The following is a 72,089-nucleotide window of genomic DNA, read 5'->3' on the forward strand; positions in this document are numbered from 1 at the left end:
CTCAGTGACGCAGCCCAACATTCACTCTAATTTTAATTCCATTTGCTTAATCCCAGATGGCTGTTGATCTTAAAAAATCAAGGTCACAAGGGAAAAAATCCGCTCTTACTTCTTCTGTGTGTCTGACACCACATATAGACTTTTGCACCAGTATTCACACTATACATAGTCCATACGCATTTAGATTTAAAAACAAATGCATGAACAGAGTCAGAGTTCTATCATAAGGTTCAATTTCAAGATTACGGCTGAATTTAAGGAATTGAAATTCACAATGAACACCAGTTGATGGTCTGCAGCATCATAGTTTTATGCCGAACATCCGATATACACTCAGTGAGCACTTTATTAGGTATTTATTAGATTATTAGACTTATTAAGTATTCTGCTGCTGTAGCCTATCCACTTAGAGGTTTGATGCGTTGTGTGTTCTGAAATGCTTTTCTGCATACCACTGTTGTAATGTGTGGTTATTTGTGTTACTGTCACCTTCCTGACAGCTTTGACCAGTCTGGCCATTCTCCTCAGACCTCTCTCGTTAACAAGGTCTGCCTGCAGAACTGCTGCTCACTGGATGTTTTTTGTTTTTTTGCACCATTCTCTGCAAACTCTTGACATTGTTGTGAGTGAAAGTCCCAGGAGATTAGCAGTTTCTGAGATATTCAAACCATGCTCTCTGGCACCAACAATCATTCCACAGTCAAAGTCACTTAGGTCACTTTTTTCCCCATTCTGATGGCTGATGTGAACATTACCTGAAGCTCCTGAGTCATATCTGCATGATTGCATGCATTGCTGCTGCCACACAATTGGTTGATTAGATAATTTGCATAATGGCATGAATATGTCGGTTTACATGCGATTATCTAATCAACTCACTGAGTGTAGCTGCGGTGATTCATCAAAAACCAGAGATCAGTAAAACAAAAAGGTCAGTTGTTAAGTGTTGTATTTGGGTGCAGCAAAAAATAAACTTTGAAATAAGAAATAGATGCTTGACATTCTGCTTGTGTCCAGGTCTGAAGAAATCACAAGAAAACATTAGACAGACATCTGCTGTTATATAGTGTATATCGGGAATACATTAATTAAGCTCTTATAGATTCCATTTGCATATCATGTACTCTATTTTTCCTTTTGTGGTTGGGCTTTTAATTATGTTAATCATGTAGGAAAACATAAAAGTAACCTGAAATTATTCATGTTTTAATTACCAGGTAATCAGCTGTGCCGTGTAATCAGGTGCGGAGGTAGTATAGGCCTCCTTGTATTATAGGAATCATATGTATTCCACACATGCTGACAGGCTGCCTCTGTAACCCCTGTTGTGCTTTGTAACCAGAGGCAGTAGATTATGCTGTGGTAAGTTGTGTGTCTTTGGGGAGGAGCCGTAATTAAAAAGAGCGAGAACACATCCAAACCAAACCCAGTCCCCGGTCTCCACAGCCCTCTGTTGTCATGCTAATGTGGCCCAAGCCTCTGGAAGCCATCTGCCATTTTGGGGGCGCATGCATGTAGTCACTGCAGACACCCCCCATTATTGGCACCGGTCCAGGCAGGACATGAGGCCTCTGATCAGCTCTCCTGTGGCTGATCAACAACCTGGGACTTCAATTAGCAGCTCAAATCTGCAAATAATTTTCACCGGTACAGTAATAGCGTCTGGCTTAAAGAAAATTAGATCAAACTCTGGCTTACCTGTCCATCTATATCATTGTGTTTATGCACTGTACTGGTTAAAAATGTTAAATGTTATCAGTTAAGACGAAAAGAATCATCTCCTGTTCAGTTGTAGTTCTTCCGTGTATGGCTCTCCAGCTCTGCATGCCTGGGCTAAACTGCAGTAGTACCGTGTCAATGGAACAAATAACAGTATTGATCAAGTTGACAAAGCACTTTCAGACAGAAAACACTGTACTCAACAACAGTAAAGCCTGGTTATCTCTCAAAATCTTTTTATTTTATTTTATTTTTTTATCTCTCAATCCTGATTTACCATGGAAGTGGACAATTCTGGTACTGCAGGGCCGGTGTGTATTCAGGTTTTTGTTTCCACCAATTATCCTGAGCTACAGTACACCAGCACCGGTCCTCTCACAGATTAGATCACAATACAACGTTTCCTATAGGGACACCAGGCTGTCTTTATCAAAATATGTGGCTAAAATATCAAAGGGCATTAACTCCAGATAAAAGCCAAAAGCTGGTATAAAAAAAAAAACAACTCTTGTTGCCCACCTCGGAAATACGTATATTGTGAAATTGTACGTAAATGTACTGTATACACTTAAATCATTTTGAATATTGCTTTATTACTGCGGCAGTTATTTCAGTTGCCAAATCCCTTTTGGACATGTAAGATCTGATCTGTAAGCTATGTTTAGTAGGTTATTACCATGGGTCTCACTGCTGCTCCCCACCCTCGGCAGAAACATGCCCCTCAGACCAGATTCTCCCCAGCCAGCCCTCCCACTGGAAAGCTTGATTAGTATTTAGGGAAGCTTAGAAATCCCCCACCCTGGCATCTCGATCTTACCCGTCTGAAGAGCTCGAAATTACACCCTTGGTGAAGCACTTTCCATTTAAATCCCTGACTAAAGTGCTCTTTGTCTTCCGAGGGAGACTGTGACTAACTGATGCACAGATGATGTTGCTAATCCCCGCTGGTCATAAACATGTCTTCCCTGAAAAGTGTTGATGAGAGGACAAGTTGGTGAAATTACCAACAATCAATGCATCAGGGCTGCGGCATCGAGGGGCGGTGGATCTAAAATGAGATTCAACACCACCGTTGTGTTTGTGTGCCAGGCACTTAACCTGTCTTCTTTGAATTCAAATAAAAAAATAGGTCATTGTAACCACAAATAAATGTGTGTGTGATCATCTCTAGATTTAGTCTAAATGAATACCTGTGCTCAACGGACTATTGTGCTGAATAGCCAGCTATTACAGAACTGATAGCAACGGCTTATTCTACTTGAGGCACACCCATATCTCATCTCCTGAATCACACCCTGTTTGACAGCAATAACGTTCTTATGATATCACCTTAGATTTTTTTTGAATTTCGATTTGATATGTTTGATGACAAAGTGCATGCTTCACCGCACTGGAAGGAATCTACACATAAAATCTCAGTAATGGACTTTATTATCGCTTCATGAATGATAACATGACCACATGATTATATCAATTCAGTTTGTGAAATGCGGTGTTGTTCAACTACTATTTCTGACGAAACCGCGCAGACTCAGTTATCAGTTACTCTGCAAGAAAATACAGTTGGTTAGCTGAGGCAGAGACAGACCACTTGTATTTACTTTTGTAATGGCTCCATAAGCATGAATTAATTTTCTGTAGGCAAAACCTAATATTTGGAAAAAGCACATTACTGTCAAACGAGTGATGATGATGAATCATAAACTGGACGTCTATGTAAGCAGGGTGCTGGACCCATGAATTACAGGGAAATTTCAGCATACATCAACAAATCATATAAATTATTTGATAAGCCTACAAAAACATTTATTTCTTCTTTGCGTATTGTGCTTTTTCTGTTAGTTGTGCCTTTTCATGTACCAATTCCAAATTACATTTAGTTTATGTCAGCTTGGTTCTCCAATCTACAGAAAAGAAACATGGATCCTGTCTTCGAGTGTCACATTTAATGTCACCGAAGGGAGAGTGGGAGAATGTTTCACCTCGTTTCTCGCCTTTAACTCGCTATTTCCACAACTGTCATCCAGGCCGTCACTCTGCAGGCCCCTAATCTGCCAGAAAACACCAGAGCTGCAGAAACTGATCTCATTCTCAATCCTTGTTAAAACTTGCTTTTAATTCCTGTCCTAATTATACACATGTCATCACAGTTATAATACGACGAGTAGGGCAAGCAGCAAACAAGTCCCCATGGAAATTTCACCGGGTATTTATTCTGTGACCTGGTGTATCCGGAATATGTGACTGGGAAACAAAATACTAGCTCACAAATTCACCTGGACAAAGCAGCTGCCTGTCCCTCTTTACTATGCTCGACAGCAAAGCAGTTTGCCAGCTTCCAAACCAAAGGGCGGAGACTGTATATGCAAAAAAGGCATACACAAAGCAGTCGGTTTAGAATAAAGGTGTACTGTGTAGGTGCTCAAACACAAAAAAAGGTGTTGTTGTTGTTCTTCTGCTTCTTCTTTGACAGCATTATGTACAATTTCTGTTCTTGGAAAGTCACCAGCCAGCTGACAGCACATGTAAATCTTGAATCTTTTTACTGAAAATTGATTCTTACATTTTTGTTTAATATCTCCTCCTAGGCCCAGGATGTATGCAAGCTCTGTATATGCACATTCATCTTTGGCAGTTGTCACACAACTTTAATGGTGCATTTACTGCCACCCACTCATCTGGTCTGTGGACTGGGATTCTATAATATCTTAAACATAAAAACTCTAATTCTACCTATTAAGCCAGGTGATGTGAGATATTTTGACAGAAATGCAATACATTTATCTCCTGTGGGTGGTTTCAAATGTCTGTTTTCATAAAGTTCTGCACCCACCTAATGAGACACAAAAAGAGTGCAGATGCTCTTTATCCTTGATGAGCGGGTTATCACACAATACATCCTAATTACACCACAGGATTTATATTCATATGTATAAAAGGTATCATATAAAAGTTTATTATCCAGTTTCTGTAGCTCCCATTATGAGTTCATGTAGCCTCAGTGTAGAGCAGGTTAAAATATGCAGTTGTCATTGTAAAACCTTTTTCAATGAAGTTTATTTCCCAAATGAAATCAACTAATAATTAAAAATTATAATGTAAATGGGAATTTAAACCCAGTGTTATTGTCTAGGATCAGTTCAATGAATGCTCACAATCCGTCCCTCTGCTATTAGCACTGCGTTAAGCCCTGTGATCAAGACAAGTGTGACGGAACAGAAATAACCAGGCGTTTGGTATTTTCACTCTGCCAACGAACAGCCATTATTATCAAGCCTCTTGTGACATTTTCGCACTGTCCTGCTGTTACGCTCATCCACTGCTGTTAAATATAGGCCCGGGGGGCCGCTGTGTGTTTACCCCCCCCCCCCTCCCCCCACACACATCACAGATTGGGTTCTGCACACCACCAGGGCACCCTCGACGACACCGCGTGTCCTGGGGCATCTCGTAACTCATCCTCCGCTGATGGGATCAGATGCTTGGGCTTCTGTCTGTCAGGCGAACACTGCGCGGGTTCCCATGGCAGTCTAGCGCAATCCACTGGCTGTTCTGAGACGATGCCACGTTTGGTGCGGTGTGTAGCGATGAAGACCGCGGTTGGGAGGGGAGGGCAGATGGTTTGGAGGGGGAGGGGGCACAGCAGACCTGGTGCTTCACTACATCACTGTCCCTCTGTGTTTCCTCAAATTGTCATGTGGAGACACGGATGCAGATACAAGTTTTTACAACCCTTGTGATTTTGTGCAAAACACAATGAATTTTGAGTAGAAAGTTAAACGACATGTGGCCTATCAGCAGGTACATCAGCTACACAGTCCTTAAGATTGGACAGCTGCAGTTGGACAAGTGTTGAGTGCAGGGATGTTCAGCATCAGGAAGTACGTGTGCCAAGCATGCTGCCGAGAGTCCATGTTATGATAAAAAATGGAACAAAAAACAACTGTGCAAAACCACTACAATCTCAGAAAAAAAGGTTTCTTTGGCTTGATTCCACAGAGGAACGCTTTTTATTTATTTGTGGAACCCTCTAACATAGGTGTGAAGTGTGAAAGATCCCAGATATTTTACCCATCAAGTGTTTTTTTTCCTCTGAGAGTATATGAGTACAATACTGACTGTGTAGACTGTTTTTTTTAATTTTTTAACTAAACTCAATTCAGACCTCAAAACTCAAACCTCTCCAATGTACTGTTTTGCTAACACATTTGAATTGTACAAACCTTTTTCCAATACAAAGACCTGAAGTACATCAATATAGTGTACACCATATGTCTTTGCCCCCCCCCCAATAACAGAAATATGAGGCGCAGAATGGTGTTGAAAGGACAGCTCTGGGATCTGACACCATGTGTTCTGGAAGACAATTACCCGGCCTTTAAAGCCCCACATGGGTGTGTTTGATACATGGCTGCAGCTTTCTCAGGGGAATAAAATCTATTAAATATTCATCCATCAACCAAGCTGAGAATTTGTTTCATTTTTAAAGATTAAAGATTTAATCAGCAAATACACATGGAGACAGGCCTTGCACAATTCGGTGGATTTTTTTTGAACCACATTGAAAGGAACAGCTCAAGATAGGTTTTGAAACAGCTGGTAGCTAGTTGACCAGTTAGACCAGCTCCATACTCAACATGGTTTGACCAGCTCAAGAGAGGCTTTCATAAAAATATTTCAGAGAGACTAAATATGCATTGTGTAATTTTGACCTTCGTTTAGGCCATGACCCGAATCATCTTAAAAGCATGCTGGATACTGTGTAGCATTCTCGTCTGACTAACCTGTACCTCATCAATAAATTATGTGACATTTTAGTGTTGACATGTTACCCTACCACGCCTTGATGCAAATTGCCTTCAGCTATATGCAAACATCCTCCACCTATGGAAATCGCACACCATGTTGCAGTCCTACGTATTATATTGCAGGGGCTGTGCAACGCCATGTTCCTCTTTGGAACAGAAAACAATTGGTTTTGTTGTTTTCGCTCATTTACATGGAAACAAAAAAAGCTCTCATGTAAGGCAGGTGTCAGCAAGAACTTAAATCTTAACAATCCAATTCACCATATCGGTGAACTCTGTCATGGAACAAGCATATTACTCTTCAAAGAAGAATTAACACATGGGTTGTCACGACAACCAGCCATGAGAATAATTCTGATAGGCCTTCACTTCATGCAAGAAGCAAGCCTTGAGATGGGAGCAGATGCTGGGGTGATTGTCCAATCACAGATTAGCAAGGGAAAAGATGACATCATAGGCAAATTAGGGCAAATGGTGTGATCTTGGTTTGCTGTGACCGCCCGCAATATTATTATTTGAAACACTGTGGCCTTCAGAAGATGGAGGCAAAAATATAATTCCTGTACTGGACACACCCATTGAGCATAGCATATATAAAACAGGAGAATTTGTGCCTATCAACAAGCTGCGTTGATTTATTTAGTGACTCAATGTGTAAGGTTTCCCGTATGACTGATCTGAATGCATTTGAGATCAGATCATAGAAATTCACCAGACAGTCATTTATCTGGTTTAGCATTTGTACATCAATACAAAGCAGAATAAACACAGAGTGTTTCCTTCACAGAGAACCAGAGTCGTTATTTAATTTTAACCATCTGCAGCGTCTTGATTATCTTGAGAATAGTTGAACCAATGTGTGCGCGTGTGCTGGCAGGGCTGGTTGTGGCTGTATGCATTTCAGATGCATGTCTGCCATTATTCGCCCTCCCTCCTTAACCCCCTGGCAACTTGTCTTGCCAGTTAAACAAAATATCAATTTTGTCTGGTTCCACTTAATGTTTTTCTTCAGCCAATGGGCTGGGCTGAAATGATGACATCATGTGCTAGGGAACAGAACGGAGCCAGCGAGGCATCCAGCCTGCCAAACGAGCCAGCGTTTGGGGTCAGGAACCGGTCTGACAACAGAATGGCAATCCTGTGTGCAGGCTGTCACTAGGTCTTCTCCAACCGGGATGAACCCCGCAGAACGCTGGATCTAAAGGCTACGCACAGAGGGAAATAATGGCAGGATATATTTCAGGTAAACACCGGATTTAATTCTTTTTTTTTCCTTTTTTTTTTTTTTTTTTACCATAGACTGGCTACCTGACTAAGCACAGATCGATCTGAGGTTTTTTCCCCGAAAAAGAATGCGAGAGGAAATGGATGTGCAGCTGGGAGCATGCATATATTCATGAAAAGACTGGCGGTGGCTTCAATTGCCATTTTACAGAATGTCCTTCTTCCTATTATTAGTATTATTATTTTTTACATAAAGCATCTTTGTTTATGTGGGGGTGCTGAATAGGTGCATGTGTCAAGGCTATGCGTGTGTGCGCGCGCGTCTGTGTGTCATTATAACAGCAGCTGCAGTGCCGTCACTTTAACAAAAAGACTGCTGTTTTAAGAGTGAAAGGCTAAAACGGCGTTTGTTTGGGGGGCGGGGTTAGCCCCGTTTTATATTATATGTATTGATGGACATGTATAAATGTAATGGCCAGATATTCTTCATTGTTTTATGTGCCATGTCTATTGAGCTTTGTGTGTATGTGCTTCATATCGTTTTACCTCCATCTGAGATATGCTGCCGTTTCTGGTAGCGACACAAACGGTACTGTTGACAGTGCAGCTACATGGTTTGCATGTCTGAAAAAAATGCAATATGTAATCACTTCGCTGGGTTTCGTGGGGGAAGGGTGGCTTTGCCTTCTAAATAAGCTTCTCTGTCTCTGTGCGATCAGCATTGAGTGGCTGATTTACTGGGAGTCGGTCAATAATGTCCACCTATTTCTCAGTGAATCAATGAAGGCTTGTTTTCAACCCGTAGACAGCATCCTACACAACAGGCATGCGTAGACCAAGGGCACTGCTCCGAATGCCTTTGGATACTCCTCCTCTTCCTGTCCAAACCGTCACCCTGTGCTGGCATCACGGACTGGGAGACGTTGGGAAGTCACGTTGCCTTGGAGATAGGAGGTCGGGGGCACACATGCTATTGGCTAACAGTGCTTTGTCATCATCTGCCTGTGAGGGCCCACATCCATCCACTTCCTGCACCTTTCCGCCCCCCCTCCACCCACATACTTATTTTCAGACCTCCAAAATGGATGGGAGTCATTTTACCATCCAATCTGGGGGCTGATATAGCCTAGGTCTTGAATCAAAAAAAATTTCCCCCTAGCTTTTTATTGCATGCTACAGTAACCTGCAGGGCTCTTGTATAATTGAATGGCAGACATTTTTAGAAATGGTGGGATTTTCAGAAATGGTGGCAGGAAAGGCTAATGTGTAATTAGTCTACAAACAATAAAGGTGTTTTGTGGTTTCTCAGCATGCCACCGCATGCCACACAGTCACTTTTACAGTAAAATACCTGTTTTTAGTCACAAGTGTTTGTTACTCCCCTATTCATTTTTCTACATACCATATGCTCCAAATATCACTGACAACAATATGAATATTTATTTTCTTCAAAACACTGAATAACTTATATAATCTATAATGGCATTCTTCATTTAACTAAATACATATTTACTAATATTTCTTTGCATTGTATCTCTACAGTCCACAATTCACACTTTTTGCTATTATTACACCCACACACACACACACACACACACACACACACACACACACACACTCACTACAAATGCACACACTTTACTTGATTTACAGTGTTTAGCATAAGGCTGATGCTTATGAGGTTGGCTTGGTAGAACACAAAGAAAAAGTATCTTGCCTTTACAGTGGTGTGGATAGATTTGGTTAAATCTTGGGTCTGAGATGTCTCATACTTTTTCCCCCGAAAGGATGCAATAGTATGATAATACGGGGACATCCATTTGCTGAATACCACAATCTCTTCTCTGAGCACAGCCATAACAGACAAGCTGCAGTTCTGAATATGAGGCAGGTGGCGAAATACTGTGAGGGGCAGGATCTAGTTAGCATCAGTGGAGGAAGCCATCTGGCTCAGCATTGCTAAATTCTCCAGAGGAGAAGGTTGGAGGTATAGGCAGGATTCTCGTACAGATATTGTCTCCTTTCAGCACATTTTCCACAACAACAGGGCTGTTATTAATAACCAAGGTGGTATTAATAGCACCAACACGCATATGCAAATGTTAGCCCATACACATAGTCACTGGTCATTCTTACACATCATATCAGCTGGACAAAACTGCTGATTTCAGTACAGACAGCACAGATCAATTGTGTATTACTTACTCTTCTGCCATTTCCCCTTCCCCATTCAGCTTCTTCTGAATGGTCAAAATTACTGTATCATACTGTATTGTATTTCAACAGAAAAAGATAATAATAACCTTGCCTACACTTACAGTATCTACAAGAACTCAACAGCACATGCAAATGAGATTTAAGAACTGGGCTCATGTTTATGCTAAAAGGAATATTGTCATGGGAGAAAAGAACTAATGTTAAATGAGACAGACACACACCAAGCAAAACAGCAGAAGGTGCAGTCAATAGGAGTAGCCTAAAAACTGTCAATTCATGAGGCTCGCACACTTGTTGTAATGCTCCAAAATCAAAAATTTAATCTGACAGTTGAGTCGACATTTTGGCCATATCAAGCCTTCATTTTGGAGCGTTACAGCAAATGGCAAGTCTCATTGTTTCACAGTTTCATGACGAAAAGAGACAACAGGTCGGGGCACATGCATGGTTTTGCTCCTTTGTTTGTGTGAGTGGTTCTAGGACTTGGCCCAGCAGGCAACCAATCACATGCCACCTTCATATCACATGACATGTAGCGTATCCATCATGTCTGTGCAATACCAGCTATGCCACTTAATTTCATGTATTCGATTTTGAAATGTCCACTACATTGATTTTTAATAGTTTTAGCTGAGCTGAAAGCAGGGCTGTAAACTGAGTCAAGGCTGGGATTCAAACCAGTGATGCCTAGTTCCAACATCAGTGCAGGCATGTGAGGCACACATGTACAGTGTCAATACCCAACCTCGGTCAGATGTGTAGTTGTTTCAGATTCAAATACTCGTCTATACTTTACTGAGCTTGTCTGCTGTATTGGAACCTATGAAATACTCTCAAACTGCAAACCCCGCCTTGTCCTCTCAGTTGGCTCAACTGCACCAGGCAAGATAAATTGAGCACAGAAAAGTATTTGAAACCAGAACAATTACGTATTAGTGCGGAGACCCCCTCCCTGAACAGACACACAGACAAAGTGCTGTACTTCAGTAATGTAAATAAGTGTGACACCTTGTCTTCTCATATGCACACTCACTAAGCACTTTATTAGGAACACCTGTACACCTACTTATTCATGTGATTATGTAATCAGCCAATCGTGTGGCAGTTGGTGCAATGCATAAAATCATGTGGATACAGTTTAGGAGCTTCGGTTAATGTTCACATCAACCGTCAGAATAAGGAAATAATGTGATCTAAGTGACTTTGGCTCTAGAAGGATTGTTGGTGCCAGACAGGGAGGTTTGAGTATCTCAGAAACCGCTGTTCTCCTGGGATTTTCACACACAACAATCTCTAGAGTTTGCAGAGAATGGTGCTAAAAACAAAAAACATCCAGTGAGCAGCCGTTCTGCTGGCAGAAATGCCTTATTAATTAGAGAGGTCAGAAGAGAAGGGCCAGACTGGTCAAAGCTGACAGGAAGGTGACCATAACACCAATAACCACACATTACAACAGTGGTATACAGAAAACCGTCTCTGAACACGTCAAACCTGTTAAGTGGATGGCTACAGCAGCAGAAGACTTAATAAGTCTAAAAAATAAGTCTAATAAATACCTAATAAAGTGCTCACTGAGTGTATTATCAGGCTGTGCCAAAGCCTTACAGGACATTAAAAGAGCGTTATGTCAAAATAACATAAATAGCCTACTTGGTATAATGTATGGCCCCTATTTTCAAAATCCAATAAGCATCCTCTTAGTTGAATATACCCTCAGAGTGTCATTTTGACATTTATATGCATGTATTTTTATGAATAACTCTGCGTTCTTGCTTTATATAGCCTCCAATTTTTTCTCATTCTCATGATCTGCTGAACTGAAATGTACACTGTATGCATAAGCGTTTGCAGATGCTGCCATTTAATGGATGCCATTGTAGTCAGAAAAAAGGGCTGTGTTTATAGGCCAAAGTAATGTAGGCCAATGATGATGTGGTCTTTGAAAGATGAGGTTATGTTGGCTGTGTGTGCGTGTGAGTGAGTGAGAGAGAGAGAGAGAGAGAGAGAGCATTTCACTGATGACTGGATCTAGTGACTTTTGCTTGAAAATTGTAGACTTGGCTACCCAATACCCATAGGACCTACTCTCTCCAACTATGAAATATATTAATGTGAATACAACCTACAAGAATAATATGATGATATGATGTTATATAATGTTACAGTGTTTCACATTCATTAATTTCTGTCATAATGGCTTAATTTATAAAATAAATGCTAAATGTTAGCCAAAGCTGTTTGGACCATGGTGGCTGGAGGATCTTACATAGGATTTAAATGGACACATTAAATGTAATTTAAATGTAAATGTAAGAGTTATGTATGTATGGTAATACTAGTACATTGTCACTGACTACTGTTTAGTATCATATGGAATAAGAGGAGAAAATATTGTTGAGTTGGGCGAACCACAATGACGGACATAAAAACAACACTTTGCTGGATATCCATATTTCCCATGACCAATGATAGAAAATAGAAATATTCCACTTTGGTTTGACCCCTTTTCTGAATGTTTACTTAACGTGTATTGCAGACCGTATCTTGGCATAGCTATCCTGATTAATGGCAGGGGTGAAAAAGTGTTTATTAAAATGAAACCATGTGTGAATTCAGGTGCGCACATTTACATTACCTTTGAGTCACTTAGCAGACGCTTTTAATCCAAAGTGACAAGAAGTTCTTCAAGTTAAAAGCATCAAATACATAAATAGCAAAACAAGTATGAAGAGCAGTTCTAACCAAAAAACAATAGTCACCATAAGCGCAAGTATTATTATTATTATTATTATTATTATTATTATTATCTTTTAATAAAGGGGGGACATGAGGGATATCAGGAGGGAGGACTAAGGTATAGTCTGCGTCAAAATATGAGGAGGAATTTGGCTCTTCTGACAGTGGTAGGCAAGTCCTTCCACCACTGTGTGACATGGTATGTGGATTCTAGCAGTTTCCTCCGTGTTTAAAATAGCTGCAGGATTTCTGCTTAAAGTGCAGAGCTGCTGTTTCTCCTTCCAGAAATCTCTGTCGTCCTGCACGTAGCTGTCAGTCGCCTTTTATCCCGTCTTTCGTCTCCCTGAAAACCTTACAGCTTAAATGTGTTTATATAATTTATTTTTTCATTTTTCAGTGTTTGTCTCCTCAGCTCACTTCGCTAGTTCACTCACTTTACTGCCAGTTGCTTTCGCATATATTTACCGGTGACAGTTATCCCGTCTTTTTTCCTGTACCAGCACATACTAATGCAGCTTTAATTGCTACGAGCAACGGGGGCTCATGGCCCATCAAGCAGGGCTTCCCTAATTTAACTGCCACCCTGGAATAAATAACAAAATAAAATAACAAAGGCCATCTTGGCCTAGCCTCTTGACTACTAGTCAAGTAATCCAAGATGCCTGGCTGTATAATGTGGTTTTGGTTCCACATGTGTTGGATAACTTGAATGAAGCTTCAAGCCAGTTCCCAATGTGGGTTAGAAGGGATACTGTAGATGATAGCACCTTTAACCTAAGGCACCGTATAGAAAACCCATAGAAAGCCCTATCACAATGCATTTCAACGGTCAATTCGATTAGCAAGAACTATTGAAATAACTGCATATAATTAAATTAGATAGCATTTATTCGATTCTATCACAGCAACCTCCAGTGAGATCAACTGTCTTTAACATATCCAAAATTTTAAGCCCTATCATTAATATTTCAGCAGCCTTTGTCTCTAATTTTCTAAAATGTACAATATTAAAACAATCTGAAATTGCCCTATTCTGGTTAGGGGGCCTTCTTTTATGCTTGATTAAACATGAACGTATTAAACAGTGTTTCCTACTGCCCTCACATTAGGCAAACAGAAAGGCGAAACAAATGGTGCCTTCCTTCAAGATTTCATTTTGAAGTTCCTGATTTGATTTTGAAATATCCACTCCCTTTCGGAAATGGCCAGTCATTTTTTAAATGGACTTATTGTGATGCTCACGAAAAATACAAACCCCGCAAATACTTATCATATCAAAGGCAAACAGGCCTCGTTGTGGGAACTGTAACATCCATCCATCCATCCATTATCTGAACCCGCTTATCCTGATCAGGGTCGCAGGGGGGCTGGAGCCTATCCTAGCATACATTGGGCGAAAGGCAGGAATACACCCTGGACAGGTCGCCAGTCCATCGCAGGGCACACACACCATTCACTCACACACTCATGCCTACTGGCAATTTAGACTCTCCAATCGGCCTAACCTGCATGTCTTTGGACTGTGGGAGGAAACTGGAGTACCCGGAGGAAACCCATGCAGACACGGGGAGAACATGCAAACTCCGCACAGAGAGGCCCCGGCCGACGGGGATTCGAACCCAGGACCTCCTTGCTGTGAGGCGGCAGTGCTACCCACTGCACCATCCGTGCCGCCCCGGAACTATAACATAAGGAAGTATATTTTGCTCCAGTTAATAGGACAGGGGCAGTAGTGAGGGAAGTGTGAGTAATTGGCTTGGAGTCACAACAAAATGCAACTGCTTCTCTGAAAGTGAGATAAAATTTGAGTTACATCTGACATAAGGTATTGTCTACTACTTTCATTAGCATTGAATATGCGTACATAATTTCATCTACCTACACTTTATTCACATGCATATTTATGAATGTACACACATGCAACATCATATATAATATGCACTGCCTTTGCATAAATATATATTGCCTTAGAAATGTGTTAATTGGAGTAATATTGTTTGAATGTGTTGTCAAGGCATATTATATACACTCAGTTAGCACTTTATTAGGTATTTATTTGACCTATTTTTTAGACTTATTAAGTCTTCAGCAAATCCAAGGAGATCAGCAGTTACTAATAAAGTAGGAAAACTCCAGTAGGAAAACTCATGTCACTCAGACCACAATTAAGAGGTGCAATACAGGCGCACTTAAAGGCCCAATTTTGGTTGTTAATAAGATGCTAATGGACACAACAAGCAAAAAGACGGATATGGTACAACCATATTGAATTACTCTCCTAATAAAATGAACACAAAGGTTTTTCATAAAAAGCACTCATAGGAAAAATAAGTTTTTTAATAAGTGTTGGACTGACAATACTTTGTTGTTCATCGTCCATCTTTCGTTCTTCTACTTTGTTTTATGTAATGGACGTCTTGGAGTCCTTGCTCAACTCATCACCATGGAAACAAACTCATCACTGACTTATCAGGCAAGACATAAAAAGTAATAAGTTAGCTAACGTTTTGCCAAATAAACCATGCCTAATTACTTCAGATGCACTTGACATTGACGTTAAAAACTGCGAGTACCATGATCCATCCAAGGTACTTTGTTGCCACCCATGTAATTTTCGTTGAACCAGGCTACAGGAAGACTGTTAGCCCTCCATCCAGCTTGCCTACCAGGAAATGTGAGCCAGGCATAAGCAGCCGAAAGCTGTGTGGAGTGAGTAGGCCTGAGGTCATGACGAGACGTCAGCTCCTTTTGTGAAGAAAGAAACCTGCTTGCAAATGCCAAGTGTCAGGATATTCCAGCAGAATGGGATATCGCCCCCCAGGTCTCAAACCATCTCAAATATTTGTCATGTAAACTTTAGCCAAGGTGGTTCATTTTAGAAATGTGAAAATATCTCATCACCGGACAGGTTGACATGGTCCACTTTAAAACTGCCAGCTCATTTCTCAGAAAGGTGTTATAATTATCAGTTATATTATGTGGTTTGTTTCTTAGGAGAAGGTTTTGCCGGTCAGTACTAGCTAACTAACCACTAACAGGTACTACAGCTTGAGACATAACGTTACATTTAGATAACTTCAGCATTTCTCAGGCAGTTCAGGTTACAGAGACTAAAATGTAAAAATCCCTGTAGCTTTTAACCTTTTAATCCTTTATTTACCTAAAAAAGTACAACACTCAGTTAAACTGCTTTCACTATGTAAAATAAAATCTGAATCTGATTGGCTTTTGCTAAAGGGTAGGGGAATTCTGCAGTCTTCAGCGATAAGGAATATGAATTCCCTCCAAGAAATCCGGTTTTTCTCGTAAACGGCTGTGGCTTCTTGGAAGGTGAAACGGTGTCACTTGTCACGCCCCAATTGTGCCACGGGTTCCTGGTGTGAATGTGAGCGCCTTTGAAACACGCAGACAGGGCCGGCTTTCGTCCTAGAGGACCTGTCTCCCCCCTCTCACAGCCCTTGCTCAGTGTAATCACCACATTTGCTGCGATACGTAGTGCTACATGCTAGAGGCATATTACTTGTGTCTGCAGTTTCCTTGCCCATGGTCTGATAGCGGTGATTTATGGCAGGCTGGTGGTAATGGGCTTTAACTCTTGCCTTGCCTATGTACGCTATGCAGGCTGTTTGGTAGATAACGCTATCACTGTTACCCGTAGGGGGCGGCGACCGTGATGAAGAGCCAGTGAGAGGATGTAATCAGGTTAACCAGTAAAGGGCCTAATGTTTCACACAGCTGTTCCGGTTTGAGGCCTACAGGCACACACACACACACACACGCACATACATGCATACACACGCACACACAGGCAGACGCACTCACAAATGTGCACACACGCTCACACACACGCAAACACACACACACACACACACACACTGATGCTTTTATAGGCTCAGTGATGGGGCTGTTCTCCACAGAATACGGGCAGCCTAAACCCCCTGTCTATTCTCTCAGCCACATGCTACACAAGGCTTCAGGCAGCGCTTTTAAAAATGTAACATGGAGCTGAGAGCAGCCAACATCGGCCTCTTCCGAGGAGGCACTACGTCTAGCTGTCTCATTCTGCTCATTTGCCTTGACATTGACGCAGCAATGAAAAGCATTGAAGGCTGTGTGTTGCTTTACTTCACTGTAGGCTTTTAAATATAGAATATGTCTGTGAGTGTTGGTCGTCATGAACATGGACATGCATTTTAAAAATGGGAATGAACCATAAATATATGTTTTTAACATTCAGAGAGCCCTGCTCGGGACTGTTTTAATAATCCCATTCCCACCCACACCCGCAAAACATTCCTGAGCATTCTCATTTTTTTATTATGTGCAATTTATAATAATGACATGTAATAAAAGTGTTTCGCTGTAAAACGTTTAACGCAGTTGTGGCCGTGTATAGGCATTAGCTTGCCTCACAACATTTATCATTGGGTTGCTCCCAATGCCAACAGAGAAGACTTTTTCTCTTCCCAATTTGGAATTGTCGGCTTTATTGGAGACCTGAAATGAACTCTCACCAATAGCATTGCAGGGGGAAAAAATAAACATTCTGTCCTGACGGAAAAGCTAAACATGGTGAGCAGTGTCGAAGCTTTGCTCCACACCATCACGCACAGGGGAACCAGAGATAATTACATTGGACAAGCTAACTACATTAAGGCCATTCCGGCTCTCCCCTTGCTTCAGAGTGCACAGTTGTCCTGTGATGGCTTCATTCTTATAAATCACTTATTTTTTTTGTTCATCATGTATGGGTTGAGAATACTGTGCGTGGTTTCTGTAAGGACATCCAGGATCTGTTTGTCGTTTCTGTAAGGGCATCTAGGATCTGTGTGTGGTTTCTGTAAGGGCATCTAGGATCTGTGTGTGGTTTCTGTAAGGGCATCTAGGATCTGTGTGTGGTTTCTGTAAGGGCATCCAGGATCTGTGTGTGGTTTCTGTAAGGGCATCCAGGATCTGTGTGTGGTTTCTGTAAGGGCATCCAGGATCTGTGTGTGGTTTCTGTAAGGGCATCCAGGATCTGTGTGTGGTTTCTGTAAGGGCATCCAGGATCTGTGTGTGGTTTCTGTAAGGGCATCCAGGATCTGTGTGTGGTTTCTGTAAGGATATCTGCAAGCGTCCATGGTATAGTATAGTTAAAGGAAGCACACATTCTGTAGAGATTGCACATCCTTCTGAGGAGATCACGCCAGACCAGCTCTTTCGCCTTGGCTGTCGTTGAGTGTAACTATTGTAGTCATTCTAATTCTCTCGCTGAGAGGGCAGTCAGTTCAGCATAGCCAGAGCAGTGAAAGAAGTGACCCTCTCAGGTTAATGTGAACATTTAAATAATTTATCTGGTGGACACAACTGAGCGATTCACTACAGAGGCTGATGTAATGCATCTTCACTGGGTGGACTGGCTTTTTCATTCAGCGCAGCGGCGAATCTGATATTTGATGTTTATTTTATTTATTTTATCTCCATTCACCTCAGGGCATGGCGAGTGCTGCTGAAGATGTCTGATAGCGCGGGCTCTGAAGAGAAACCTCCAGCCCCGCCCCTGAGAATGAACAGCAACGCCCGAGACTCTTCATCAGCCAATCACAGCTCAAAACCCCTTCCCATGGCTCCCGAGGAGAAGAACAAGAAGGCCCGTCTGCGCTCGATATTTCCAGGAGGTGACAAGAGTGAGCACAGGCCCCCATGACTGCCCTCCCCTCCCCAACCCCCGCCATCTGACCTCGTACATGCTCCCTCTGCAAAGTCAATCATGAGATAATAGTGTAAAAAGAGATGTGTGGCTCAACAGAACCAGTTAGATTAAGGGAATTACCTTCATTCATCACTTAGCAAGTTAGAGCAATGCTCGACAAAATAGTAGCTTACCTCTTCATTCATTCTAATTTAAGTGACAGTATATTCATTGTTTTATTAGTAAGGCCATTCTCTTATTTCTCTAGTGTCTGAATACAACAGTAGATAAACACAAAAGCACCAAGAACCCCCAAACAATATCTCCATTACCGTTATGGATGACAAACGCAAGATGAGGTGAAATTAGCTGCATAAATATTGTTTTGTTCTGGTCTGTAGCCAACAAGAAAAAGGAGAGGGAACGTCCTGAGATTTCGCTGCCCTCTGACTTCGAACACACTATCCACGTGGGCTTCGATGCGGTCACCGGAGAGTTTACGGTAAGTAAAGATCTGACTCGTATTGTTTTCCGTCATTATTAGAAATGGTCTTTCTTGATTCCTTTTTTTTCAAGTAATGTTACGTTTCGTACATACTGTATGTTCACACCATTTTCAGATTCAAGTTCATGGCATCAAATGCTAGCCTAGTTGTAGGTTGCTTGACAGGCAAGTGTTGCTGATTCGATCCCTCAAAGGGCACATATGACTTGCATCTTGAGAGATTAAATAGGGACCTTAAATGACTTGTTTTAAAACTCTACTGTTGGGCCCTTGAACCTAAAAACTGCTGCAGGGGATTTACCCCGGTTCTCTCTCTCTCGCTCTCCCCACTTGAAACTGTTCTCTCTGGCATTTCTGACTGGAGACATTTCTCACTTCTTGGAAAAAGAGAAGCGTGTTCTCAATAGACCTCCCCTGGTTAAATTAGGATTAAAGAGAAATGTATCTCAGGACGAGTTTCAGATTTCCTTTATTACGCCACATCTGTTTCCTGTACTCAAATCCCAGTTGGGGATCTCTGTCACCAGATCAGCTTGAACTAGAATCGCATTGCCATGGTTTGCTTCCAACTATGAGTGATAAGGAAGAAGCACAGAAATCATGAAATCATCGGAAATCATGAAGTCGTCGGAAATCACGATCAGCTGCTGTGTGTCTTTCCACACTTTACATGACACTTACTCATCTAATCTAATGGATGCATATGAGCAAATACTACCCAAAGCACATATACAATATAGAGCAGGGCTGGCTGCCCCTGGTGATGTTTGCCCTGTCTGTTTTCACTCCAGCCCCAACAATGCGCACCTCATTCAACAGCTAGAGATCACACTGAGCTGCTAATTAGTAGAATCAGGCATGCCAAATTACAGTTTAAATGAAACCTACAGGATGGTAGATTTCCAGGAACAGGGTTGGGCAACACTGGTATAGTACATAAACAACCCATGCAGTGCGCTTTTTTATTTTTTTGCAACTGCGTCACTTAATTCAAAGGCATGTTGATGATTGTTAAAACTGTGATGATAAATTCAGCTCAAGCTAATCATTCTTCTCAATGTGATGATGAGATGTTCGGGCAACAGCAAACAGAGAATATTATATTATAAAAATATTGACCACAACCATATTGCACACTGTAAGAGTTTTACTTGACACTTGTCTGCGGGTTTGTTTAGAAGAATAATATAATAAAATCAATGCAACCAAATCACATTATGTATGATGAACAGGCGGCCTGTAGTATAGTGGTTAAGGTACATGACTGGGACCCACAAGGTCGGTGGTCCAAACCCCCGGTGTAGCCAGAATAAGATCTGCATGGCTGTTGGGCCCTTGAACAAGGCCCTTAACCCTGCATTGGTCCAGGGGAGAATTGTCTCCTGCTTAGTCTAATCAACTGTACGTTGCTCTGGATAAGAGCATCTGCCAAATTCCATTAATGTAATGTAATGTAATGAATGGTTATTTATAGCATACAAGAATGATAAGCACATCCACAATCACTCTGCACAGGTACCATTGATGCCTGACATGAGTTTTTCTTTCACGTGCTACGAGATGGAAATGAGTGATTGTGTCGATCCTCTTCCCCCAAGGGCATCCCAGAGCAGTGGGCGCGGCTCCTGCAGACCTCCAACATCACCAAGCTGGAGCAGAAGAAGAACCCACAGGCCGTGCTGGACGTCCTCAAGTTCTACAACTCCAAAGAGACCGTCAGCAACCAGAAGTACATGAGCTTCACCTCTGGAGGTGAGGGCCTAGCGTGGTCTGGATCAGATATTCAGTTGTTTTCGCATTCAAATACTTTTCCACACTTCCCTGAGCTTGTCTGGTGTATTTGAGCCTACAGTATGAAATACTCAGTGTAGGTGCAAACCCTGCCTTCTGGTCCTCTTGATTGGCTCAATTGCGCCAGGCATGGCCAATCAAGCACCGACAAATATTTGAGTCCGAAACAATTACGTATTTGACCCAGGTACGATTCCTGTACAGCTCACTCACAGGGTATGTTTTTGAAACTAGCCCCCATTAGCAGTCCTCCTGAGCTATTTTACCACAGCTCTACTAATTGATTGGTGGGGTGAGAAGAAGCTGGCTGGGGTCACTCGCTTTGTGACTCATATTTGTACTTGCATGGAGTGGCCTGCTTATGGTACATCTTTTCCTTTTACATCCTACAATTACAAAATAAAAATAACTATCTTCTACTGTAGTATCAGCTTTTATATGACTATCTTATCAATCATCTGTCTAAGGATTATAATTTCTCTTATTTCAGATAAATCAGCACATGGTTATATAGCACCTAATGCTCTGGTAAGTTCAAATTTATAATCATTATTTTAACCTTTGTCTCCATGGAAACACATCAACAAAGCCACTAATTGTAATGAGATGCACCAGTGAGTTAATCAGCTCAGATCAATCAAACTGATCAGATTTTGCTTTTGGCGGTATCAATTTTAGCCTACATTGCCTTGTTACCACAGCAGATTGAAGATATACAATTTGTGCTTTGTGAATGCTCTTCGCATGTTGCAGACTAGTGAGAGGACGGTTGTTCTGAAACTGGGGCGGGTGTGCTCAAGTGGTCAGAAGTGTGTTTAGACTGTTGGTTAGGGAACTGCAGATAAAAAAGAGAAGACCGTTGATGTATGCTGTGTTTCTGGTCACCTTGCGCAGCAGCTGCCTGTGAATTATGAATGGCAGGTGTTTTCCAATGACAGTTATGGGGTTTTCATCTTACTTCCCATTAAAGACCATAAACACAGCCAGTGTGTGACATCAGCTGACATTTCCTTTTGCCCTGTCTCTGTAACTAAATATAAACAATGTTCAAACAGGACAAACATATTTAGCTAAAAACAAACCTAACCCATGACGTGAGGAGATGTATAGAGCCAATTCCGCATCATCTATAATTAGTTTTCTATAGCTGTCTACTTGTGTGCCTTGTAGCTACTGTATACTGCATGTAAGCAAAAGTTTAGCATAAATAGAACTTATTGTACTTTATTTACTGTGAGCATTGAATGAGCTGCCAATCCAAAGTTAGCTTACAGTGAATATCCTTATGGAATGGACACACTATGTCAGGCTTCCAGTTCATATGTTTAGAAATGACACACTTTATGTGAAAAGGAAATCTTATTATTTTCATGTTTATATATTCATGTTTATAATTAAAGTAAATATATAGCTTTATGTTGTTGCTTAATGAACATTTGGTGCAATTAATAGACAACTTTTGAACATCAGAGAGGGATGAACCAAGGGATGAGGGAATTGTGCTTGATGTCAATAAACTTTTTTGATGGGCAGTGATACTTTAATAGGTTGCAAGGTAAGCTGCAATATACTTAAGTAAGGGGGTATGTTCTTGCTTGTATGTGTGTTCCACAGTGTTCTTGCTACTAAGAGTACTATAGCTCAGACCTCTCTTATACTTACAGAATAGCCATTAGATTACATTCCCTTTTAATTGTAAAACCTTTAACGCTAAAGTTGCCTTGTAATTGAGGTGTGCATTGGTCTGTTATGTTTTGGCGAAGCTGTAGTTCCACTGCATGCTATGCAAGGCTAACTTCTTCAATGTATTATCCACAGAACATTGACTATATTATACAGCTGCCAATGGCAACAAAATATAGGAAGTATAGTATGTTGATTGCATTCTGACTCAGGTTAATATATAACCAGGGGGCATGGTAACCTAATCGCTGATAAAAAAACATGATGATTCTGTTAAATGTTAAATAACTATAACAAGAAGGCAATATACATATTACTATATTGTGATTCATTACCATGGCAACTGTAGGGTTACTACATCAAAAAGTTCTGTTTGATTTCAGTAAACCAGTGATCTTACCTAGACTTTATATTTTGTATTTTACCTTTACTTAACCAGGTAGATGAACTTGGAGAATCTGTGTGCTAATTTTCCAAGTGTGCCAGGATTAACACTCCTATGTTGTTGAGCCGGGACTTGTTTATGTTTATGGTCTCATTAGAAGGGTGATACCTTGCCATCCATGTTCTAACAAAGCCCTCACTGCCTTAGCTTCTGAAGTGTTAACATGAAGGTGGTAGGGCGTGGCACGGCTGCTGGCCCCAGGATGAACCGTGGGGTCCAAAAGTCTGAGACCGTCAGTGAAAATACTTCTATTTTGCATTCTTTTATAATGTAATACCAACTTTTTAAATCCTAATTATGTTATCAACATAACAATTTGAGTGAAAAGTTGAATCTTTGAAAAAAATTTAATTCATTTCAGAATTTCTTAGTATTTGGTAAGTCCACCTTTTGCTTTAATGGCAGTGTGCACTCAAGCTGGCATGGACTCCACAAATTTGTGCAAAACCTGATGATTCATCTTATCCCAGCATTATTTGACAATGATCCACAGAGCATCCTGTGATGTCACTGAATGCTTGGCTTTTGTCAGTTTTCAGGCTTTAATGTTCAGTGGGGTTGAGGTCAGGTGGTTGTGAATTGTGCAGCACTCCATGCTCTTCTTTGGCCTGCGAGTAGTTCTTGCATAGCTTTGAAGCGACTTTAATTTGTTTACATTTTTTCAAAATCCTAAAACCTTCTGTTTATTTCCAGGATTGCATGTAAAAAAAAGAAAAAGAAAAAAGTGGTTTAAAGTGGTCTCAGACTATTGGACCCCACTGTATGTACAGCAACTATGTCACATTTCAGAACCAATGCAGCTTCATAGATAGAGAATATAAAAAAAATAGTTCTTACCAAATGAGTTTCATTCTTGCCTGTCAATCTCTTGCCTGTATTATGTGCAGTTGTTTGAGTAGAAAGCTAAATGTTCTCTTTGTGGCTGTGACTTCAGCATCATGTTCCTGTCACTATGACATGCAGTAAGGAGCAAAGCCGTAGCATACTGTAAGATGAGCTAAGCCAGCTGACACCAACTTTGCCATCTTGCTTTGCATTGACTGGATTTGCAGTGTCTGTCCACGAGGTACTGTTTGGTAAACATAGGTTGACATTTCTCCTGGCCTGTCATGTTTGTGTAGATGGTGGGACTCCAGGGTTCTGTCCTTCAGAGAGGGCCTGGTATAGACAGAAATAAGCGCTCCCACAAAAGTTGGGAATGGGACAGATAAGAAGATAAGGCTTTCGTGACTAGTTTAAAACAACAAGTAAATTAGAGAGAGAGGGTTATACAGTATATTACATTAAGTAATAATGGCCACATCTAGACTTTCTGATAGACACAGAAACCTAATCTGACAACATAAAATAAAATACTGAAGACATTTCACTTGCCAATTAATTAATTATGCACCAGGATGATCTAGGATCACATTTTCTTTGTATCTTTCTTGCTTTTGGGATAGTTTGTAAGGGGAAAAAATATTGTTACTCTTGCTTTAATGGTACTGTACTCAAAATTACCATGAAAAGAACACACCACTTTCAGAATGGACAGTAACTGAATGGATAAATAAATTAATATGTGAACATAAAACATTTGAAATGGAGGTTCTTCCTTAATGTGTATATTTTAAATTTGATGTTGTTGTTGTTGTTGTACTGAAACTTAAATGTAAGCCAGCAGCCATTGTTGTCCTAAACTGACTCTTCCTCGCAGAAAGTAGTAGAAATTCAACTCCGTGTATTTCAAGCTCTATCTGGAAACTCCAACTGGGGGTTAGTAATGCCAGGATCCAAATTCAAGCAATTTACCCCAAATCACTTGAGAGATGTGGTCTCATGCAGTTTTTAAGTGCACAGTGCATTTGTAAATATGATATACTAACGTGTTTGCAGTATGAAAGCCAAATCATTTATAAGAGCAGTGAGTGCAGACATTTTGGGATCTGTTGGATATTCCAGCCACCCGCCGCCTTCAGGATCAGACGGACAGTGCTTTCCCACTCTGACTGTGAGCAGTGCTTGGACAGCAGTGTACATGTGCACATGCTCATAATCTCTGTGCAGCAGGGTTTTGGTAAATGGATGATAATTATGCAAACTGTCTGTCCAAGTTTATCAGCGATGGCTATTGCCATATTGTTCTGTAGTAAATTAACAAAGTACAACATTTGAACCAATACATTAAGTGTTAATGTATTAAGTCTGTACTTAAAATATGCTAAATAATCTCTCCTGTAATTGCAAGTCCTCAAATGTGTTTGTGCCTTGCATATGTATTCATTGTGTGTGTGTGTGTGTGTTTGTCTGTGTATGTGTGCGCATGTGCGTTTGCTTGCTTGTGGGTGTGTGTGTGTGTGTTTGTGCGTTGGACGTTTGCTGGTGTGTGTGTATGTTTTTGAGGCTAACAAAAAAACTGGTGATATTTACTGTAATATTTTCAGTTTCCCAGTGTCTGTGTAGTAAATATACTATATACTCAGAGTGCTTTTTTGAGAGATGATGGTTCTTTGTGTTGGAAGTCACCGCACACAGCCCAACTGCATTAGGCTGGACTCGTCAAAAAAATTATTTTTCGAGCTCAGGTTGAACTTATTTAAACTCATCCAAAAATAGCATCAACATCCTCATATCTTTTATGTCGTTATTATCTGTTTCATTTTCAGTTCTTGTGTATCACAGTGACACACCTGTATGAAAGAGAGCCATCACAAAATATTCAAAGCAGACACGACCTTTCTCCCACACACCTGCTCTTAAGTTCTTCCAGCCTCTCAGAGAATAGCCGTACACAGTACCAGGGCTAATGGGCTGCTATATACTGGTGCTTGAGTGCAACTGTAATCTATCTCACAAAGGGATGTAATAGTACATGAAAAGCCCCCAAAGTCCATTTGCTTTTGTGTGTTGTTTGGGTTTGTGTTGAGTAAATCCTGCCATTCTCAACCTTTACATTCAGAAACGCCTCCTGTCTGGGCCTCCTCTCAGCCTTAGATCCTGCAGCGCGTTATTTGACAAGGTAATATTTCCCCTGCTTCATACGTATATACCTCTTTGTAGAAAGTAAATAAGGATCCCAACATTAGCAAAGAAATCAATACTTTACAGCCATGTATGCCCTCCTGAGAGTCAAATTGCATCCACGAATACATACAGTAGCCATTTAGTTTGAGGGGAATCTGTATTTCTATGGCGGTATATTCACACCCAGGTGTACGGCATTGCTGGTTAATACAATGCTGGTATTAACAGTAATAATGATAATAATGCTGGAAAGCCTAGGTAGACTGCATGGCCTGTTCTCATCATTAAATACCATCATGTTCTCATTTTCTTAAATACTAATAAAGAATTAAGAATGGTTTTATACTCAGTAAAAATATGAAATGCTCACAGAATGCGCAATCTATTAACAACACATAATTATTCTTTTTTTTGTGCTTTTTTTTGTGCTTTATTTGAAAATCATTTGAGGATTTGGAGGCTTGCCTCACTGCACCCTTGGCAAATGTAAGCACATTATTCTGTTGAGCTGAAATCTGAAACGGGCACTGTTTTATTCACTCGTATTATGATAATAAAATATGCCTGTGAGTCAGGAATGCTTTCTCGCTTTCTCACTTGTTCCATTCAGCTGACTGCTCATTGCTCCTGCGTAGGTGAATGTTCCTCTTAGAGTATGAGAATACAATTGTCGAGGACAGACACTAATCTCACAATCAGGTTGTGCTGTGTTAGGAACGTGATATTCACTGTCATGCTGTGCCAGTCATCTAGTTTTTTTAACAAACCAGTTCATGTATTATTAACAATAAAAGACATGTAAGAAGATAAACAAAATAAATGAATAATTATAGGTAGTATTATGGTTTGAACATTGAGTCACCATTATGAATACCTTCATCCCTTTCCGTAAAAGATTAAATCAGTTATGCAGCTATCCTTACTGTACATTGCATTGAATATTGGGGTATAATTTTCAATTGCAGTTATGCTTAATTTGTTGCCCTGAGTGTCAGCTTGAATCGTGAAAATGTCACACAAAAACAAGGACCAGAAGTGACTGAATATTCTGAATGTTGTACTGACACGTACTGGCAAATAAGAGAGAGTGCATGTTATTTTTTATGTACAACTCTGCACATTACCCTCATCCCCCGTCATTGCTGCTTGCAGTTATGTTTAGGCATCCAAGCAAGGCGGATGCTACGTAGCACCTTTGTGTTTTGTTCCATTTTTATTATTGTCCCATTTTTATTACCTCCAACCGCACCCCATTCAATTTCAAATGCCTGAAATGTAAGTAATGTAGAGAGGACTGGGATACAGAATGGTGAAGAGTGACTAGATGATGACACTATACAAGCAAACTGATCTTAAATCTTGAACTGGAAATCTTGTCTTGCATGAGGCAGAGTCAAGAGATGTGCTACTCAGTTTTTATTTTCTCATCACAAACATAAAGCTTACTTAAAGGAAAGGAGCCATGACATTGTCATTTAAAAAATAAACTTTTAACTGTAACATTAAATATTTGTGAAGTGAAATTTGATCAACCAAATCATTATCCTACATTATATTTAACCTGCTAGGGAAGTCACAAGAAAACATTGCGATGGCAAAAATGAAAAGTCATTAGTAATCACCTTGGTGGATCACCCCCAAATAACGTTTAATCTTTACACATGTAATTTGTGTATGTCATTCATGAGGACAGTGGAAATGCAGATATTGAGTTTGTTATATGTTTATGAATTCTTTTTTATAATTATAAATCTGATCGACAGAACATTTTGTAAAGTTTCTTTACATTAAAGGCTCTATTTATATTTCAAAGGGAAATATAAACATTTATATGCATAACATGTCCACCATTGACTTATAATTGCGATGTTTGATACATTGAAACAGGTCTGTGGAATGTCACCATATCAAGCTTGGTGGTTATGTAGTCATACAGTATAATACATATTCGCAAAACATTCTTGTTGGCAGCTATTTTGCACTTGCTCATTTATTATTGCATTCTTATTGAAGTATGTTTTGATAAAAGCATCTTGTTTAATAGGTAAGGTGTGACAGTTTAAGAGTCTCAGGTTTAGCTAATTATCACGACTATGATTAGCAAATAATTTCACAACTCTCATTTCATGTTGTTTTGTTAAAGACTGTGAAATTAAAATTAATTTTCCTCTTTAAGTACTAGAGGTGCTTTCAAACTACCTGGATCGCTTTTTTGATAAATCAGCTGTTTTCTCAGAGATGACTAAGGCTTATGCGCAGGTACATTGTTTCTGAATATATCCCTGTGTAATATAAAGATCAAACAAAACTTCTTCCTTGAAGTTTGGTCCAGAAATAAAAAAGACATATTATTAGAAATATGAAAATCGCCTTTTCCCCTCTTCATTTTGATTTTCTTCAGCAGAACCTGTTCTGTTTTAGTATGTCCTCGCTTTAGTTATTCATGGCCCAGATGAAAGTGAAGATTTTGTTTCTCATTGTACCATGGCCCCAGACTCCTGTGTCTCACCCTGCTAGTTCCCTTATGCTTTTGTACCATGAATATATCTCCAGTTACATATAGTTCCAGAGCAAAGGTGCTCATCACAAGGATATATTGTAACTGGCTAGAGATGTTTTGGATTTAAAGAATCTTTGGATATATATGTATGTGTCTTTGTCTTCATTGCCTTTGCATACATCACAAAATGGATGTTCAAGCAATGAGGAAGGTTTCACCTTGCTGTTGCTGCTGATGACATGTTGTAGAGACAGTGGAGCATACATTTAGGGCTTGCTTTTAGTACATACGCACAAAACCCCTTTCAGATCAAATATAGCCCTAGCAGAAGTGCCTTGTGCCATAGTATTCATCCAGAAAGGAAGAGTACTATTAGTGAGGTCTTACATGTTGATAGTTTCCTTCAAACGAAGGCCTCTGATATTGTACATCCATGCTGAATCCCGTCCTGGTCATGCTACAGTAGATCAAGTTTGTGCATCAGATTGTATTTTCCAGAGATAACTGTGATTTCTACCCTACAGGCCACAAAGACCACAGCTGAGCCACCACTGGCTGCCCCTGTGTCAGAGGAGGAAGAGGAATTTGATGAAGAGGATGAAGAGGATGACGATGAGGAGGATGAAGAAGAAGAGGACGACGATGATGTGCCTCCCCCTGTCATTGCTCCTCGGCCAGAGCACACAAAATCTGTAAGGAGGAATGACAGTGCATTTTACCTCACACAGACTCAGTCTGGGTAGGAATGACGGTGCATTTTACCTCACACAAACTCAGTCTGGGTAGGAATGACGGTGCATTTTACCTCACACAGACTCAGTCTGGGTAGAAATGATGGAGCATTTTACCTTACACAAAATGATCATGGAGGGAAGTGTATGCATTTGTAACCACTGTTATGGTTTTACCCATCGTTATACCTGGACAGACACAGAAAACACACACAGGACTCCTGCCATGTATTATTCTGCTGGGGAAGGGACCTTTATCAACCATTATTTAGTTTACTAGGAAATAGGAGCTCCCCAGTTCAAATCATTGTCCAAATTGTTCTACACACACACACTGCTGTGGTTGTGTGATTGATTGATTGAAGCCTGTCATGTCTGACGCCTGCAGATCTTCACGCGCTCTGTCCTTGAGCCTGTCCCACCCACTGCTCCAGTCAAAGAGGAGTCCACCTCTCCTGAATCTTCGGCCCCCGAGGACACCTCCAGCACCATGTACCGGCACACAGACCGGCAGAGGAAGAAGTCCAAGATGACCGACGAGGAGATTCTGGAGCGGCTGAGTAAGTGTTCCGCCTGAACACCCCAGTCAGGAACGTCTACAGCAGGGGTCTCCAACCCTGGTCCTGGAGAGCTACTGGGTCTGCTGGTTTTTGTTTTCACATTCATTGTCATAAAATGGCTATAAATAGATTTCCACTTCATCACTTCTGTGCTTCTGCTATTGTTGAGATTGTATAGACTCAGTTGTCATCTAGGGACATCGTCCTCCAGACACATTCAGTGTAATCCTCCAATCATTTTACAAATTAACTCACCAAACAACAAAGGAACAATTATCGCTGTAATTTGTTCTACCGTATGTCGAGGGCAGGCCAACTTAATTTACTAATTTTGTTGCCCCAATTGCTTTATACATAATTATATGTATGTACAAACACACACTTTATTTTGTCATGTATATTTATGTCAATATATTGATTTTATTTTTGGCAACAAAAAAAAAAAGAATTTCACCAGCAGTACATGTTTTTTTTAGTTTTTATTTCTGTCCTTTGTGGCCTTTTAATAGTATTCAAGTATTCAACTTTTCAAAACATCAAAACGTTTATTTTAAATAATCAACAGTAGATTGTTATTGAGTGGTACCCTCGGTTTGTTTTTTAGGATTATTTTTTACTTGTGCAGAACATTTGATGATTAAAAAGCCATAATTTTATACTGTATGTTATTTAATGTGACATTACGAATGAACCAGTGAACACACCCAGCCAGGGCCCACAGATGCAGACTCCTGTCGCTTCAGTAGCATTAGCCCTGGTACACATCGGCCTGGTGTGCCACAGGGCTGGCCAGAGGCTTCATTGGCATTCAGGGGCGTCCTAATCCAGCAGTGCCCCCTCTTTTCCCTCCTTCCCAGGGAGCATTGTGAGCGTGGGAGACCCGAAAAAGAAGTACACGCGCTTCGAGAAAATAGGACAAGGGTAAGTGTGTGCGCTGAATCACAGCCGTGACCTGCCGTGATGGTGTGAGGGGGAGTTCTCTGAGGGAGAGCCAGACAAAGAGGGGAAAAAGAAAGGATCTACGGGCCACACCTAGCGCAGAATGAGGACAACTGAGGTGCATTGTAGGAAAACACTGTCACAGAACTGTAAAGTAATATGGAGGAGAGGTTGTGAGGATGGTAAGGACAGGCTGGCAGGCTGTGTGTTTGGCTCAGACTGCCGTTAAAGCTCCCAGTAATCTGCATATATAAGGAAAGGGGAGATGGAGAGGAGGTGGACTGCAGCACTTCAGGAGGAAAGGTCAATACCAGCATATGCTAATGCTGATTGGTAGCAGATGGAAGTGGATGCGTGGACCTTCTCTTCCCCCTAACATTAATTATTAAACTTCATTAAGAGTGCCCCAGTTAGGCTGATTGGACAGGTGAATGTGTGTATATGAGAGAGAGAGAGAGAGAGAGAGAGAGAGAGAGAGAGAGAGATCCTTGTATAGTTTGAAAATAAATAATGAGAAGAAGAACATTATGAGGTACAGTCGGTCAGTCTGGCTACAGTAACATTCATTCGTAGTATAATTTTGCCAAATGGCAATAATGTAATGTAATGTAACAGAATGTTACTCCTGTCCAGAGCAATACCATGCGCACTCTGTCAGAGTTGATTTTACACTGGACATTTTACTGTGGACTAACAGTGTATTCAGGATTTTGTATTGTTGTAGATGCGTAGCTACATAGATGTACATTGAGAGACTAGAAGGCAGAGCACACGTGCAGGACAGCAGCACTGGAAATTAATTGTCCCACATCTTTTGTTGCTTCAGAGCATCTGGGACTGTGTACACAGCCATTGACGTTGCCACGGGTCAGGAGGTAAGTGCCCACTTCTCCGTCACACACACACGGGGGCAAAGCACTGAACAACCACCCACCGGGTGACCCACAATCTGATCGCCATATTTGTTTTCAGCTGCACTACCTGTTACAGTGCACCTGGGATTCCCCCCCTCCCTCCCCCAACCATGTGTTGATCTATTTATTTCTACCTCCTGCGGTCTCATGGGGTGTACGTACCTCTGATCACATTTTTACGGAGCCACGAATACGTGCTCTCGGCTGCACTTACACATGCTGCAGTTTTTAAATCAAATGTCCACCAGGTAATGCCTAGCTGGACCAGCGTATGACCTATTTCACCAGCTCAATTTTCAAGCTGGATTTTACAGCAGGGCAAACAACTATAGCTGGTTTCCATGGTGATTGGTGAATGGTGAAATGTTCAAATGTTGGCTGAAAGAAAAACTGCTTGCATTTTTAGTCATCAAATCAAGTTAGCTTTTTGTATTAAATACTTTTCTACTTGCATTTGTTTTGTAATGTATAACTCACATGTATCCTATGTATTTAACATTTATTAAATGTTTTTATTTTAAGTGAGTATGTTTCTTAGTGTCTTCCATTTACACTTTGTGTCTCATTTTTAATCTTTTTCCCTTCTTTTTATAAAAAGCCTAACTAAGGATGGGAGTTGGAAACTACCAATAGCCATAATCTCTGTATGCAAAACATCAGCTACATGAACCTGGTGTAAACTGCCAGTAATGATGCTATGTCTCTTTGTATTCTCCCTTCACAAATAAACATTAAATTAAAATATAAAAATATAATGACAGATATGGGAACTAAATGATCAGGCTCTTATGTGACCAGTTACCTGCCTGTCTGGTCCTTCCACCACCGTTGATGGAGAATAGTGAGGAATCCTTCACTCTCCCTCTCTTCAGAATCGTTATTGATGACATTTTGGCAAAAGAGTATTACGCCATTTTCTTGAATTATGAATGACATAGAATTTTGCTACTTGGAAGACCAACCGTGTTTCATAAATTATTTAGCGAAACAATGATTTGTTTGTGTGTGAGCTCCAGGACACGCACACTGTGTGTTTGTATGGAAATTAAGAAATTGCTTTATTTGAGTCTCAACATATTAGGCAGGCAGATAGGTGCCCCAACCAGTAGTGTCTGTAGGTCATTTAAAACAGCAGTAGGCCAAATCCTTTTTTTTTTTTTTTAAGATATTGGGAAAAGAGTGTCTTGCTGACTTGGTAGCAATCACAGAAAGAGGCGCTGTGAGGGAAATGTTTTACACCCTGAAATCTGCTTCTAAAACCTGGGATTTGGCTCTTGTTTTCTAAACTTGTTTTCTAAACTTTCTTGTTTCCTGCTTAGTCTAATCAACTGTACGTCACTCTGGATAAAAGCGTCTGCCAAACTGACGTCTGCCATTAATGTAATGTAATGTAAACAAAGTTCGAGAACATTGTTAGCCAATCAACAGTCAGTAGCTGCATGTGTAAACGTTGAGAAAGAGTTTCACCAATGGCGGACAAACAACCTGGGGGCTGTATCATGAAGCAGGATTATTCAGAAACTGGACAAATTCACTGAGTAAAACACAAATCAGCTGTTTTTACTTCAGTCCATGTTCCAGTTTTGGAAGGGTTCCGTGTTTTACTCTGTGAATTTATCCAGCTAACGCATTGATCCTGCTTTGTGATGTATCTGCTCCTGCATCGCTGGCAACAAAAATATTTTCGTAAAGTTAGCCATCGTGAACCATCAGGTAGATGGCTAACTTTAGACTAGTGAACTTAGCAAACCATCACTTCAACTTCATTAGCTACTGAGCTTGGTGACTAAATTGAAAAAATGGATTTTATTGGTAAGCTCTGAATTTTACCTGAATGTAGCTATGTCATTCTGCAATTCTGTAATACCACTTTTTGAGAAGGAGTCTACAAATGTTGACCTGTGCACAAAGATGTATGGACAAGGATGATGGCCCTTCGTCTCTGACTCCTCTCTTAACAAGGCGTTTCTTTTTTGCTTTTCGCACCATTCTCTGCAAACTCTAGAGACTGTTGTGCGTGAGAATCCCAGAAAATCTGAGATACTCAAAACACCCTGTCTGGCACCAATAATCATTCCACGGTCAAAGTCACTTAGTTGACATTTCTTCCCCATTCTGACATTTGGTCTGAAAAGCAGCTGAACCTCTAGACCACGTCTGCATGCTTTTATGCATTTAGTTGCTGCCACGTGATTGGCTGATTAGATATTTGCATTAACAAGCTGGTGTACAGGTCTACCTAATAAAGTGCTCTCTGAGTGTTCTCTTATTGTTTTCCAGGTAGCTGTAAAACAGATGAACCTGCAGCAGCAGCCAAAGAAGGAGCTCATTATCAATGAGATCTTAGTGATGAGGGAAAACAAAAACTCCAACATCGTCAACTACCTGGACAGGTGGGTCATCACCAGTGGTGTAAAATCTAGGTTCACAAAATAAAAGCCCTCCACAGCATTTTGGTCCAATCCCCTTAATAAGCACAATTCTTCAGCCAGGAGGTAAAACTAATTAGTGAAATCAGCTGGCAGAGTACATGGTGGAAGAGGCACAAGGCAGGTCTTTTGCTTTCTGACCCCTGGTCTTTCCACCTCCTCCAGGGCATGATTAGAGTAAACATCTTCTCACTAACACAGATGTTACACTTTGGCAAAAGGCCTTTTTAAAGTCAATGCTTAAAAAAACTGCACACAGCTTTATGGTCCTCTGGATAATTGGATGCCTGCAGTATGCCTGTCCAAGCTGTCCTCTAGTAGCATAACATAACATAAGGTAATGTAAGGAACAGGCCATTCAGCCCAGCAATGCACACCTTTTCCTACCTCTAAGTATACCTACTGCCTAGTTTGCCTAAAAGCTATATGGTATCTAGCATCGTCTCAAGCCTTGTCTCTTTTTACTAAGCTTAAAGTGTGATTAAGCATCTATACTCTAACTCAGATTTTTTATACATGGAATCAATCTGGTTGCCCTTCTCTGAACCAGCGCCTCTATATGGTATCATCAATGGTATTGCGAAAGGTTGTGAAAAATAAATGTGTATTACCGTGCATTCCCCATCTTTTTTAAAAGAAGATACTTACATTTTACACCTTTGTATAAATAAATGCATTTGACCTGTTTACTGCAGCTACCTGGTGGGGGACGAGCTGTGGGTGGTGATGGAATATCTCCCCGGGGGTTCCCTGACTGACGTGGTGACTGAGACCTGCATGGATGAGGGGCAGATTGCTGCTGTCTGCAGAGAGGTAGGGCTTACACTCCTGGTCCCTCAGCGATAACACCACAGTCACCTCTTAGTATCACCGGGATAACACCACAGTCACAGCGATAACACCACAGTCACCTTTTAGTATGACCGGGATAACACCACAGTCACCTCTTAATATGACCGGGATAACACCACAGTCACAGCGATAACACCACAGTCACCTCTTAGTATGACCGGGATAACGCAACAGTCACAACCAGAGTCGAATACTGTATGTAATTGTTTTGGATTCAAGTGTTTTTATATGCTTTACTTTATTTGTCTGGTGTATTGGACCCTATGCAATACTTGCACCAGACAAGGTCAGTCAAGCACAGAAATACATTTGAATCCAAAATAATTACACATTTGTCCCAGGTCTGGTGGTCACAGCAGGCTAATGTGCAGTAACTGGATTAAATGGGCCTGTTCTGACTGGGCTGTGCTTGGTTTCCTGTAGTGTCTTCAGGCGTTGGACTTCCTGCACTCCAATCAGGTGATCCACAGAGACATCAAAAGTGACAACATCCTCCTGGGAATGGACGGCTCGGTGAAACTCAGTGAGTGGGAATAATTTTTTTTGTTGAGATGAATTGAATCTCTTGAAGGGAGAATGGGGCAGAAGGCCAGTCAATGTAACTTAAACGGCAGTATCCAGAGTGCTTTAGCTTAGACTAGACTACATCCTGAAATTATCTTTTTATTCAGCACTAATTGTTCAGCTTATTACCTGGGAGAAAGGAAAACCAGGGCCGTTCTGGATTCAAGGTCCATCTTTGATGATGGCTGATCTATGGGTGCAGAGTAACCCTTGAAACGTGGTGTGACACTGCCCCCACCCCCACCCCCCCCCCCTCCTGCAGCGGATTTTGGCTTCTGCGCCCAGATCACCCCCGAGCAGAACAAGCGCAGCACCATGGTGGGCACGCCCTACTGGATGGCCCCCGAGGTGGTGACCCGCAAGGCCTACGGCAACAAAGTGGACATCTGGTCCCTGGGCATCATGGCTATTGAGATGGTAGAAGGGGAGCCTCCATACCTCAATGAAAATCCTCTCAGGGTAAGAGCATTCTGGCCACACCTGGGTTAAACGCATAGGTGATTTGGATTCAAAAACATCTCTTGTTTTACTGAGCTTTACTGAGTTTTTGGGAACTATGAAATACTCTCAACAAGTGCAAACCCTGTACTTTGGTCCTTTTGGGTGGTTCAATTGCACCAGGCAAGATCAATCAAGCAGTGAAAAGTGTTTGAATCCAAAATGATTGTGTATTGCTACAGGTGCTACAGGTACCATTATAGCATCGGGTTGTGCATCTCGGTCTCTTTCCAAACAGAAGGCTGCTGTTTTTGTCAAACTGTCGAATTTCAGCTTGTTTTCTAATTCACAGGCATAATACTGAATACAAGCATGTAGTATGCCAATATATACTGTAGATTAAGCGCATCAGTAGTGAAGTGTATATGGTGAAGTTTAATGCTGATTGCAGTCTCTGACCTTGTGTGGTCATGCCACTCCGTCCAAGATGAGTAAAACTTTCCAAAATACAATGCCCATCTAACTATGTTTAATGTCCTGTGAATAATTTTTCAACCGTGAAATCAAGGAGCTTGATTTTGGCTTGTGCCTGATGTTCTCTGATGTGGCAGCCTGCTACAACCTGGCTTCCACAATGACCTCTTAAGTGACTCACCTCTCACCTCTCACCTCCTCCAGGCCCTGTATCTGATCGCTACCAATGGGACACCAGAGCTGCAGAACCCAGAGAAGCTGTCCGCTGTGTTCCGTGACTTCCTCAACCGATGCCTGGAAATGGACGTTGACAGGAGAGGATCTGCAAAGGACCTCCTGCAGGTATGTTCCATCTGTCTGATATTTACCGGACCAGGGTCAAATATATAATAGGTTTGATCCTGCCTAGTGCAGCTGAGCCAACCAAGAGGACCAGATGGTGGTGGTTTTTTTGTGGCACTTTTTTCCTATACACCAGACAAGTTCAGTATTCAAGCATAGAATAATATTTTAATCCAAAACAATTTCACCAAGGACTGTTATTTACTGTAACTGTGGTGGTGTCTTGACTAGAGCAGGGATCATCAAACCCCTGTCCTCAAGGGCTGAGAACTGCTGGTTTTCCACCCTCACTTTTCCTGGGAGTTAGGTGTTATGACAGACTAGCCAAACAATTGCACTGTTTGTTCATTTAATTACCCGGGAGAAGGGCCAGATTTGATGATCCCTGGACTATATTTGTCCCATGGAGTATAATATGCACAGTACCAGTCATCAGGTTTGTGTAATAAAGCAAGAATAACTTTAAAAAAAATAGCACAATGAATTCAGACTTGGAAAATTATATCTTATATTTTATGCCTTGTTTTCTACCATTTTTCAAGCACCCGTTCCTGAAGTTAGCCAAACCCCTCTCCAGCCTGACGCCCCTTATTGTAGCTGCTAAGGAAGCCATAAAGAACAGCAGTCGCTAAGGGCAGGGATCGTGCCCGTCCAAAGAAACCTCCTGGAGAACATGGACCCTTCTGGCTCTGAGACGAGGGGGCCATGGGACAGCGCAAGGACAAATATACTGCCTCTCTAAGGAGCAATTCAAGGGCATCTGTGCTTAGGCTTTCCTCTCAAGCACCGACTCATTCATGTCTCATGAAGCGTTCTGTTAAATGTCTTAAGTGTGGCGTCTGTCAAAATCGGGTCCAGTGGAGGATTCTCGCTTTGCAGAAGCCATCTCCGAGTATGGTTAAAAAGAAGAAAACCTGTGCTTTTGCAGTTCTCTGGATTCGGAAAAGGTGTCAGAGAGAAGTGAGAAAAGTATCTTTTTTTTTAACTACAAACCTCAATTTTTACCCTGTTATGACCTTGGTCCTTGAACTCGCCCTTGGGTTTTTGAGTGGACCATCACCTCCATGCTGTACATTTCAATACAAGATGCCAGTGATTTATGCTGACCAAGTGCACCGTGCTGACTCCCCAATACAAGTGCATGATAAATAATCTGCCAATTTGATGTAAACTGCTGGCTGAAATGATGTGTGCCTGCTTTGGAAGAGCTCAAGAGTTTGGAGAGAAATGAAGGTAAGTGTGTAAATATAATGTGAAAGCCTGGTGTGGGCTAATCCAGCATTTAAAATGGAGGTTACGGGACTGCAGAATTAGCAAATATATATATGCTGTTATAAATGCAATTCATAAGAACCTGTAAAACACCATTGTGTCCACGTGTACTGTAGTGGACAAAGTGGAGTGGAATTGTATGGAAACTAGAACATGTCTTTTCCAATGAGGAAAGACAAAATGTATGGAAATTAGATTCAATGTGCATTATGACAGACAGTGCAAACTATTGGGATTGATGAATGGATCAGGGATATATGCTGTCTGTGTACTGTGTATTTATCTCTCTCCATGAAACATGTATAAACCTTTTGCAAGGGGTGACATTTTTTAAACAAATTATCTTACAATGTTCTGTCTCCATAGCTACTTCCTCAAAATCATGGTGGGGAAACTTCAAGTGTTTACAAATCCATAGGCTATAACAAGTGATTGTGTATTGTTTTGTGACTGCTTCCCGATTTTAGTTGCCATCAAAGACTACTTCAATTCAGTTGTTTCATATTTCTTCATTTTCTTAAGGGAGCTTGAATAAATACTTCAGGAGGAAAAAAAAAAAACTAGGATACAGTCAAAACTTCAGATTAGGAAGTATAATACCTGTCTTATTGTTTATTTAAAATTCTGCCAATTCTTCTCTGAAACATACAGTATGGCCTTGTAATTGTTCATAATGTTTACTCCTTTAATTAGTTAGTAGTTTTGTCCAAAGGCTGTGGAATGTCATATGGTTTGAGGTTTTGCATAATTCCTTTAGAGTAGGTGCATTTCTCACTGGGGGGAGGGGAGGGGAGGGGAGGGGAGGAGGGAGCGGTGGTTGAGTTGAGAGCAGTTTTCCAACGGATTCCTTTAATAAACATAAACATGACACACAACATTAGGATCCATATCCATTTGTGCAATATACTGTACTTCTCTGCTCCTGTAATTACTGGAGACCCACTGCCTGGGCCTGCAAAGCTTGGGCCGGCTGACAGCACTACACCCAGGGGGTACCTCCTCCTCCAGGGGGGCTACCTCAGGTAGCCCTGGCCTCTACTGTTACTGCTGAAACATCGTTATAATGGGTCCGGTTTGGGAAGCTATGGCTGAGATCATACGCGATCCTACTGAGATGTATGAGTCACAAGGGACAGTGATTCATTCTATCGATCGCCCCCTGCTGGAAGCTAAAATGGCGACCTACTTACTAGTTACGAAGGGAATGAAGGGAAGGCGGCTGTTGTTTTTCATTTCAACAAAGAACGGTAAATAATTTGAGTCAACCACGATGAACCAACCGATGTGACCCTTTTAGATCAGTAAGAGTAAGAGAGAGCTCTTCTTGTGTAGGCTGGAACACAGGAAACGGTTCTGTTGTGTGGTACTGTGCAGTATGTATCCACAGGAAAGGGGGCTTTACTGTGAGCCTGTGAAGAAGGTGTTGGCCCTGGTGTCTGTCTGGGAGTTTGTCTAAAAGCCTGAGACTATGAGCACAAAAACCATGTCATCCCATACCCCCCTACATTCCTTTTCTGGATGATGTGACCTGTACACGTGATGTGAAATTGCTCTTGAAATGTATATCCGAAAAAAAAAAAAAAAAAACTGAAATAAAGATTGTTTTAAATTATTTGAATTTACAAAATCAAAGCTGCTGAACCATCTCTTGTACATTGGCAAACTTTGTTTTCCTTTTTAAAAGAAAGAAAGAAAGAAGTAAAAAAAGCAAAAGCAAAAATAATTTCATTAAAAAAAAGTTTTCGATATGCTATTTTTACTTGTGGTTGAAGCAATAGAAATTTTTGGAATTACTGTATGAACCGTGCATGGCTGTCTTGAGTGTAATATGACAAAATATACTACAGTTTGAAAAGTGGACTGAAATAAAAAAGGAAAAATTCTGAATCCTCATTTTGAATGCATTTATTTTGAAAGCCTGTCACTCTTTGTGTCTTTGTGTCTTCTTCTCTGGTTTTACTTGGCAGGTCTGTAGATCTGTAGACTAGCCTTATCATTAGTGTGATGAATGAGTGTTATAAACATCAGGGTAAAACAAAACATCCTCATGTGCTCGCAGCAAGGGGCCAGCTTTCGAGCAAATTCGTTTAGCAAATTGATATGAGGTCGCCCCCTAGTGATACCTATATTTTCACTCAAAAAGCCTATTTTTCCATTGGACTCCATTCATGTTTGACAGCAAATTAAAAATAGTTCCACGCACTGATGTTCAATCCAGGCTACATATTTTTGTATTATATTTTTAGATATTTGTTTTCCCAAAAAAGCTCTGGCGTTAAATTTTGTGCACTCGTTTGGCAATTGCGGAAGCAAGTTTCATTGGTTCATTCGCCTGCGCTTTCTACGTTGTGAATGTGACCGAGGACACAATGAGGATGCGCGAATGAGTGAAACCGCAGCCCTGTGTGGCGGAATGTTTCACCGTTGGTTTATTGCCGTCTCTATAGATTATACTCTAGGCTTGTAAACATCAAAACAGCAAACCAAAATAAGGAATGCAAAATAATCCCTCTTCCACCCACAAGTAATATTTTCCAGCACTTGTTATATCTTTGTGCTTTTAGTGTCTGTGTCTCATAACAGAAAATTATGATTAATACATATTTAAAAAATGTAAACAACAAAATATTTTTTTATTGTCATGTTGATAAATATACATACATGTGAAATGCGTATGGATAGTACGGCTACTATTTCAAAAATGTATATTACTGTATGGAAAACTAGGCTCCAAGTGAAAGCTAATATAAATTAGCTGTATATTAGTTTCATATTGTACAACGAACGGTAAATAATTTGAGTCAACCATGACGAACCAATCGATGTGACCCTTTTAGATCAGTAAGAGTAAGAGAGAGCTCTTCTTGTGTAGGCTGGAACACAGGAAACGGTTCTGTTGTGTGGTACTGTGCAGTATGTATCCACAGGAAAGGGGGCTTTACTGTGAGCCTGTGAAGAAGGTGTTGGCCCTGGTATCTGTCTGGGAGTTTGTCTAAAAGCCTGAGACTATGAGCACAGAAACCATGTCGGCATCCCATACCCCCCTACATTCCTTTTCTGGATGATGTGACCTGTACACGTGATGTGAAATTGCTCTTGAAATGTATATCCGAAAAAAAAAACAGAAATAAAAATTGTTTTAAATTATTTGAATTTACAAAATCAAAGCTGCTGAACCATCTCTTGTACATTGGCTAACTTTGTTTTCCCTTTTAAAAGAAAGAAAGAAGTAAAAAAAGCAAAAGCAGAAATAATTTTTGAATGTGAAATACGTATGCATAGTATGGCTACTATTTCAAAAATGTATATTACTGTATGGAAAACTAGACTCCAAGTGAAAGCTAATATATGAGCTGTATATTAGTTTAATATTGTACTACCAAAACGCCCAGGCTTAATTATGCCGCCAATAATTCTGAACATGTTATTTTCTCTTACTCCCAATTCACTGGTGAGTTAGCTTGATATTTCCTACCAATCTTCCTGTGTTTTACAAACAAAATTAAATTAAATTAAATATCTCAGCTACCTTTTCAATATTCTTCAGACCCCTTCTCAACTCTGTTAAGTAGAGCAAAACTGTTCTCCAGCTAAGTCATCTTTCGGGTATTAGTGAGCGTCTGAAAAACAGCATAACTTTAGCTTGGGGAGCACCATTCAGCACGACAAGGCTTGACTGTATACTATATGACATGCTTGTGAACCCCTTTATTCTACATAAATCACATTCCCCGCTCATGAAAGGCTATAAAGTTGCCATTCGAGTATTTATCGTCAGCACTGCTTTTACATATCGCCTATACTGTATACATGCCACTTAAAAGTAGCTTGAATGCAAGAAATATGTCTTGTCAAATATTCTTATTAATATATGTGCATCTTTCCAGTAAACAACTGTAAATAGGTCCATTATTATTATTGCAAATGTGGACTCCGCATATAAGTATGTCCTATTATATAGGCATAGTACATGATTCCACAGCACTAAGTAGTCTAATAGTCCTGGACTATTCTCAATTGGAAGGCAGAATTATTTAAATTACATATAATATCGAATTGTCACATGGTCAACCAAAGACCCAATGTCAGAGGTATAAACTGCAGTTGTCAGAAAATAAAAGTCCTGCCATGTGTTTCTTCCTCAGATTAACTCAGCCAGCTGATTTCGCTAATAAGGGGCTTCCAAACACTTATTTTTCACATCCTTTCTCCTTTCCTAGTGTCTTTTCCTTGCTCCTAGCTCTACCCATCAGGGGAGGCACGAAAGGTAGTGAGAAAAGGGGGGTAAAGGTGAGGGAATTGAGAAAATTGGTATGGAATGTCAGTTTGAAGCCATGTCAGTTACAGACATGGGAGATGCATGGCAGATGGGGAGAGATGGATCCTCAGGTTGATCATTGATAGTATATCACCCTTTGAAAAACAAAATGCTTCCGCTAAAGAAGGTGCTCATGTTTTCTTGCTCAAGAAATCTTCGGGAGCCTCCTAGCTCCTGACGTCTAGCTCCTAGAAGGAACATTTAACGGATTGGGACTTCCTTAAAGCTGGCAGACCTCCATCGATTTCCAAGTCAGGCAAGGAACAAGGAGAAAGATGGTGACAAATAAGTGATTGGAATTAGCCAGTACCTCCTGGTTGAAGAATTGTGCTAATTACCCAGATGCATGGTCGAAACAAAATACTGGGGAGGACTTTTACTTTCAGAACATGGATTGTACACCTCTGCCCAATCCACGATCCTTCCCAAAGGACTGAAGGCAGAAGCCAGTAGACGGTGGCCAGGCTGTTGGAGGTGGGTGGCATGACCCTGTGCGTTTTACATCGCGGTGAGCTGGCTGGATGTGACCACTTTAAATGTGATGGTGCCGGGCATCTCCTCCTCCATCCCCTGTCCTCTCTTGTGAAGCTGCAGCTTCTGGGGCTCGGCCAGGTCCTTTAGGGTGGCGGGGAGCACCACCTCGCCCAGGAACTGGTCCTGTACTGTGCAGCTGTTCCACACCTGTACATAGCACACAATCATGGGACTGCTTCTGCAGTGCGCTCTCAGAGAAAAAATGTGTTCTTTTGCTTGTCTCCATAAGGCAGGGTCCATTTCATTTTGTGTCAACTACTGGTCTTAATTATTTAATTGACTGAATCATATCTTATCTGACATGTGTATGAGTGCTGGCTACAGCTGCAGACTGCGAGTGTATCCTACTGATTTTACTGTGCTCAAGCACAGGCCAGAACCAGGGCACCCCTGCCATAGATACATATGTGCAAAGTGTGAAGGCTCCTAGACAAAGACCAAATAATGCTGCATGCACAGTTTGGGACTACCAAATTTAGTTTCAGTGCACCCTCTATCCCCCATTCATTTGTATTCTTCAGAGAAGCCAAAACCTTAATGAATACTACCTTCAGGTACACTGCACCCTATTGGTACAAATAACAGCCTATGTTTCAAAGGTAATAAAAAAATCTTTATGTATGATTGCAGTAAAGATCTTTTGAGCTCTCCATGTTTAGTCCAAGTAATGTGAAGGCCAGTAGCTCCACACTAAAGCTAGAGGCAATGTGCTCATATTAGTTTCACCTCACCTGAACAGTGATAGCCTTTCTGGGCCTCTTCCGGTAGAATATTGCCCTTAAATCGAAGAGAGGGTCCAGGGTATTTTTCTGAACAGTGGACTGCACTGAGCTTCCTTCACAGTATACAATCACGTAGGGGTTTGCTCCTGCACAGCAGAGAGGTAGTGATGACGATGTGGATAACTTTGATAAAAAACACAGCATACTTTTTTCACAGGGACACTATCCCCATCTCATCTGGGCATCAGTGTGGGCAATATGGTGTCTTTTTGTTCTGTTTTTTAGTTATTTTTCATTGCATTTTCCAATGTTACCCTATTTGACCCTTTTAAGCAACCTTTCTCATAAACCTAAAATTAGATGGTATTTCAATAAATAACAAGTTTTGAATTGACCAATTTAGCCATGAAGACGACATTACTATATTATTAAATCCTGGAAAAGAAAGTGTCCTCAATATTTATATGCAGTGGATTGTGTTCATACAGCATAGCTTTATAATCTGAGTGCCTTTATGTAAATGGTGTGTGAGACTATGGCTGTGTCCGAAATGGCAAACAAATCACTAACTAGTAAACTAGATTGGTCCTCGTCCAAATTCAAAAATCCAATTTTATTCACAGTTTGAGGGCGCTAGAAATATCCCACTGCAGTCGCTAGAAAGGTGGATACGAACCACAATGCTTTGCGACCAGCATTTTCCCTAATTTGATTATACACAAGCCTTTTTTTCATTGTCTTGTTGGCAAACATGAAGCATGCAATGAAACTAGGACATCCACACGGTTCAGATAACGTTCACTATTAAATCTGACCCTCCCAGACACGCCCCATAAATAGTGACATAAAAACAGGCATACAATTAACATGCATATCTCTGTCCACATCATTGTATGCATAAAAAAAAAAAAAAAATCACTGGAATCCAGCCAAATACAGATGTTCTGCTGACTACACAAAGCTGCAGTGTAGCTGTAATAAGCTGGCTAGCCATGAATGAAGCCCACTACAGTTATATGACCATACCCCCCTCATTTATGGTGAGAGACCTTTACAACCCAAGTTCAACACACTTAAATAGTACAGAGAAGTTGTGTACACACTGATTTACACCACAGACCATTTACTATCAGGGGCAGACAGTAATACGTCAAGTAAAAAGCCTGGTAAAACACACAATAGTATACTCCACGGTATGTCTATGTTAAATATGACCATCATAAGCATGTATTTTACCTTTAAGGTTTTTACACACCTTCAGTTCAGTGCTCACAGTGGTGGTGGACATTTTGTGTTGGAAGTGGAACACATAGAAATACATCCATATGAAATACAGCTGTTCCATTATATTCCTTGGCTACTTACTATTAAGGGAAATGGTTCATTGAATGGAATAAACTGCTTGCCAGTTTTTATCAGTACAAATTATAGCCTTTCTTAATTATCTTCCTAGAAGTACTCTTACAGTGTCAACTAACTAAAGATCTTTACTTCAAATTATATTGAATCACAGGATGCATCACTGTCAGCAAAAAAAAGTACAGTCGAGGCAAAGGCACTTAATTACCCTTCCACTCTGGAATGAAAGTCCTTAGATATGCAGTTCCAGTACTCACCACCATCACTGTCCTGACTCTGCAACCCATTGGCTCCATGTACGTAGATCTGCGAGACCAGCTGAGGGTATCCCAGACAGATACTCCAGCAGGTCACTTTGGGCTTGTCCTGCGTTAACTCCCTTAGGGAAGGGGCAAGGTACATTATCCATCATCTGCTGAACAGAATACACCTATCCTGAACAACTCACAATTAGTATGTTTAACATATTACATTACATTACATTAATGGCATTTAGCAGACCCTCTTATCCAGAACAACGTACAGTTGATTCGACTAAGCCTTGCCCAAGGGCCAAATGGCTGTGTGGATCTTATTGTGGCTGCACCAGGAATCGAATCACCGACCTTGCGTGTCCCAGTCAGGTAACTTAACCACTACACTACAGGCCGCCCTATATAATATCCATCTGATCAAATAATTTTTTATGATATACAATGTGGCACTAGTGAGATGTAATCTGACCACCTTCTTTAAAAATGCCATAATTATATACGTATAATGTCCCAAAATTAATCTGCAGATAGAGTGCCTCCAATGAACCAATGATCTTGTACCCTGCTGAAAAAAACAGCTCAAGCTGTTGACCAGTTCAGACCACCTCTCAGCTTGATGTGGTTTGATCAGCTCAAGCTATGTGTTGAAGCAGATGGTAGCTGGTTTACCAGTTTCTCAGACAAGTTACAAGCAGTAGCTGGTTGACCAGCTCATACCCAGCTCGACCAGTTTCATGACCAGCTTGGTCATGCTGGTTGACCAGCTCATACCCAGCTAGACCAGCTTATGATCAGCTTGGCCTGCTTGAAAATTGAGGATAGCTAAATTTTAGAACAGGGTGATCACCTGTAGTATGGGCAATTAGGCACTACTGTACCTGCAGCTGGAATTCACATCTGTGAAGACCCTTATCATGAACTCTCCCAGGTCCTCTGGGGCGAATGTGGAGGGGATGATGATGTAGCGGCCCTTCGAAAGCAGCTTACGCATGAAAACAGTCCGTGTGTTTGTGTAGGCAGATGTTGCTGCACTTGTTTGCGTTATGAGCTTGTGTATCCGGTAAATTCTGTTCAGTTCCACCTGAAGAACATCAAACTGTATATGTCATATAACTGTCATTCTATCATTCGCTCACCCATTGATTCTTGATTAAACAAAATCTACAATCTACATCTTTGGAATTCAGTTGATATTATTCACTGTGACATTTTAAAATACAAACATATTTGTTCAGACATTAAAAATAATTTAATTTAACTTCTTTGTAATTTAACAAGACTGTTCCCCACCCTTGAGTTTCTCCAGTTGAGACCGCGGCCCACTAAGTCAAAACATTTATTGTTTTAATTACTGGAGGATGGATTGCTCAAGAGGGCGAAACAGCTAGAAACCATTTATTTAGCCAAGAGCTTTTCCAAAAATGTCTGCCAGACATGTCTTGTCTGTAGCAGCTGGGAGCTTCATCATTTTCGGGACACAGAGAGCTTTAGCTGACCTTTATAAAAGCACAGTCACCAGATGAATTCACACAGTTTATCAAAATTTTAGTTCAGATCAACTATAGATTGAATCTAACTATGTGTCACCAGGCTGATATAAGTTGTCAAGTAATCTCTTTGTAACAAATGAAAGTATAGCATACAGTTACATTTTCTTTATATTTGGCATTTTCACCACTGTATACATCTTAAGGCTTGGACTTATCTATATTCTATATGATTTAAAGTATATTTAAAAAAATGGAGGCTAGAAAAAGACATTTGAATATTACAGTTCAGTTATTTAAATTGTTTCGATTTCCTGTCTGTTCATTTTAGTTTAAAAAAAAATGAACTCCAAATGTTCAATCTCTCCATGCCTTTTACCTTGAAAACGGAGAAGCCGATGTAGAGGTTTTTCCCCTGGCCCTCTGGTCTGTGTATCTTCATGTCCTGTTGCTGAATGGAAATCAGCACTTCATCTTCTTCCTTCGTAATATCAAACACAAACTGTGAAAGAAATAAACAGAGAATTACCATATGCCTATTTATGCAGCTCATGAAGACCTGTCAGTTTTAATCCAGCTGCATAGCTGTGAAAGTGTCTGCTTTTAATACAGACGGAAAACCTTTCTGTGTGGGAGACATTGTGAACCAGACCGATTTATGATGTGGGGTCATTTTAAATTCACTGTAGTTCTCTAAGGCCGTTTTAACTCACAAAAAGTTTGATCCTGCCTGCCATATTTCATTTCCCCTTTTTGGCTTCCCCGGAACAATACGGGGAGTGATGAGTCACATGACTTTATTAACTGTGACTGCTGTACAGTTGCATTATTTGCCTGTACATAGATGTTGGGAAAAATGGCTTACAACTTTTTATTCTTCACTTGTCTTATTACTTTTTTAATATACATATTAAAAAGAAGTCACCTTATTAAGCACATCACTGTCTATTCTATTTCTGTGAGTCTTCAAATAGCCTTTGTAACCATTCTTTTTGGTTTTGAGTTTTTTGTCACTTGTAAGATGGCTTATGAGGCCCCAGGGCTCAGTAGTCCATGGTACTTTCCATCCCTCAGTGAAGCCTGGAAGGCAGCAGGTTCAGCTCCGCCAACCACAGATTATGTGTACATATTACTTTGCAGGCAGTATTTCGTTCATTCATTTTTATTAAATGTATCTGCTGAGGAGAGGACAGTATTTTTGGCCGGCCCAGTAGCCTCCTCACCCTGTCACATGACTTCATCACTTCAGCAGCAGGTAGAGGGATATGTAGGGGACACGGGGCCATTGTTACCCAAAGTTTTTTTTTTCGATCAGAAACAAGCTGTAAATCACATTGCACTCCCCCTCGGATTTCAACTGACCTGTTTTGTGTGAATTTCATGGTCAGAGAACGTTGCGTATCAATAGATCCTGTGTCACAACGGACCCCGCTCACCCCTACCTGTGGGTTCTGCAGGAAGGTGTCCCGGTTGTTCACGCAGCCCCCGCTGCGGTTGTGCCGCGGCTCAGCGTGTTTGGTCCAGCTGCTGAAGAACACGGCCTCGTGCCACGTCTTCTGAATGCTCAGGAGGGAGGTGTTGATGAGGCGGCACACGTCCACGTCGGTGAAGATCTTACACCAGTCTTCAACTGCCATCCTGCAGCAGGAAACGACTTGTATACATCGACACTCACAGAGATTTAATGGATGGATCTGGAGGTTGTGCCATCAGATTCTGAAGCAGGAATCTCTGGTCCTGAAGGGCTGCAGTCCCTGCTGATTTACTTTCAATCAGCAGCCAATATAGCGATTGGAAACAAAGTCAACAGACTCTTTAGCCAGTCAATGATTCAATTAAGCACACAGCAAAACATAGCAGAAACAATAGCCCTCCCGGATTTGAGCTTGAGATCCCTGGTCTAAAGGCTCTATTTTCTTATTTTACGAAATATCATATATTGCTGAAATGAAATTCAATAAATTGTGGCATACACATCTTCATAGAGACACGAATATGCATACCAAAACTCGCCATCATTCTTTACGGTGAGGCCCAAGGCAGTCCTCTCTGTGTTGCTCACTCTCTTCCACTCTTCTGAGCTGTAACAGAAAGCGAACAACAGAAATTACTGCATATAGAGAGAGAGTGAGAGTAATAATGATGCATACAAGCATCACAAAATGGCTGCCATCCCATGCAACAGGGATCATTGAAGGTGAGGTATGCACAAAATGGCCACCATCCCACACAACAGGGTTCATTGACAGTGAGGTATCCCCACCTATCGCTCCACATCCCTTTCCACTCTGTCTTTCCCCACGGGTTCCTCATGCGGATCAAGAAAATCTTCTCTGGATTCAAAAGGGCCAGCAGGCCCTGACCCATCCGCACCTTCTGGATTGCTGTCACAGAGTATGCATGTCCTTTCACCAAACCATTAGCCAAGTGGATCTCTCTGTCCGACTTTGAGACCTGGGAGTGAGACACAAATCCAGTATGGACGGCCAATTCAGGGTCGTGTGAATTTGTCACCGATTAACTCAATTCGGGGCCTCTGAGAATTTTCACAAATATTGCCCTCTAGAAATTACTTCCAACTGCAAGCTCTGGCAAAGACCTTTCATCATGGGAAATATCTGAATCTGAAAATTCATTCTGTCTCGCATTTGTAATTGTTTCAAAAATGTCAAAAATGGTTACAGCATTTCAAAAAAATCCTATTAAGGAGGACAGTGTCTTCTGATTGGCAAGAATGGCTCAGGGAGTAAGACTATGAAATTGCTGAATCATAACAATTCTATTGGTACCAAAATATTGGTATTCTACTTGATATGAATATTAATAACATTTGAATTTTGTAAACACATTTTGGATTGTTCCACAGAACCCATCACCTAGCAGTTACCAGGGGAAAACAGCCAAGCAGCCAAACCAAGAGGACTCAGTATTGTTTGCCCAGGTAATATTAAATACAATTTATCTTGCTAAAGTTTCTGACCTGTGACTAGTACATACAGTATCATGCAAGCAGAATGGTGGCAAATATAAATTTATTAAGAACAAAAGTTTTACATTTCTAAAAAAAATTAATAATATGCTAAAATATGTAAAAGGATATTTCATTTTGCATTTTCGTTGTACAGAATAAGACTGAATACCATATTTTTAATTGATAATATTTAAATATCATAAACTAATGGTATCTTTGAGAATAACAGGCCAAGAGAACTGCTGTAGCATGCTCCCACAGATATTTATTCATTAATTACAGCTGTTGTCATTTGTTTTTGTACATGTTTGTAGATCAGATAGACTTATCAGTCAATGCTTTGATTAGTTTTCCATACAACTCTGACCAGAAAACAGGATTTCCTGTCGCTATTACCACAAATTACGGTTAGCCTGGAAATTCTGATGAAATTTAAAAGTTTCCTTGCCTGAACCTCATATTTTCTCATGGGTATGTTCTTGAAATGTGTTGCAATACAAAAGGTCAGTTCACTACTTGACTTTTCTTTGCTTAGTCTATAAATAATGAAAACAACCCTGATATTCTTGTTCAACATCTGGAATCCCGTTTAATAACCGACAATATTAATTTTCAGGGAAATAAAATAAACCCCCTGTGAAAGACTTGTTTAATATATTTTAAAGGTCCCGTATTTAACCAGGAAATTCTGAGCCCATCCTATTCAAATAAGAATGGCAAGTACAGTACATACTATGTGCATGTATAATCTAATTCAATGCACAATGAGTACAGTGACTTTCAGTTTATATTAAGGAATACAAATGATGAACAAAAAGCTTACATTAAGCATCCAACATGCATACTGTATACAGTACGTTTTTCTTAATGTGATCACACAGGATGGTCCTGGACACTACAAGTACCAGAACCATGCAGTATTCATTTAAAGCTGAAGAACAAAACGAACAAAAAAACAGGCTACCAGCTCACCTGATGATGCTTTTTTTTCATACTCCTAAGGTGATACTATTTTTAGGATTACGCTCATCTTTAGAGCACCCCATTTGCACAATAAGGTTCTGACACCAGACTGTGGGGCGTGTCACACATGGAAATACTCTAGTTTGGCAGGACGGGCTAGCTGCATGCGTTACAAATCCAAAGCTGACCTACCTTTATGGCGCAGCTAATGATACCCCCTCTCTCAAACACGTGGAGCAGGTCTTCAATTAGCTTCATTCGTGCAGCGATGCTCGTGGCATACTTCCCCTCTTCCATGTCAATGGATTCAGCCACTCCCCCAGTGAAGTCCACCATAGCATCTGCTGTGTTTCCCCCATCCAAGGACTCATAGCACATAGACAGCCTGTAGCCATAGGGACAATGGAACCTCAACTTTGGGCTTTATGTGTTACTTCTGTGGAAGGTCATTGTCAGGTCTGCAAGATGCGCCATATTGTTTTCATTTACGGTGAACACCAAGAGTGTAAGCCCCCTGCTCTGTTCAATTAACATTAGAATAGCTGCTGTTGAAATTACTTTCATGATTGATTGAAAAATCAGAATGACCCGGTTAGAAACATATCAGCTCAATACGTAATAAGCTCATATGTTAAAACTAATTTGGTAAAAATCATAATATTTGGATTTTCCAATGGCTTCAATTATATTATTATGCTTATGGAAGATGCCAGTGGAATGAAGATGCTTCTTTCTCATTTCACGGAATCAAAAGAGTAGAAATGCAAACTAATTTGGAGTTACATTATTATGTCCTTTTAAATGATTGATTGTATTTCAGCATTTAGTGGTAACGCAGATTAATTTCTGCGGGGAATAGTTTGCCATCTCAGCTAATGGAAGCAGAAACTCAGGGTTTTCAAGACCAGGCTTGATACAGCGATAGATGCTATTTAGCTTTTAGGCAAACTAAGCTGTAGGTAGACTTTACTGGTAGGATAAGGGGAGCATGCTGTCCTGGATGGCTATTATGTCTGGTCATTATGATGCTATGTTATGGTCTTTATAAGGCCAGTGCAAAGCTCACTTAGCGTAGGCTTTCTCCAGCAAGGCGGTCCAGAACTCGTTCTGCATGTTGGAGTGGCAGTAAATCAGCTTCCCGTCGATGGTAGGCAGTCGGTCGTCCACCACCACATCCACCCAGTCGCCAAATATCCAGAATCGGAAGTGGAAGATTCCCGCATAGCTTTCCGTATGAATGGGATCCCACTCCTGCTCCTTCCAGTCAGGAATCACCTGGAGAATCGGGAAGCCACAGTCAGCAGCAAGGAATGAATGTTTGAGGATACTGTTTGAGTAGACACGCTAAATAATCTTTTTAGGGGTGTGGTCCTATGAATCAAGTTTGTTGGGGAATACCTTTAGTCCACATACCACCTTTGTGAGTGCAGTGGTTTCTGTGAACATTAGCATTTTTTACCAATCGTCATCAGATGTGGCAATAGGAGAAGGAAACTAAGAAAACAAACCATTAAAATAAGAATTCATGTACATATTTGTGTAGGATAGAGACTCTGAATGGTTGTACATGCCTGTTTATATACATACTGCACCTGTACTTTTCATAATGACATCAGGAGAAATTGCCTGTGTGGCTGTTTCACAATGTTGGTTAGGGACACCCTTTCCAGGGACCCCACACCTTCACACTCCAGAAATAAGTGTACACCACCCTCACCTTGTTCCACAGCTCTGATTTTATGGCCAGGCAGGAGCAGGCTGCCACAAACCAGCAGTTACCCAGCATTCCCTGGTTCAGGTCATGGGCGCTGATGCCCTCTATGATGAGGCGAGGATTGTCACAGATTTCCTGTAAGAGGTTTAGAGGACATTTTTCTCATTTTATTTGTAGGTCATAAGTCAGTGAGGCTACAGATCAGACCAGGGCCACATTCAGCCCCGACAAAACGGAGCAAAGCGTTTATTTAAACAGGAACGGAGGCGTGTTGAACATCCTGTTGCAAACCGTTGGGCAGACAGTTTGCTCCTACGATGTCTGAGAAGGCGTTCTCTGGGCTTTAAAGTATAGGCTTACATCATTCTTGATTCGGAACACACCCACCAAACCGGAGTAAACTTACCTCCGAGAATCTGTTGCAAAACGTTGCACATCGCTGGGTGAAAACACATCGTTCAACACAGAAACCGTAGCAAAACGTTTTCAGACTGAACATGCCCCAGGTCAAAATGGAGGTCATAAGCTAATCGGAACCTACCTCTTTTCGGTGTGGTTCAACAGCCAAGTCCTTCATATTTTATTAAAATGCGCTTGTGGGTGCATTTATGCAGGGCCAATCACTCGCTGTGGTGGCTGCGCTCCATAACTTAACTACGGCAATTGCTGAAAAGAATTGGCCGACCTTCAAGCCATTTCCTGTCCCTGATCGAATGAGTCCTTTTTATTTTATTTTTAATTCAGGGAAATGGCCGCGTGGCTAGTCCGTTATGCTCTGTGCAACATCGTTGCAGCTGACAAGTGAACCCCATGTCCCAATAAAGACAATTCATTCTTGAACCGTACAGGTTGGACACTGTACTGTAAGTAATTTTGTGCAGACCTTGAATGACAAGATTAAGTCAATGTCAAATCTCATAGTTTATTGCAATATAACAAAATAGCACAATAAAACACACACATGTACCTTTTTACTCAACTTGAGATTAATATTCACATCTGAAATCAATACCTTGATAGATATTCCAACTGAGTTAGTTACATAAGCCAGCTACAGGTAATGTATAGGTTCTTTAATTTTTCTTTTTTCTTTTACATGGTTGGTGAGGAAGCAATGTCCTGTACATTGACTGCAGCTGAATATATAGAAAAGTAATAATTAATGAAAAGACACTCCTGCTGCCATCTTCTGGACACTTGCAATTTTGCCTACATTCCAGAAAAAAAAAAAGAATGGATCTGATGTTCAACCGATATGTTGTTGTATGTGCTTATCCATACCCTGGTAACAGCTAGTCAGACCTATAAATAGTGCTCCTTAAGTTGAGAGGTGAGATTCCCCCACTGTTCCCCAACTGTGGCACCTGGGGACCTGCTACAAATAACACAGCATATAGCATATATCCTGGAGATACAAGACCTCTGCATCATCTACTGTCAGAAAGTCCTGTTCTGTTGCATTTAATGATTTCAATGAGCACTGAAAATGTTGTGTAATCCATTAATGGGGCCAAGTTTTTGTTTTTTGCTAGCTACAGATGTTACTCCATATATTTCATGGGGAAGTGTAATTCATGAACACAGTGATAGGTTCCTCTACAAAACATGATAGTAACAAACAATAATGTTTTTGCCAAATAGATCTTCACTGGGAGCTTGTTCTGGCTATCTCCAGACAGCTTTTGACAAGGTTTAGGCTCTCATCCAACTGGAAGAAAACAATGCAGCACTTCCAGCTGTGTTCTGGACCATGAAACACCATTCCTTTTGTATCCTCCAAGGCATGTTATTGCTGATGATCAACAAACTGCTTCTAAACGAAGATTCATACACGTACTCTGAGGGGAAATTAATTCAGTCTTTTTTTCATCCTGTTATTCATCTGTCCTCTCTTAATCATAATAAATAAGGCTAAAGTTAAAATGTATTTGTACACAAAGGACACACATTTGTTGAGAAAACACGGTGCCAGACTCTCCTCTCCTTTCAAACTGAGCTGCCTTTATAACATTGGCCAAATGGGACTGTTATTAAAGTAAGTAAGAAACCAAAGGCAGCTGCTGCCACTGTTGTGCCTGGCACTGGCAGTACCTGTACCCTTTCATGGTGCTCCAAAGATCAACAGATTATTTGTTCTTCTTGGCACCTCCAACAAGCCTATTCACTGTCGGGAAAACACAAGTATATCTTTGATTTTCATGAGCATTTCCTTTTTTCCAAAGCAATTCTGTAGGTACTCATTCCACACAGTCAGCAATCCGCACCAAAGCAGAACGTCAATTAATTTGCAATTGGTTGAATATAGCAAGCCTGATCGACAGAATTATTTCCATAATGACATCAATGACAGCAAAATATTTATTTTTCACTCTGGAATATGTTATGAAATATTGATCATTCAGCTGTCATGTGAATAAAGTAAAGATATCTTGTCAGCACCTGAGTCTGCTCCAAAGGCACGATTCCAAAGGATATACGCCAGTTCAAATGAATTATTAACAGCAAGAATGGCCACCAGTAGGATGCGTGTGGCCGTGTGCCCATGTATCATTTTTTCAATCCACCATTTCGTGGAGTGAATCAACCTGCCGTGGTCAGAGTATAAATGTATTCATAACTGCAGTGATCTGCTTGGTGATACATGTGTAAACACCGCAAATTTTGAGGCAGTTATTGCGATGTTAATAATATTTGCCTTTTAAGGAAAACTAATTTGCTCAGTCCCAGAAGTACTACAGACGTTTTAATAAACGGATCTAAGAACAGAACATTCTAGTCCCAGAGATGTTCCATCTAAAAATGTAACTTCATAACTGGATTAATTAACAGGCTTAAAAAGTACATTTTCAGTTATTCAGTGTTTTACCATTCAGACTGAATAGTACATTTCAGACTCAAAAAGCTCACAGATGGAACTTTAGGTTACATGTTATTTAGCTGACACTTGTATCCAAAGCAACTTACAGTTGATTAGACTAAGCAGGGGACAATCCCCCTGGAGCAATGTGGGGATAAGGGCCTTGCTCAATGGTCCAAAAGCCATGCAAATTCTATTACAGCGGGGATTAAATCACCAACCTTGTGAGTCTCAGTCATGTACTGTACCTTAGCCACTAGGCTACAGGCTGTCCCAGTCGTGTACCTGAGCCACTAGGCTACAGGCTGTCCCAGTCATGTACCTTAGCCACAAGGCTACAGGCTGTCCCAGTCACGTACCTTAGCCACTAGGCTACAGGCTGTCCCAGTCACGTACCTTAGCCACTAGGCTACAGGCTGTCTCAGTCATGTACCTCAGCCACTAGGCTACAGGCTGTCCCAGTCGTGTACCTTAGCCACTAGGCCACAGGCTGCCCCTGCAAAAAGCAAAGAACAGAAACATCACAGGCACCCCAGGACCACAGCTGCCTACACTGTCCCGGTGGCCTCTTCTAGACCTACGGCAGGCTCCACTGGGGTTTCTCACCTTAGGCCGTTTCCACTCCACATTTCCAGGGGGGGATTTCTGGAAGAACAGAGACTTATCTGTCGCAGGGAACTCTGGGTCCTCAAATAGGTTCTTTTCCAGTCTGCATTCCTGCTTCAGGTCGTAGTATCTCTGGTTTTTGTATGGCGTAAACGTGCGGAACATCGTTCAAGAGGAATTTCTTCCCTGCAAATGGATAAAATAATAAACAATTAAACCACATCTTACATTTGTAAATTATGCTTAAGGTTGTGGATGGTTGCCATATAATACTGTGTTCTTGCCTTTGACTCTGGGACTAATGTCCAGAGTCTGAAAAAGAATCCCATGGAACACAGATATCTAAATAGAAATGCTGTCCACCTTGGTTAGTGTCATAATTACTGTAATCTCCTTATAGACTGATGGGTATGTTCCAAAAACAGAGGTTAGATGTTTTACATCTCATGTAAGCACTGCTTCATCACCTGTGACACAATGATCTTGTCAGTGATACGTAAAATCTGTGTCTATTTACTATTTAATGAAAATGAAAATGACATAAAATTCAGTCCACAAGCTCAGAAACATCAGTGTTTAAAATTTGTTTATTGGTCTCTTGGTGGGGAGTTAACGCATTCTTCCTCCCTAAATATTCTGCGCTGTTAAAGTCTCCGAGATCAATCTCGAGAAGATTTTGCTGACAGAGATGGAAACACGAACATGGAAATGTCCCATAAAACAGCTGCTGTCTGTTGGGGATACAAGGGCTAAAAATCCTCTCATAATGTTGATTTTCATAAGGTCCTTTTCCATGAATAAACTGAAAAGGTCAAATGTCAGCTCTTCAGTGACTTGGTCAATAAGGACACAAAGTTTATAACATACACAATCAAGTACATATGTATGTGTAAACTAACACACACTCACACACACACACACACACACACACACACACACACACACACACACACAGTCAAGTACCTATGTATGTGTAAACTAACACACACTCTCACACACACACACACACACACACACACGCATACGCATACACATTCAACAAATAAAACTTTTTTTTTCATTTTTTATGAAACTGTTACCACATATGAGAGTCCAAACCAAAAGGTCATGTAAAAATGTCAGCTATGCTTGATAGAAAGCAGGAGGGAGACTTTCTCAGAGTTGGCGAAGAGAAATCAGGATTCTGTACCAGTCTCCAGTCCTTCCCCAAAGCTCTCCACACCCTGTGTGCTATCTCGCTGTGGTGGCTGAGAGCCATTCAGAGCCTGAGGGACAGCCTTTCTCAGGACTGAAGGACAGTGCAGTCATTGTGCTACCTCATAGTCTACGGCAGATCCTCAATGATGTCACCCAACTAATCTCTACCCAGGTAGTGATGTGCCATGCGTATCGTATCGCATCGATGCCTGCTATGGGCAAAATGGTTATGCAGCAGTGTAGCCCAGTGTGAGAAACCTGAAAGTCAGAATGTCCTTTAAAATAGACACCACCTTCAAGGAGTAGGGATAAATGACATAGGTAATGTTTTGAAAACATCAGAGAAGTAAAATGTGGAACTTTTAATGACTTCATATAATGGAGTGATCAGATTGTAAGGGGTAAATATCACACACACACACACACACACACACACACACACACACACATGCACACACAGATAAATCAATTCATTATTGAAGGTTTAGCGTGTTTTTAGCCATGTTATTATTATATGTGTATAGGTTATATAAATGTTTTATTGCATCCTATTCCACCCATCACCTTCCCTGAGGAATTTGTGATCCATGGATTCCAATTTGGGTCTCATGACATGAACCAATCCAGCCAGTACAAACTGTACATGCAGACAATCTGGCACCTGTGAGAATTGTTCCATAATAAATTCACATTTTTATTTCTTTTATTATTCATGTTTTTTCACATGTACAGTATTTGACTCCAATAATGTGCAATAATGAATGTGAAATCGTGCATTGGGGAGGGGGGCCGTGTCCCACCCAAAGTTTTAACCAGTTTGTAATCACAATATCTCCCCCCGAATCAGTCTGCAATCTTCAAACCCACCCGAAAAAATTATAATCGTAAATTATTCCCACCACCCCACCCCTGTCCGTGATGACGACCCCCCACTCCCCAACCCCATGCCTTAACATTGAAACTCCACCAAGTTCATTTATGTCATTTTTATAGCTGTAACTACTGTTATTGTCTTTTTACTGTTGAGTTTTGCATGCAAAAAGTAACTTGTATTCTGTATTCACTGCAGTTGTCTCACTCACTCACTGCTTCATGGGATGAGCTGATTTTGAGTTCTTTTCAGTTATAAGATTGTAAACAAGGACACTGATTCTCTGATTCACTTTTTGGGCACATCTTACATGAGGAACACTGATATTGTGTGGGAACCAATTTGGTCACCAGATGTTTTTGATTTGATTATTTGATTGCTACATAAATATTATGCTGTGGCGGATGCATTCATTTTACGTATTTCCAGTAATAGAAAACCAAAAACTCTGACTCAAGGTGTTCAAGAAGTTTCACTAGTTGATGATGGCTGGTTGAATAGTTAGTTACTTGTGCTAGGTTTTTTATTTATTGTTTGTTAAATAAAAAAAAACCGTTTTTATGCCCTGTTTAAAGATTAAACAAAAAGTAACATAAATCTTTGCATGGATATACTCTATAACTGCAAAAAAGAATAATAGCTTATCTACTCTACAATGCAAATAGTTATTTGTTTGTCTAATCTACATACTTAAATTTACATGATGCCTAAGAAGGGAGCTTTGGAAATATAATTTATGGTACAACATATAAAAAATATGAATTCTGAGATATTCTATCATATACATTTACGGTGATACTGTACATGCAATAACAGCCTCCAAATCATATACGTACTTCTACTAATTTAGTTTCCATCTTCAATTGTTGGGTTTTGTTTTATTCTGCAGCAGATCCATGCGCACCCAAAGGAGCGACTATCAGGCACACATCTTGAATTATGCAGTTCATATTTAACATCTTTGTTCAATAAATGTGTAGACAAAGCCTGAATAAACATTCACATTGGGTGCCAGGCTAAAAGCATGCATTATATCAGACTCATTCAAACCACAATACTGAATGAACATTAATAGACACACTAAGTGTCCCTCTTGGTATTTCATACCTACTGCCTATAATTAGTAAAGCACTAGAGCTATCTCGCGCTTTAGCTCTAGTGCTTTAGCTCTGCAAAAAACTGCGAGACACATCACAGAGAGCAGGGTTTAATTGTGCATTCCGACAAAGAACGGTCGTGTTTCTTACCTCTGGATAGACCGAGTCCCTTCCTGAAGTCAGATATTCCCGCGACTGTGAGGAGGTTGAACTGACACCTCTCTGTTTTTTGGACAGCAACATAGTTCTCTGGAAGTTCCTGCCCGGGGCTGTGTTGTGTTCCCGTGACCTCCCCATTGGCATCGTCATCATCAACATCCTCATCATCATCATCATCATAAGGTTGCAGCCCACAGCAATAGCTCATTACTCTGTGTTTTTCTTCTCCAAGGTGGGGGTGTGTAGGGGGGAGCCTGGCTCCCCAGAAGTTGTGGTGAAGTATTATAGAAACTTTGGCAGGCACGCAACATTCCTAAAAAGTGTAGCGAGATTATCCCACATTAAATCCCAGCCCATTCCTGCTAAGCCCCCCGAGAACACGGCCTCCTGTGTGCACCGCTGGTTTATTTTAGAGACCTGGGCTGGGCGGGAGCCCCACAGCAGAACGCAAACCAGACGGACAGCTGTGAACCTGTCAGAGGTGCCCTGTGTCACCCTGAGGGCAACCAGCCCACCCAGCTCCCCAACCACACCTGCGCTTCTTCAGTGGGTGCAGGCACACAAACCGATGCCACTGACCCAGACCTGCGGCAAATACCTCACCCTTTTTTAAAATACATTTAGACATTTTACTGAGCTTGTCTGGTCTATTGGAACCTGTGAAATGCTCTCAAAAAGTACAACCCCCACCTTCTTCTCCTCTTGGCCAGCTCAGTTGCACCAACTGAGAGATCATTCGAGATTAATCAAGCACAGATAAGTATTTGAATCCAAAACAATGACGCATTTCATGCAAGTCAGGAGTGAGCAAAATGAGAACAGGGGAGGAATGTGCAATACTATTGTACTGGCTGCTTTGGATGCTTTCTTCTCAAGAGAAGCACAGCTTATTTTTTCAAATTATCTCACTCCTCACATTTGTCTCCAAAACTTTGAAATTGTCTGTACTCATCTGTCTCTTCTGCAGATGAATCTCCTTAATTTTATCCTATTGGGCTTCACGTCTATTCTGTACCTCCACTGAAGCTACTATGCTCACAGTTACACACAGGCTCCCTATTTACTGTTGCTGTACATTGTGAGTTATCTTATCAGACCTTATCTTATCTTATGCTGGAACACTCTCTGTAAATTGTTTCCGTCGAAACGTGTGGTGTGTGGCAACATCACCGTCAGCCCAAACAAATATTCAGGCAAAAATAAGCCAGTAGCAGCAGCCGTTAATATTATTCCTGCACACGGTTTCGGTTTCTGTCTACAGTGAGAGATGTATGATGGCTGCTCATCCTGCTTCACTGTGGGAATACCTGGGGATGTACTTCAGTGCGATCAGATGGAGGGATGCAGCCAAGCCTGAGGTCCAATCACAGCTGTTTCAAAACACCGTGCCACGGGAGAGGAGAGGCTGTACAGCTGTTGATTGGTTTTCCCCCGCTGCTGCTCTGTGTCTGTCTCTATCCTCTGAAGGAAGCTATGAAAAATGTTACTGGTCCCCATCATCTCTCTTAGTGAAGCATTCAGCCATGGGGATGACGTCAAACATCAGCTCTGCTGAAAAAAAACAGCTCAAGCTAGGTTTTGAAAAGGCTTTTCCAGCTCAGACCAGCTCCCTGTTCAACATGGTTTAGCTAGTTGACCAGTTCAGGCCAGCTACCAGCTCAGACACGCAACCAGTACTAACTGGTTGACCAGCTCATACACAACTACTCCAGCATTATGACCAGTTTACAATGATGGTTGACCAGCTCATAACCAGTTTGACCAGCTTATTGCAGATTGACTGGCTCAATTTTCAGGCTGGTCAAGCTGGCATAGCTGGATTTTACAGCAGGGAGGGCTAGACTTGGTGAGGATATTAACTTGCGAGTCACCCATATCCCAAAGAATCTAAATACTGCAACGACAAACCAGCTCACCTATCTCAATGACACCGACAAGCTGTATGTATAAGAAATATTTTACAAATATATTTCACTGGGCTTGAGAGTAGCACGGGAGGTAGTATTGCGGAATTTGATGTTTCACCCTGATGCTTTCTATGGCTGAATTTCGGATTCTCTGAAAAAAAGGGTGCTTTTCATCGAGGAACCCTTTTAGTTCTTTATGGAACCCTTAGGTTCATGGGTGTGAAATGTGAAAGCTCCAAGACCATTCTGCCCAACAAAGAACCTGTGAATTAGATGCGGTTCTTCTACCAAACCACAGGGTTCCTTTTGGAACCGTCTTTTCGGAGAGTGCAGGGAGGGGTTCATTCGTCATTCGTCACCCGCCGTTTTGCACCCCACCAGCTCCCCAGAGCACTCTGCTGTGCATGTCAGTGAGCCACTTCAGAGATTTAAAAGGGAAATCTAAGTATCTGGATGAGTGTCATGAGTATGCTCTACTGCCATCAATCTCACCCCATATATACCTAAGAATAACCATCTGCTATTGAATGTGTTACCAAATGCAGGAACATCCTATTTTTCTCCTTTGGTCCATGGTATAAAGTTTCAAAGGGGGTTTTTACTCTGTTGTGCTTACAGAAGATTTGTACTTTTCTACTGTCTTTTCCAGTCACTTCCTGTTCTATTTGCTCTGTTATTGTTTCTCTGCAATGCACTCTGTGAGACACATTTTCACAATCCCTTTTTTTTCCCAACAGCACTTGAAAGAAATTGTGAGTAATTGGTATTATTCCTATAGCGTTTTTCATCTGGCTTCAGCACCGGTGGGAACTGTAAGAAAACAAAACCTTTATGAAGTCTCACAACAGCATGTACAGAATTGCAAAATAACATGAACCAGGAAATGACCTTTTTTTATGACAAACACCGCCCCCCTCTCCCCCCAACATAAAGCCCATGACGACACTTAAATGCCATGTCCAAACATTCCCACCGCCCCATGAACACATGGAATACCAGGAGACCCGGCCTTTTAGGCCCCGTGCTCTCACCCATGGCGCCGCACAAAAACATATCACTTACCGCCATTGGTGGATTTCACTTCAGCTATCAGGAATCCAGGTGAATGGCTTGATTTTCAGAAAGCCAAATTATATTTCAGCCTGCTTTATCCGCACTATTGATCCACACTATGGGCAGATGCCAGTATTTGTCATGACAACAGTGATAGTCATAACAACATCACTTCAAGCAACATGAAAAGATTGTGTAAGTCTGAATCTTGTTGATCAAGCATTGCTGTCCCCCGATTACAGCAGATGGATGAACACCTGTGAACTAGTCACTACAACTAAACTCAACCTGGCTCTGTGAGGTGTGCTGCTGGCATTGAGTAAGCCCAGAACCACTAAACACCAGAACCAGATACCACCATGCACCAGGGAAATTCGCTAAACTTTAGAACTTTACAAGGATGCACCCCTTACTCCCAGACACAAAAATGCGGTCAGCTATTTTTGAGTCAAAGATCAGTCTGGATTTTTAAGTGGACAGAGTGTACCACTCAACACAAGAACTGAAGCGTCCTCCCATTTCTTGCACAACACTTGGCAGAACATTAACAGGCTAGCAGTAAGTGCACAAGCTTTATACTTTACTTGATTTGAATAATTCTGTTTTTGAGTCCGTTTTTTTCTGATTCCAATATTGGGCCTTCATACACTGATCTCAGATTCATTGCCATGGAGCTGTGTGTATGCAGGCTATGATTCCAGTCAATTAATGCTGCCTTCATTAATTCCAATGATTCATTCAGCCATTTGCATTTAACTGCATGAAAGCGCAGAATATAAGCAACAGTTGGCATTTAGACAGAAATAACACAAATTTCACTTCATATATATTATAGTATGTGCAAACCTACAGCACTAATTCAGCAAATCCTTGAACTACGTAATTATATAATCAAGATCGGAGGCTGGAATAAAAAGCAGCATACACACAGCCCTCCAGACCACTGGCTTAATGCTTTCATTAATCCATTTGAAGCCACTAGATGGCACACCAAAGAAAGATTTGTCTGTCTCCACATATCAGGCCAAAACCACACAACAGCATATATTTATGTGATGAGGTTGAAATAGCTAGACTGGTCACTTCCTGCCCAGGAACAAACACTTTATGGCACAATAAATTACATTGCAATAATAAATGTAGACTTGGAAGATGTGTTTATTGCTACTCTAGAGGACAGGAAATCCTCAATTTTTCTTTCATTTCCATCAGATTAAGGGATAAAATACAACACACTCTAAGCCAACAGAATAGACTTAATGGAGGGTCAGTAAGTGAATACATAATGTCATTACACAGTGAGTAATTTAAGTATACAGCCAATAACAATTATATTTAAAATAATATGTCAGTCAAATTTGTGATTAATGAGTCATATGGAAGAAACCAACATGGGGATGAAGTGATGTGTCACCCACACACATACACACACACACACACACACACACACACAAACAAACACAGATGCATGCACACACACACACACATACACACACAAACAAACACAGATGCATGCACACACACACACACTGACACACACAAACAAACACATGCACACACACACTGACACACACATGCATGCACACACGCACACCAACACACACACACACACACACACACACACACACACACACACACAAACAAACACAGATGCATGCACACACACACACACATACACACACAAACAAACACAGATGCATGCACACACACACACACTGACACACACAAACAAACACATGCACACACACACTGACACACACATGCATGCACACACGCACACCAACACACACACACACACACACACATGCATGCACACACACAAACACACGCACACACACACTGGCACACACTCACACCCACACACACAAATACAATGACCTGTGCTTCGATAGAAAACAATGACCAGTAAATGCTGTTAAACATTTATTCATGTATGTTTGTATGTATGATTCAAGGGCATGGTAAAAATTAAGGAGTGAATGAGTTCCCTGCATGTATTGGATGTCATCCTTTTCAGGAATATCAAATCACTTTACTGTGTGTGAAAAAAATCAAAAATCGCGCCTATGGGTCATTTGTCCAACAACTGTGGTCCAGGGGAGTCTGACAGTGATCCAGAGGAAATTCAGTTTGTGATATCGTAAGTGGACACAGGAAATGATGAGGTATGTAATCCTCTTTCACCTCCAGGTCGCAGCTTCTGGGTCAGTACTTTTCTTGTCCTGCAGGGGCCGCGATCGCCATATTTTCCATATACCTCAACAATCTAGGCTACCCATCGTATACAGCACGAAATGAAGAGTACTATGAAGTTGAACTATGAAATGAAGAGAACTATGAATGCATAGTTTTTAATGGTAAAAATGAATCATTGTGATGAATTAGATTAATTATCTGTGTTGTACGAATGGTGTTCATGAATTGGAGAGCTTATACCAGCTTAATTTTAATCTTGAACACTGCTTTTCAATACATCTATAAATACAATGCTCTTGCCTCATCAAAAGCATATAACACCTCCTATAACATTGTAAGAGCTACCACAATGTGAAAACCACTGCTGATTGAATATTATTGTCTCCCCTAATACTATGTCATCCACATTAGTTATGGCCGGATCACATTTACATTATAAAAACAGCAAGAAGCGTATCCATTTCAAACGTGCATGTAAGAAAATGCAAAACACATTTTGTAATCAAATTTATTGGTTTGGATAGTACAGCACACTGGTAATGTACATAGCAAAGAATGCACATTGGAAAGACAGACTGTACGATCACAGATCAGTAGGTCTGAATCATGGACTTTCGGAAAGCGTTTACAGTTCTGTTCTTTCACATTGTATGATGATAATATCGATGGACAGGACCCCCGTTTTATGACTTTTTATACAAGGTTAAAAGATTAATCATGCTGAGATCCTTACGGTGCTCAAAATAAGTCGGCGATGTCACATTCAAAATAACGTAATCCATATGAAATCTCAATACAAAAATGAGTATTCTCACATCTAGCCATTTACAGAGCTTACCCCCGTCGTGTGTTAAACAAAGCCATTACATTTTCTCTGGAATCAAACTTAATTCGTCCTCTCTTGTTTGGGTTCTACAGTGTCCGGCTATCCCGCCACTGTGAGCATGCACCCGTAATACTGCGTATAAACACCATGCTTTTTCATTTCATTATTTCCCCTAAGAAAAAAAAAAAAAATGAAACTGCAAGCAATAACCTCACAAATGGACATGCCACTGATGCCATGACTAATTCCTATGACTATACATCAGAATCCAGCGGTTATTTTTAAAAGGAGGGTTACACCTTAAATATGCTGTAAAATATATTTCATACTGTAACTAATTGTAAAACTTTTTATGCCCTGTTGCACCAGTATTGTTATGGCTTATTTGAAAACCATGTAAACAGACACTTAAAAGCAAGAGTGGTCAAAAGTCAATCATAAAAATGTATGTACAAATAGACTGGCACAATGGCAATTTGAAAAATAGCTAATAAAAAATTTCCCCCTACAGAGAATAGGAAAGGATATAAATTCCCAGTTCTGAAATCAAAAAAATAATTACATCCTCCAGGTGTGGAGACCATTCAAAAACAAAAGATTGTTCCCGTAGTCACAGAGATGCAAACAATGTGACTTGTGCAGATTGACAATCTGTGATATTTTGATACAAACATTCAATAAATATGATATAAAAGCATCCACAAAATTGGCAAGGAAGTGCTGTTAAAAAAGTACGCTCAGCATTTAGTGAAACTGTTATACACAGGTTGTCTGATAAGATACATGATGTGTTTTGGCAGAGTACCTTTCAGTGGCTAAAGTGATCATACTGTACCAATAAGATTGCACTTACAATAAGGGACCATTCTGTATATGGTCAAAATTAAAATGTTTTTTAAAATGGCTTCAATTTTGGCTACAGTCACATTCAGTAATCAATGTTGCATTCTTAAATACTCAGATAAAGAGAAAATCCATGCAGGACATTTTATGTACAGACCAATGAATTATGGTTTTCAATTCTGTTTGACTTTTAAATAAATCAAAACATACCCCAATAGAGTAAGAGGTATTTCAGCATATATTCAATAACAAGAGTGTGTTACATCATAGGACACCCATGTATTTACAGTAGTAGTCCTGTGCACCTGCATATACTGTGACATAAAGTTTTACATACTGTATACTTGCCATGAGAGGGATGTGACAACACAGAATACAGATAATGGAAAAAGAGACATTTATCAATGTGTTACAGGTAGGTGATGATGGAGATTATGACATTAGCCAATTACAGCTCATCTCTGCTTTGAGACCTTGTTCCCTCATTCCTCTTCCTCAGTTAAAGTGTTACAGTTAAAAGCAGTGAAAGTGCACTGTGAAATAAGGGTTCTCTGATGGTTTCAGCAGATCGACAAAACAGGGACCATCAGTGTGCAGCTTGGCCACGATATAAATGGAGACTTCAAGACATCTCGACTTCAAACACAGCACATCGATACCAAAGTCTAACTTCTATTAACAATGTGTGTGTGTGTGTGTGTGTGTGTGTGTGGGTGTGTCAGCTGGGTCTGCTGAATTGACAGCAGTCTACTACATAAAAAATCATTTGGCTCACAAAAGAGTATTCTTTCCATGAATTGTGTTCTTCAATCGGCTATTTTATAGCTGATTTCAGACCACATAACTGCATGGTCCTGGACAAAGACACAGATGCAACTGCATACTGTCACTTATGTGATGGGATTGTCAACTTTCAGGGCTCCACAAAAAGAGGCAAACATTGTTGGGATTACCCACTTTAGCTTGGATAGATAACACTTGCCTGATCAACAGCTGACAGGGTAATTCATGAAAAGAGCAGATATTCTTAATTCCAACAGTCGTACTGTAGTACCAACAGCGGAAGGCTGATAGTAACATCCCATTTCCCACAGCTCAATCTATCTTTCACATATAATACCGGTTATTAGGAAGATACGGTAGATATATATCGCAGTGGCCATAGATTCCCCATTCCTCATCACTGAGTGTATGGTAGATTGATGTTTAAGAAGATGAAAATATGGCTGTGGGTTTGTCAGAGTGGAGAGAGTCAGATGAGAGCACACGTTTCATGATTAGAGCAGTCATTTCAGTTGTTAAGTTTAGTCTGTGTCTGCCTTTCATTGTCTGCTGTAACTGAAATGCACATTGCACATCTCAGCGTATAATATGACGAGATATGAGGGAAGATACGAGAAGAGTGTACTATTTTAGGGGAACGGGTTCCAGATACGAACATGAGCAGGTGAATTGGGAATGAGAGAAAAAAGCACGTCTGCAACACTGGACAAAATATTTTAACAACACGAGTACACAGTATAAAGAGCAATACAGCAGGCGTCACTGAGATAACAAGAACAAGAAAACAGACTGCATTGCAGGGCAGGGGTTAAACACACTGAATTAACATTTCAAAGCACTGAAAAGTCACTGTGACAAAGCAAAGAGGAGAGCCAGGTGAAGTGTCCCTGTAATTCAGGCAGGCCTGTGCTGGTTTAAAGTAACAGACGAGGGGCCAGTTTCACAGACACAGATTAGGCTTAGTCCTGGACTAAACTATGTTTTGTATGGACAATCTCCAGTTAAAATTGTATGTAATCTATGAGTAGGCATAATCTGTGTCTGTGAAACTGGCTCAAAGAGTAATAACCCCTTTACTGTGATTACCTTTAATCTCAAGAACAAATGAAAGGAAAGTTACTCCATTTATTCTGTGAAAAGATTAAGAAGCACCACTGGGGGGGTTGAGAGAATTTTGTTTGCCATTCTGTGTGATTGTGGACTCTTAACAAAAAAAAATATAGTTAGAAATACTGAGAGGTATAATGAATAAGACAAAAAGAAAATAAGCAGAGGGTTTTCTGACAGACAGTTGAAAACTTTATAACTAATTTTATTGAAGTGACGATTTTTACCATATAGACTGTCTGTTGGAAAGGACAGTACAGTATATATTTCTTTAAGATTTGTTTAATGACTAGTTGACAGGCTTAGGCTTATCCCTTGCAGAGGGATAGCATAAATTATTATTTCAGCCATTAGAGTCTATCTATATTGGAACTATAACTCTCTCAACCCTTCACATACCAGTGTGTTTTCATTTTAAAGCAAATGTCGTTCACAATAAATAGGATACCATCTGGATTTGTGTCATAAATATGTTTCCTACACATTCCTTCATTCTTAAGACTTATATTCCATAAATTGAGTTGAAATATAATGCATTCTTAATTTTTTAATAGTTGAAAATTGGCATACTGTATCATAACACAATAAATATACCCTGTCATCTCACCTGAACCCGTTATTCTTGATGTTGTATTCTTTCTCAGACCGAGAAATTGTAGGTTGTGTGAAATTATCTTACAAGTTCAACAACAAAAAAGATATTCAATAAATAGCTATACAAATACAAGATGTGTCCTACATCTAAAGAAGATCTGAGCAGAAGTGTGACCACATCATTTACCCAAATTGCAATTACAATCTACATGTACATGAGTAAGTATTTACTACAATAATTTTAACTGCTGTTAAGCTTTTCTAATAAAAGGGCACTGAAGGGGCTGCACAGTAATCAGGCTGCATTGTGATTGGGAATTGTAAATGGCTTTGTTAAGCGTTTGGAACATGCATCTAAATTCATGACTTAATAATGCTGGGCCTTTTCTCAGAGATCCACCCATGGAGCCTGATGAAAAGTTTAAAATTCCCTGTTTTTCACTGGGTGTGTCCCAATACTGGAAAAATATATCCTCATTTCCTTCAGCCTTCTCCACATTGGGAAACACCCAGTGAGTGATATTTAAATCAATCAATTAAAAACAACAAGCCACGTAACTGGCAGATAGACTAAACAAACCCTATGGCACCTTCCCAAAATTCAGATGTTAACACCCAGGTAGCTCACTGTAAATTATGCTTTTATCTGCATATATTATAGGGTATATTTTTGACTGACATGATGCATCATTATAATGGGATAATAAAGTGGTGCATCAAAGAAGACAATAAAAATAGAAACACTGTGCCGCGGTCCTTTATGAATCATTTTTTGCCAGAAACATTTAAGTATTTCAACTTCCAAAGTGTGAGTGTGTGCATATTTGAGAGTATGTGCGTATGTGTATGAGTGTATAAGTGGATTTAAGAGTATGCTGCATGCACTTAAAGGCATCTGCAGCTAAAATAATCATCTTCATTTCATGTAAGGAAAAAAAATGTATCAGTTTGTGTAAAATGCCTACATCACAATATCACAACCCAATAGGGGCTACCACTGTTTACTCCCTAAGAAACAAAGCAAAAACTCTCAAATGGAAATAACACTGTGGTGATTGGTGTTCTGGATGCGTTCCCAGGTACAGTGTGCAGTTGAGGGCAGGCAGTCTTAGTGTAGAGTCAGGAGGAGAGATAGAGGTTCATCAGATGTGAGCACCAAAGATACCTCTGTGTGGGGATCGCTGAGTTGGGGGTGGGGGGTGCAGAGGGGGTCTACATGGACTCCCCCATGGAGTCAGAGTCGTCCAGAGAGAGGGGCAGGTATAGGTCCTGTTACAGGGGAGGGGAAGGGGGGACAGAGTCAGCACACAGACCCACCTCTGCGCCCGCAATCCCATTATATTACAGTCGACGGTATCTTTATTATATCAGCTATACACTCAGTGACCACTATCGGAGATCAGACTTTTTTATTTTATTTATTTATATATTTTTTTTACTTCTGCCGCTGTAGCCACTTCTGTCAGGCATCAGAACACTGGACCCAAGAGCAAGACCACAGAAATTAATGTTAAAGTCTTTATTAATTTAGAATAGACAGGCAGGGGTTGATATCCAGTAATGACAGATGGCAGTCCAGGCAAAGGGTCGGTAGACAAGCAAACAGGTTCAGCAGGGATAATCCAGTATGTGGTCGATGTCAAAAAGAAAGGGTTGATAACACACGGGCAGTCCAAACAAAAGGAGAATCCAAAATCAAAAACCGAGTAGCCAAACAGGGTCCAAACACAACAGGTCCAGTCAGAACAAAATGGTAAATCAAGAGATGGAGGTCTAGAAACAAAACAGGTCAAGACAGGAGTCAATCAGAAAATAACACTGGAGAGTATGGCTAAGGCTCATGAAAATCTGGCAACTAACTGCACAAACAGAGGGGTTCTCATACATCGGTAACAAGAGGGAATTAAGATCAGGTGTGGAAACAATCCATAAATAAATGACAGAAAATGAATGAACTGACAGACAGACTACGGTGAGCACAGAGGGTAACAAAACATGGAAACGCTAACCACTTAGACCAAAATGAGACAACGAAAAACACAGAACCTGGCAACTTCATGGTTGACATGCTGTGTGCTGAAAGATGCTCTTCTGCATACCACCATTGGATCTGTGAACTGCCTCTCACTGGATGTTTTTAGTTTTTCACACCATTCTCTGTAAACTTGAGAGACTGCTTTGCGTGAAAATCCCAGGTGATCAGCAGTTTCTGAGCTATTCAAACCTCCCAGTCTGGCACAAACAATGATTCCAAGGTCAAAGTGGCCTGGCCTGAACAACAACTGGACCATGTCAGACCATGATATTTACATCAACCCGCTGGTCTGGTCCACCGAATGAAGTGGTCACTGAGTGCATGTGGCTGTCTGCTCACACACGATGTTGAATGAAAATGACCCCAAGGATAAGAACTTGGGCCTCGTAGTTTAATCTGATGACAGACGAACAAACAAAAATCTTCACAAGCACAACACTAGTAATAATAAAACAAGCATACATGTAATAGCAGTGTGAGTCTCTCTCCTTGAAGAAGTCACTTCAAGAGCAAAGGCCAATCGTATTCCTTCTGATGATGCGGACTAATGTGTCTTCACCTCGTTATTGCCTTCCAGGTGTGTGCAGTGGAGGGTATTCCAAGCCAATTCTGTCAATATTATACTTAATATTGACTCAGTTAAATCTTTCTTACAAACTGTCTGGTGAATCTGGCTATGAGCAAATGTAGACAGTAACTCGGCTTTGTTAGACCCTTAACCTCCTATTGGTCCAGGGGGGGTTGTCCCCTGCTTAGTCTAATCAGCTGTAAGTCACTTTGGATAAAAAGCTTCAGCTAAATAATTATATTTAAAAAAAAACGGTTCTATTTTAGTTCCAGTTAAGGACAAATTTTTATTCAAACCAGACTCCATTGTTCGCACGGGTCTCTCTCGAGCCCTGGAGGGCGAAGATCAGTATGTCAGGAGTTCACACCCACAGTGCAGTGCTGTGTCAGGGAGGAGGCACACTGTACCTTGTGCTTGCGAAGACTGCCTGGGCTGGTTGGCGTGGAGATGGGGGACTGCTTGGAGATGGGGGTGGAGAGCTGGCTGCTAGATGCGGTCCCATTGGCTGAAGACAAACGAGAAAAGGAGGGGCATAGGGGTTAAATAACACTGCTTCTCCCGTCACGTAGAATGCTAGTCCCTTTGCAGCCATTCCCTGGCCAAAACAGGGAGTCATGCCTGCTGCCCAGAGTGTCCCAACCACTTCTCGTTGGTGCTGAATGGTTGCTAGGATACCACTGGACACTTTACACCAGAAGCTTGGCTGGCGTGTAGCATGGTGCTCCGGTTGCAGCTTGTGCTGTAAGCTGTTTAAAAGCAATGACAATGATCCCCCAGCCTGTAAAATAGACAACCCTTTTCCCTCTACTAGCATGACTTTGTGATAGGCACATCAACTCCAGATATTGCTTATCTGTGTTGTAACCTGGTTAAAAAGCTACATACAGGTACACATAGGTGTTGAGAATGGTCTGATTTTCTTTGCAGATATCTGCAAGCTGAGCAACTAGTACTTTCACCATCTTCCCCGCCAAATAAATCAAGTGTTTCAAGTTAAATTGCCTCCCACATTCTGAACAACGATTACCAAAATATATTTATGGAATGAGTTTATGTCCAGATGCTACATTTCCACTTTTTCTATGTCAGTAGTTTGAAAACTGAAATAAAGAAACCGGGTGTCTCGGTGGCGCAGCCTGTAGAGCACTGACCGCATGCTCATTGTGAGCCGCGATGTCGGCGGTTCGAATCTGACCGGCCGACATTTGTCGCATGTCTTCCCCTCTCTCTCGCTCCCATTCTTCCTGT

General features: G+C 40.8%; 3 protein-coding genes across 5 annotated transcripts in view; 1 reads left to right on the top strand and 2 right to left on the bottom strand.

The window, feature by feature from the left end:
• The first annotated feature begins 7,599 nt into the window (after window positions 1-7,599).
• LOC133124464 (serine/threonine-protein kinase PAK 3-like) lies at window positions 7,600-38,380 on the top strand. Of its 3 annotated transcripts, none has more exons than XM_061235695.1 (16): window positions 7,600-7,770; window positions 18,177-18,370; window positions 18,777-18,877; window positions 20,479-20,632; window positions 21,162-21,199; window positions 25,741-25,800; window positions 28,830-28,997; window positions 29,425-29,596; window positions 30,454-30,517; window positions 31,362-31,410; window positions 33,730-33,842; window positions 34,574-34,691; window positions 35,154-35,253; window positions 35,557-35,753; window positions 36,411-36,548; window positions 37,091-38,380. In XM_061235695.1, exons 2-16 carry the CDS (start codon window positions 18,199-18,201, stop codon window positions 37,178-37,180), a joined length of 1,734 nt encoding a protein of 577 aa, XP_061091679.1. In that variant the 5' UTR covers window positions 7,600-7,770; window positions 18,177-18,198; the 3' UTR covers window positions 37,181-38,380. The 3 variants fall into 3 exon arrangements, with proteins under 3 accessions (XP_061091679.1, XP_061091680.1, XP_061091681.1); XM_061235696.1 differs by having other exon boundaries at window positions 18,177-18,361; XM_061235697.1 differs by lacking the exon at window positions 25,741-25,800.
• Window positions 38,381-41,508: 3,128 nt separating this feature from the next.
• LOC133124064 (calpain-5-like) lies at window positions 41,509-59,003 on the bottom strand. The gene is made up of 13 exons (XM_061234920.1): window positions 58,921-59,003; window positions 55,606-55,791; window positions 52,146-52,277; window positions 51,495-51,703; window positions 50,621-50,813; window positions 48,758-48,948; window positions 48,498-48,575; window positions 47,937-48,132; window positions 46,874-46,996; window positions 45,886-46,088; window positions 45,011-45,132; window positions 43,404-43,540; window positions 41,509-42,819 (listed from the first exon to the last, which is right to left on the bottom strand). Exons 2-13 carry the CDS (start codon window positions 55,768-55,770, stop codon window positions 42,637-42,639), a joined length of 1,932 nt encoding a protein of 643 aa, XP_061090904.1. The 5' UTR covers window positions 55,771-55,791; window positions 58,921-59,003; the 3' UTR covers window positions 41,509-42,636.
• A 5,576-nt stretch (window positions 59,004-64,579) lies between these two features.
• Window positions 64,580-72,089, bottom strand: part of LOC133125211 (neuronal migration protein doublecortin-like) — a 44,146-nt gene continuing 36,636 nt past the window's right edge. The window contains exons 6-7 of the mRNA XM_061236969.1: window positions 71,249-71,346; window positions 64,580-69,507 (exon numbers count right to left, since the gene is read on the bottom strand). Coding sequence (XP_061092953.1) covers window positions 69,451-69,507; window positions 71,249-71,346 — 155 coding nt within the window. The 3' untranslated portion in view covers window positions 64,580-69,450. The remainder of the gene's footprint in view (window positions 69,508-71,248; window positions 71,347-72,089) is intronic.

The sequence above is a fragment of the Conger conger genome, chromosome 3, assembly GCF_963514075.1.
Source record: "Conger conger chromosome 3, fConCon1.1, whole genome shotgun sequence".
In the NCBI taxonomy this organism is placed as follows: Eukaryota; Metazoa; Chordata; class Actinopteri; order Anguilliformes; family Congridae; genus Conger; species Conger conger.

Coding starts and splice junctions, on each gene's coding strand:
- LOC133124464 (XM_061235695.1), top strand. CDS start 18,199: ATGTCTGATAGCGCGGGCTCTGAAGAGAAACCTCCAGCCCCGCCCCTG. Junction 18,371..18,776: donor ATTTCCAGGAGGTGACAAGA/GTGAGCACAGGC, acceptor TCTGGTCTGTAG/CCAACAAGAAAAAGGAGAGG. Junction 25,801..28,829: donor GCAGCGCGTTATTTGACAAG/GTAATATTTCCC, acceptor TCTACCCTACAG/GCCACAAAGACCACAGCTGA.
- LOC133124064 (XM_061234920.1), bottom strand. CDS start 55,770: ATGTTCCGCACGTTTACGCCATACAAAAACCAGAGATACTACGACCTG. Junction 51,704..52,145: donor AATCAGAGCTGTGGAACAAG/GTGAGGGTGGTG, acceptor CCGATTCTCCAG/GTGATTCCTGACTGGAAGGA. Junction 46,089..46,873: donor TCGGCTTCTCCGTTTTCAAG/GTAAAAGGCATG, acceptor GATGTTCTTCAG/GTGGAACTGAACAGAATTTA.